Below are 71,529 nucleotides of genomic sequence, written 5' to 3' on the forward strand. Positions count from 1 at the left end.
TAACAAAAGATCATAATATAAAATAATTTGAAAAAAAAATTGTCATGCATATTGATCTCGATTATAGATCATTTGGTGAAAGAGAGACATAGATATGAAAGAAAGAAGAAAAAATAAAAATGAAAACTAAATAAAACTTATTCTTCTTTTCAATATTATATTTTTTCTTTTTTTGTTTTTTTTTTCATTTTAGATATTTTTCTCAAAAATTGATAATTTAGACTAATTTTTTTGTTTTAAAAATTGAAATATCAAAATTTGATAAATCAATTTATATTATTAAAAATAAAATAATTAACACTCGAAGCGAAGTACTAAAAATGAAAAAAAAATTCCCGTAGAGTTATCTTTGGATTCTTGTTTTTTTAAATCACGTAAAAGAACATGTATGAGAACCACATAACAAGGAGCAAACCCCAAAAAGCCCATGAGAAGATGGAGCTGGGCTTTGATCCCAGGCCTGCGCTAAAATCCCTCCTGTTTAACACTAGGCCAAGCCCAATTGTGACCGAAAATCAGCCCCAACAATCCAACCTAAGATTTGCTGACCTTTTTACCTCTAATTCACACGCTTGAAATTTTTTGACACGTGCTCGGTGTTTTTTTTCAAAAAAATCATAAAAAATGAGAAAGAACTTCCCCGCCCCGCGCAGCCGTTCTCATTTCTCAGGTAGGATCAAAAAACCCAGGCCAAGACACGATAAAATTCCCCAACGTTTCTCTCTCCCTAGCTCTCGCTCTCGCAGAAATGGAGGCATTATTGGCGAATTACGTAGAGAAAAGCCTGAACAATTACATGCGAAGAAACGCCATCTTTCTCTGCGAACGCCTCTGCGCTGAGTTTCCTTCCGAGGTTTAAATATCGTCTCTAATTTAATTAATCAAATTAATTTCGTTAGTTATCCTACTTGATTTATGTGATCGAATTTTCTAGGGCTTGAAAGTTTGAAATATTTTTGTTAATGTAGGTGAATTTACAACTATTGGCCAGATGTTACTTGAATAACAATCAAGCTCATTCTGCATATCATATTCTAAAAGGTATTACTTTCTTAACGTATTCGTTCCAACTTTGAATGTTTTTTTTTCCCCTTTTTTCTTCGCATTAGGGAATGATGCTGTTTTTTTTTTTTTTATTGATGTTTGTGTTTGTTTGTCCTATGTATCGAAGGTACGCGAACGGCTCAGTCTCGCTACTTGTTTGCACTCGCCTGCTTAGAGATGGATCTCTTTGGTGAAGCCGAAGCTGCGTTGCTGCCTATTGAAGAGCTTAGTGCTGAGGTATGTGATCGCGTTTTGGTAGTGGAATAGTCATAATTATGAAAAAGTTGGTTCGGGGCCTTTCCTACCTGGATGTTCATCGTAATTTCATGCTCACCATTGTTGCTACATTTATGCAGGTTTCAAATGGTGCGGCTGTGCAATATCTTCTTGGCATTATATACAGGTTTCTGCCACTTGCTTTTAATGTTTCATGTCATAAAACATCTCGGGTTTCATTGTTGGACTGTTTTTTTTCATTTTTCCAAGCTCTATAATGCTATGCTAGGGCCCAGGATTCAATGTGGTGGAATCCTTCAGTAGGTTACTTGCTTTATTCATACAATTTTTGGTTGGAATGTAACCCTGAACTCACAAAGGTTTTTTTGTAATTTCTTCTAAGGAAAATCAGATGTTCATCTCTTTTTCCACCTAATTAGTCTGGCAAACTTTGAAAAATAATTTGATGGATCCAAAATTTTAATTTACTTAAACCAGCTGCTTTTGGCTTTTAATTGATCTAGCATTCCTGACTAATCCACTAATACTAAATACCCCGCAAGTTTGTGTGCTTGCCAAGTGTAGCCATAACCAACGCTTAGTGTAGACAATTTTTACTTTACGTAACTATGGACATTAGCCAGAAAGGCTGAGTCTAAGCTGTTTGAAAGAGGCAGGGTTTTTAGTGCAGGATTGGCGTGGAGTACTATGTTATAGTTTCCTTTGTGTTTTAGCTGGATGTTACTTGTGCTGGATAGGTATATACTCCATTTGTCTTTCTCTCCCTTCACTCCCATATTTTTATTTTGGTATTTTGCCACAGGGACACCGATAGGATGAAAAGTTCAGTTGAACACTTTAGAAAGGCTTTGTCAGTTGATCCATTATTTTGGGCAGCATATGAGGAACTGTGTATACTAGGTCAGTATAAAGGGATTTTTATTGAGGTTAAGTGACAAATATTACATAATGTTAAGCTCTGGCATTCTTTCTATTCTCTTTTAATGTATGCAAAATTTCTCTTATAAGAATAGAAAAAAATAAATGCCTTTGAAAAGTTTTGTTGGGAGAATAAATAAAGAATTGGTGTGGTTGGACCTGTTGAATGGTTCAAATTTTTGTTATATTACATTCAATGTTGCATGAGTCTTCTAGACTCTTGTACATAGGCAAAAGGCTAACAATAGGGTTTCTGGAATATTATAACTTTATAAAGTGAATACTTATGCAATTTATGTTTATAGATGAGTGGGCCAACGATGTTTGTGGAAAAACAAGAAAAAATAAATGTATTGGTAAGAGAGCTTGGGAAACGTAATAAAATAAAAGTTGAGAAAGATTGCTCAATGGTTTTGTTGTGTGCAGTGGAGATTTATTTTTGAAAATGTAAGAAGTTAGACACTGTTGATTATTTTTACTCCAAAGAAACCTAATTCAAATTGGGGAGTGATTTGCAACAGACTGATCAAGATTGTATTCCATTTCTTGGTTTTTCTTTTGTACTTGTTGCTTCCTTTTTCCTGAATGTCACCTGAACAGTTCCTGCTGAACTTTTATAAGATTGGGTATGATCGCATGTAATGCACAAAGTCTGCATAGTGTTACAATTGATTTTATACTACCTTTTTCAGTCATAGGCACGAAAATGCGCAATTACCAGTTAGCAAATTGTTGCCAGGCTTAGATGTATTTATTTCAGGTGAGGCAGAGGAAGCTACTATTTATTTTGGTGATGCGGCTATTCGTTATGTTCAAGAGCATTATCTACGTAATGCATCTAGTTGTTTGCAAATAGCCGGTGTGGATCAAAGCTTGGATTCTTCCCAGACCTTTGGCTTAGAAGATTTGAGTCTGCGCCGTTCACAACAAATGGAAGGGAACAACATCAAAGATATATGTCATAATAATCATGGGCGACCTCTTTTAACAGGACCTGCTGGGCAAACAACAAACAGCTGTTGCAAGATATCAGTTCTTAATACTCCTTCTCCCTTGCTCACACAAGTAAGTCATTTTTGCGTAATTAGATAGGAAGAGTCTATTTTAATTTGCGTGAAAACTTATTTCATCTCCCTGTACAAGCTCTAACTTTTTTAATGTCTGAGTATACATGCATATGTAAATTTGCTTTGTTTAAATTACTGCCTCCTTTTGTGTTGTTCTATCTGATGAGTATATTTTGGGCAAGCAATTATATCATGGTCTACTCTGTTCAACTTAGATGACATGGCAATATTCAGATTGTGGACTGCTTTTTAGATTGAATTCCTTAGTTGCCAGAGTTATGGCACATGCTTTGAGGCATTAATTATTCAACTGCAATTCTAGATGTTGTCATTGTACGTTACAGCATCATTGTTAATGTTTCTGAAGCATGCAGATTATTTTCAGTGTACTCATAACCATAATTTTCAACTGAGACATAGTAAGTAAAATGAAAAACATTTTAAAACGATATTAGCAATCTTGGGTAGAGAAATTAGATCATAGAAAGCATTTATCAGTTACAGATGCGTGAGGCTCTGGCTTATTCAAATATGAAAAGATTTAGTTACTGAAACTGTGATGCGTTTATTACCTTGGAAGCAAGTATAGTTATTGATAACCAATGAATGAGTAACAGCAGCTGGTCGATTAGGCTGCTTAGACTTACACTGCTTTAAAATTTCCATATATTTTAAACATTATGTTTCTTATTAGAAGCAGAATTGTTTATTTTTGTTTATTTGTGTGCCATTACATATCACCATTCAAAGATCAAAAATGCTTCTTCACCAATCCCTACTTTTATGTTATTGCTTCATGATTGCTGTTCCGTCACTTCTGAATGAAGTTTTATTCTAATGTTATCCTGCTGGTTTGTGTTTCTAAGTTCTTTATTTTATACTCTTAAGCTATCAGATATGGCTCCAGCACCTCTAATTAGAAACATACAACGTCCTCAAAGTGAAGGCTTTCTAAGATCTAGTACGCAACCTCGAAGAAAATCAGTTCATGTAAATGAATCAGCACAGGTGGTATTTACACATTAATGTTGTTGCTGTTACCCTCTTTACGTTTAATAGTAATTGTCGTATTTTCGTTTGCCAAACACACAGATATACATACTTTGCTATAAATTTACATTTGTTTCATTTTTCAAGAGGGGTCACCTCACTCCTTCTATGTTGCATCAAGAACATTGCTTGTAATGCAAGTTGTGTTGGTAATATTTGAAGTATAATGTTACAAAGTAATCTGATAAACTTTATTACTACATGCCTTTGGTTGATGGAGAAATCCCTAAAAAGCTCATGAAGAATAAAAACTAGATGCCTAGTATTGCCCTTAACATCAAAGAGTCACCTTCCCCTTCTGCCACAGGTAGAGGATTGCCCTTTAAACATCAATACCTTGTTGTCTAGTAGTGGCCAACCTTTATAATACTTCAAAATACGTTCAGATATTTGATGAAATAAAGATCTAAGAAGACAACGTATGTTTAGTATGAACAGGTTTGGTAGGGAATTTACTTTCAACTTGTTGAATTAGGTAGGCAATGAGAGAGAAGTATATTCTGAAAATGAGCTAGCTACTGGCCTGCAGGCTGTTTCGCCAGATTTGATAAAAGGACAGTATATCCCTACAGGTGGCCACATGTTACTTTTGAACATTCCATGAATCCGTTGTAACTGAGAAGCTTGCTAGATTTGCTTAACCGTATTCTCCTTTTCATCTGATTGTTTTCCAGATGCCAATTCTTTTTTTTTTTTTTTGGGAATATATATCCCATTCATGGACCCAAAATATTGAGCTTCTTTTGCCTGTATTTGTTGGACTCTTATAGTATTTTTTTTATTCTGTTTATATTTTTGATTGGGTTGGCAGGAGGGGTAAGTGACTGCAGGATGCATGGTTGGGAGTGTTTGTCTTTTGCAGCTTCAATCAGGCTTCGATTAGACCCATTAATTGTACTTCTCATTGTCATACTGCACAAGCAAGAATGGAATCTTCAATCATCTTTCTAATTTTGCGAGCATTTTGCTTGGTTTTGACATTTAGATTCTACTTTAAGCTGTATAGATGTAGAGTCGTACTCTGGTGTTGACCTTTTGCTGTTTTTTTTTTTGTCCAGCAGTTTAATCTTTTTCTTATTTCTTTCACAATCATGTTTCTGTTGCTTGCTTGGGATATCCTCCCACTGTTGATGTTTTTTTTTTTGTAGTATTATGAAGCATTGTCAAAATACATCATACTTCTTTTTCACTCATTTTTTTTTCTAAAATGTTCTGCCTCTTCTGTTATCATTCTGAAGATTCGTGGCAGTTTATTTTTAGATTCAGGCTGTCGTCGAAGTGCAAGATTAGCTGCTGCTCGCAGATGCTTCAACAGGTCACAAGGTTCAGAAAATGATGCTAACAATTTGCTAGCTTTAACTAAATCAAACTCTAGGACATACTATTCAACAGTTTGTAGAGGCCAAACTCAGAATCTTGAGGAAGGTATAATATAATCTGTATATCCTTTTTCTGTTTACTTTCAGTGCCTCTCTAACAAATATTTGATTTATTCTCATCGAACTTCAAGAATCAAATCATGGTTGATTAGAGATGAAGATCCCATCTGATATTGGTTTTTCTTTAGCTTATGAGTTATTTGCATGCATTATGAATCTATTTAAATTGTTTGACATCATTTTTTTTAACTGGCTGGAAATAAATAACAAAAAAGTTTTGATCTTACTTCTTGGGATGGAAAAAGGCAAAAGATGCAAGATAGAAGAATTATACGTTAGGCTCCACATCATTTCAGAGAAAGCTCTGTTTTACTAACAATATCATCCTTTAGGCCCCAAATCAAAGAGTTCTTAAATCAGATATGATATGTGGATGTATCTTATTGCTATAAGCTATGGTTGGTCAAGACAAGGCATTGAGTCAAATTTAGTTTTTTGAGAAATTTCTTCTTTTTTTATCAACTTTCCATGACAAAGAAACATCTATTTCATGGAAAAACTCAAGTATGTTTACATTAATTCTCAAGGATTAGAAAATGGCATTGCTTGTTAAAGGGGGAAAAAGCATTGACAAATGGAAATTCCAAAGTGGATGAGGAGCTGAATTAGAAAGAAAGCACCTTTAGTATGCAAAGGTAGCTCGAGTTATGAAAAGAACCACAAGTCTGCCAGTTTAATGATGTGGTATAACTACCTAAGAGTATTATTTTGATTGTAATTGGTCTTTCTTCAATTTTCTTATTCTCTTTCAAGTTTGTCTGAAGTGAAGGAACTGCAAATAGCAAGCAGGTTGGAGGAGCTTCCATCAACATTGTAAAGAAGAACATGCACTGTAATTATTAGGTGATATAGCCCTTGATAGGGAAGTTATATGTTTTTACATGTTTATTAAGAGCATTATCATGTTTAAATGTTCTTTCACTTAACAACTTGTCAGTCCTAGATGAGTTTGAAATCCATTTAATGTTTTATTCTTCTTCTGCTTCTGGTTAATTGGCCCGGTTCTTCTCAGTTCCCTCCCTGTGGCATAATTGAATCTGATGCTGCATATGTCACACACAATATTCCTGTTTCCAACTTGTTTATATAAACACATTTTACAGCATTTTGAAGTCAAGCACTTTGATTTCATTAATAGGGAAATTGCCAGAAACTTATGATGATGCTGTATCAGAGTTCAGAGCACCTTCAAGTTTGTCTTCATCAAATGATGTTAAATCTGTTCAACATGAGATAGTAAATACAGAACTGAGCAGCTCTATCTCAAATGGTTCAACAATCAAATCTGGTGTCTTAGATACAATGAGCCTCCTGAGAATTCTTGGGGAGGGATACAGGCATTTGTGTGGGTATAGATGTCAGGTATTGCTTCTGTCAATTGAAAAAGGTTCTTCTATTATCCAAAATAGTGAGCTGGAGTGCGTATTTTTCTGAACTGAATACTTTTTTTATGATGTTCCAGGAAGCTTTAAATGTCTATCAAAAACTCTCATTAAAGCAGTACAATACAGGTTGGGTTCTTTCCCAGGTGATTGAGTTGTACCCTGAGCTGTCTGTTTTCTGAATCTGTAATGTGTCTTTCTGCTGGCTTTTGAAAGAAAGTAATTAATTTAATTCTTCTCTACCAATCAGCTTAGAAAGCTTGAAATTTTAAAACCTCTTCTGCATCTAGAACAGTGAATTATTTACCAATCCTATGTTCTCATCAGTAGGGAGTTTAGTTCCTACAGAGTGAGAATCGAGAAAACAGAAAAATGCTGTTTTTTAGCTGTATGCTACCATCCTTTTCACTTAGAATTGGGATTATCTCATTTCAAATGGTATATTAAAACTGCTTGAGGAAGCAATTGCTCATAAGTGGCCCTGCCTTTTGTTAATTATGTAAGTTTCAGAAGATTTAGAAAGAAAAGTCATAGATTTAAGCAATAATTTTTTGTTCACCCCTTTCAGAGTTTAAAGTTTTTGAGAGAATGAAGTATCTGTTATTGCAGGTTGGGAAAGCATATTTTGAGCTTGTAGATTACTTAAATGCTGATTATGCCTTTAGTCTTGCACGCCAAATATCTCCTTACCATCCGGAAGGGATGGATGTATACTCCACAGTTCTTTATGTGAGTTATCTTTGCCCTTGTCATAGATTCGGGATAGGTAGTTCATTGATAGCCACTTCAATGTATATATTCATGTTCTCATTTATTCAATTTATGTGCAATTTGAAGTCCTGTAGTTCTTGCCTCCTACTCTAATAAGAAACTGCTCCATGTTGCATACATAATATTCCATTCTGCTTTTGCTAAGTTTTTGTTTTCGAAGTGCTGAGTCAAGTTTTGTGTAATCTTTAATTCTGGCAATTTTCTTGTCGCTTGGTTAAGATTTTTTTCATTAGTAGACCATTATTCCCTCTACAGGATTTAATGCTTGATATCTTTACTAGTGATGGCAACTCAAGTTGATGTTGCTCTGCTATTATTCTTCATCATTATAGTGTGACTTAAGTTGTTCTATAAACTGCCATAATATGGCAAAGCGTTGGAAAGTATTGAATGCATAAGCACAAGATAAAAGCTGGTTATTTGTGGTCCTGTTGACCACAGTTTTGCCACACAATTTCCTAGAGATCCCAGAATGTATATTTGGTACAATTTTAGGTATTTTCAAGTTGATTTGTCGGAAACTAAGCTTTTAGTATCTGATATTTTCTTACCATGAGGGAATAGCAAATCTGCAAAATTTTCTGAATCAAGGACTTTATTTGAAAGCTTAAAGAGGGAGAAAGTTCCAATGACCAAATTTTGGAGAGGGGAGACAATTTTATGGGATGCGACATGTGAAACCTTCAGTTTACCTTTGATTTGATAGGAAATCTTTTGACAACAAAACCACTTCCCTCCACTTCGTTTCAACTTGATTTCATACCAAATATTGGACTTTTAGCTATTTCTTTGCAGAAACTATCCATGTTTTCTACAGGGCAAAGGCACCATGATTTCAATGGAAAGGAGGTTGTTGTTAAGTCTGGCCATTGGATCAGAAAATTTTCCTTCCTTCCAAGCATGGTGTTATGATCTCTGTTCATGGAGCAGAAAAATTAGATGATATGATGCTGTTATTTTGCTTTATATTTATCACTTTTTGCATTTTTTGTTTTTTTCTTTTTGTTACAGCATTTGAAGGAAGATATGAAATTGAAATACCTAGCTCAGGAGTTGATATCAGTTGACCGTTTTGCTCCACAATCCTGGTAACTTGGGTAGTCCTGTATAGTATGAGGCTCTAAAACAGTTAAAACATGTTATTGAACTCCATGCGTGTTTCAACTAAGCACTTTTCTGCTGTTTTTGTTCATAATTTACTCCCAATGCATTTAGGTTTGGCTTGTAGTGCCATCCGCATATAATAGCTATTTGCACTAATCTTTCCTGAAAAATGAACAAAAACTGCACACATATTTCTAACGACTCATTCTGACAGTTGCAAGTTTGTAATCGGTTAACTATTTTTTGTTTATTGTTTTTTGGAATCCTTGTTATGGTATAGTTTTGCTTCCCTTTTGGGCAGGGAATCTGTGCTGTGTACCATGCTTTGTTTATTTACAAGGGTTAAAATGAGGAGGGTGTTTCACTGAGTATTTCTTCCTCAGCAATCTTTTTTTTTTTTGAAATAAATATCTTTTTGGGGGGTGGGGGAGATGAGAAGGGGCGTTTCTACTTGCAACAATAGCAAAGGCAAAAACTTTACCCATTATATTACAGAAATGTATATTGGGAGCGGATTGCATACATTCTTAAATTATGCTGTATCAAAGTTTTTGTCATTTATGCTGGTTTTTGTTATGGAATGCCTATTGCAGGTGTGCTATTGGAAACTGCTACAGTCTGCAGAAGGATCATGAAACTGCACTCAAAAGTTTTCAGCGAGCTGTGCAGCTGAATTCTAGATTTGCATATGCTCACACTCTTTCTGGTCATGAGTATGATTTGGAACCTGAGACTTCTCCATTAATTAATGACTTTGATGAAAAGAAAAAGGGGATTCCATCTCAAGTGATCTTTTTGCAGGCATGTTATTATGGAGGACTATAGAGATGGAGTGGAGTGCTACCAGAGAGCTCTCCGTGTAGATGCAAGACATTATAAGTCCTGGTATGGTCTTGGGATGATATATCTTCGCCAAGAGAAATTTGAATTTGCTGAGCATCATTTTCGCCAAGCTTATCAGATAAATCCTTATTCATCAGTTATCATGTACTATTTGGGAACCACTTTAGAATCATTAAAGGTTTGGCCAATTATATGTTATCATTTCTACACCTAAATATGATTTTGTTTCTACCCTGACTCCTTGGCCCTAACCTGTTTTTGTATGATGAACTGTTATGCAATACTCAGCATATGCATCTTACAGATGTTTGATATGTTTAAACATATGTCGATTACACAGGCTGCCCGTCTTTGTTTATCATGCTGCTGTGGTCATATGTGTTCTCTTTTGTGTAATTGGCTGTGGTTAAACTTTTTAGCATCTTCTCTAACAAGAGTTTTGAGTTCATCCACTTTATACATTTTATAGTAAGAAACCAGATATAATTGCCAGACTTGAGTCAATGTAGCAAGGACAGCTTTGGAATAAGATTACAGCGAGAGGCTATTTTACTACTAAATTGTGCATTTTGTGCTTTGAAATGTTGCACTCACATATTTTACTTTGTTGTCAATGGGCTGCAATGTAATGCCAAAACAGGAAAAAATATGTGACTACTAAAGTCTTGTTTCATTATTGTTTGTCCAATTGACAACTGTTTTTTAATTGTTTTGCAGAGGAGTGAAGAAGCTTTGGAGATGATGGAAAAAGCTATTGTCACTGACAATAAAAATCCACTTCCAAAGTACAACAAAGCAAAAATGCTGGTGACACTTGGAAAATTGAATGAAGCTTTGGAAATTTTGGAGGAACTCAAAGAGTGCAATCCTCGTGAAAGTAGCATCTATGCATTGATAGGTGAAATTTATAAACAACATAAAAAGCATGACAAGGCAATGCTTCATTTTGGAATTGCTTTGGACTTAAAACCGTGTACGTTGGATGTTGCTAAAATAGAGGTAATAGTCATCACCCTTTGCTTTCTTAGACGTTCATGTGGCTTGTTCTATAGTACAGGCTTTCATTTCCTCTTTAAGATGAGACTACCACATTAATTTGCAGAAACGGTTTTTCTGGAGATAACTCTAATGATCGCTTTCCCTTTTTCATCTACATTGTGCATAGCAATGCAAATTATACCAACCATTTTTCCAAAATTAATCAAGCTATTACTGTTTAAAGAATGTATATATTTAATAGCCACAGCACATCATATGCTAGGTTTCTATTCGTCTTCTGTTTTTTGTCCAATCATATTGCAGAAGGTTTCTAGTCACCGGAAATAAAATATTGTACATGTTATGAAAGAGGTACCTAGTTGTCTAAAATGATTATTCTTCTAATCTCTTTAGTTTCATAGCTCCAACTTTTTATTTCTTGAGCTCATCAGATCAACTTTTGGCCAAATGAGCAAAAATCCTATCAAGTCCTTAAGTAGTTTTGAAGTATAGTTTCTTAATGCTTTGTGTAACCCATAGCTTTGTTAATGGGTTGCTACCCTTTTGGTTCCTTTTAGTGATTTTTTTCTATATATATAAAGTTTATGCTGTTATGGACGAATGAAGTATGATTGCTTTTCTAATTCCATTAAGGTGTGGGCATATCATTCTTCCTAAAAGGTGCACGAGGAGTAATCATGTCACTTGCTCCTTTGTTGAATCCTTTTGGTCAACTACGATGGTCTTTTCTTGGAAAGATGAGACTTCAAGGGCTTTTTTGCATTTGTTATGATCCTATACGTGGTTGTCTGATTTGTGCCTTGCACAGCAGTTGATGTCTATGGCTGAAATTGGGTTTTCATAAACTTGAATTTGGAAAAGAAACACAGAGTCGTTTTAATAAGGAGCAACTTTCTTATAGTAATAACATTTTGAAAAACATTTCTAAAGAATCAATCATATCATGTGGTCCCTTCTAGGACAGTATACTGCACTCAAAGAACACGTACTGATATCAATTAGCATGATATTACTATCACAACTAAAGATAAGTGGTGTTCTGTTTCTAACAAGCTGTCTAATTGTTATCCATGGGCAGGCTGCCATTGAAAAGTTAATTATACCAGATGAAATAGATGATGACTTTTAGCACTTGCCAGCTGCAATATAGTGAACAGAGAGAGTGAAATTTCTGGGTGCAAAAAGCCACTGGTATCTGAGGTACTTACTTGGCTTGCCTGCGACGTACACTAGAAGAAGTTGGTAGAAGTTCCAGAAGATTTGTAACCTTTTAGGTTCTTCACCGCATTGGATGCACCTTCGGAAATCTTGCAGCTTCTTACTAGTCCCAAACTGATTAGAAAGTAAGTGTTAAAATAGCAATTTGTGCACAAAGCTTACTATCGGAATAAACCTCTGGTATTTACTTTAATAGTCGTTTAATATTTCATGCATAGAATGAACTTTTTTTATTTATTAATAGTGTGTAGTTTGTTAGTCAGTAGCAGCTTAATCCAATGCGGTTTGTTGGCACCTAATACACCCAATTCTAGCAGTTGAAATTCTAAATGCATAGAAATTTGTCAGCTCTCTTCTCCCCATCTTCCTTCATAAATTCCTGTGAAAACTAATAGACTATGGGTTTGTTGCCCCTAGATTCTGTTTAGTTAGGAAATATTTTTCAATTGTTTTGACATAAGTAAAATGTTCGTATGGAATTGACTAGTATCTCATGAGTTAAAACTGTTTATTCTTTATTGATTCAAGTTCTGCTGCACCGCAACTAATGCCTGTCATACATGCCTCCTACGTCAAGGTATGATTAGAGGAGCTTCTCTCACTTACTCCCCCTCCCCCTTAGCCCAAATATATAAAAGAAAATGGAAAACGGATTGAGAATAATATTATTATGACCTCAAGGTTTCAACTGTTAACGACTTTTTTTTTTTTTTTTGGAGTTTCAACTTTTAACTTGGTAAGAACTGTATGTCTATATCTCCAAGTATTCTTAGCAGATATTAGTTTTGTTGTTTGCTAAACATACAAAGATTGTGTTTGTGATTAAGTGGGAAATCAACATTCTGGTGATTTCTGTCTGTATGAAACTGTGTATGTGAGCATTTTTAATACCCCTAAAATCCTCTTCAACAGAATGCTTTAATTCTTCCCGATGAGCAGTTTTAGGCTCACTGCAAAAAGGCAGTCTGGTGGAATCCCATTCTCATCAGGGAATACATGCTTCTTGGGCAATCTCTGTTTCATTAGGGAGCAGTGTAATTTCTAATAATTATCCAAAACACTAATAGACAAGCAAGCGAAGCTGAATTTATTCATGATCAAATTACAAAATGTGGTGATCGTGCATTTTCATTGTGATGTCAAATTACATGTCATTCTTGAGCAACCTTATATCGTGCATGTGGTCATAATTATTACTACTAACAACTATCCTATTCATGCTGCCTCTTGTGAGAAAGCATGTGCAAGTCAAAAACAAAGCAAAACGTAATTCCAGACCATTCATTAACACTGTACTAAATTGTGTACAATGAGTAATCTTATCAATGCATATACTAATTAGACTACCCTATTATAAATCTATTCATTACGAACAAAAATGAAAAAGGTGTATACTTGTTTATAATATTCATTATATTACAGATTCAATATAAAATGTTTAAATTAATTAAGTGATTGGATGGAATCATTTTAAATATTCAAAATTTATTAGCCAAAACGTAATTTTTCGTATTTAAAATCTTAAATTTAAAAAAAAATTAAATATTTAGTTTGTTGATTAATACATAATTTTTTGTTTAGAGAATTCGAATCTCTTTTTTATGATTAAAAGAAAAACCTAAACCCCCTAAAAAAAAAAAACGCAAAGTGACCCTTTAAAAATACAAAGCAGTAAAATACAAAAATTCAGACAAGAACAGCCTTACGATATTCGTACGATGTTGATGATACGAAAGAAAGAAAACGGTGCAATCAATTCTCCCACGTTTTTTTTGTTAATCCTTGAATTGACAGTACAACAGAAATAATGGAACTCAAATGGAAATTGTATTGTTGACCCTCTTTTGTTTTGGTCGAAGACGGACTTTGCTTTGTTAAAACAGCTGTAGCTTGGCCTTTGTTTATAGGCTAAGGAAACTCCTCATGGCGTTGAAAGTCGTGGGATGGTTGAAATTCGAAGGCGGCAGCGTTGGATTTTTATAATCCCTTTCTCAATAATACCCTGCCTACTACTTTTGATGATATCGCTTCATTCGCTAAAGTTGAAGTTGTACATTTACCAAAAGTAGGGGGACACTAATGGAACCCAAAATATCATGCAGCCGTCTGCCTAGTGCCTTTGCTTCGGAATTGGCTTTTTTTAAATTGCGCAGGCCACGGAGACTTGGGGCTCTTTGCAGCTTTCACTCATTCATCTTTTTGAAATATAACGAAACTTTTTCAACCCATTATGGTTTCTACGGCCAACTATAAAAAGTAACAATTTGGTAAAATGTGAACAATATGTGATATTTTATCATGTCGTTGATTGAGTTATGAATAAAAAATTAATAATCATTGATGATATAAAGTTAATATATATGTAAATAAACACAAGCTACAAAATATAAATGATTTATATATAGTGTAATAGTTAATTTATAAATTAATAATAAAAAAAAGAATGATCTGTAGCTCTTGCAATTTAACTATATATATATATATAAATAAATAAATTTCTAATATATATGCATATAAATACAACAATATTGTAGTTAAGTAAAAGAGATGTGGTAGCAATATGATGTCTCTCCAATTTCCTTCATTTAGATGTGTTGGTTAGATCAAGTCTCTTTTCGTGCATTGAATAACTCTTTTTAAAGATTAAAATAGTAGGTGTTTTCTTAATATTCAGCTTAATTTTAGTAAACTAAACCATGGCGGTATGTATAAATATAATTAAGGTTTAAATCTCATCAATTACCTTCTTTAATCAATGGTTTTCAATATATATATATATATATATACATCATCACGTTTTTAGGATTCTATTATCATTAATTATGGATATTATAGATGTGAAGAATAGTAATTGATGAATGGAAAAATTTTAGTAGTCAATAAAAGGTGATGCAAAGAAGCCAAACTAGGATGTGATGGTACTTGCTACCTTTTCCATAAGGTCCTTAATTACTAGTAATTGCCAAATCAATTATTACTAGAGTTTGCTATCCTTTGCATGGTTAAAGTAAAGGTAGAATTTCGCACACTATATAATTGTTCAATAATTTATTTTTTTTTTTAAAAAAAGAAAAATCATTGTCTTTGAGTTGAAATGGTTTCAACCCTTGGCTCCAAAGCTGTGGTCTAACAGCTAGCTGGCACTTTCATCATCCCAAGCTCACATGAGCTCGAGCCCACCTAATGAGCACCAACCAAAAATGATTGAAGCAAGTAATATGGCCCAGGAAAGGAAAAATACTTAAACCACTAAAATAACCCAAACCATCCGTGCATCCATAGGTTATTTTAGTGCCATATTTGAAGCACAAATCACCTTTAAAAACACGTCTCCTTTCCCTTGTCTGCTCAACCCTTCCCTTCCCCTTTATATACCCTTCCTCTCCCTCTCTCCCTCTAACCCAAACAAATAATTTCCTCTTCTCTCTTCCTCTCCCTTCACTCTCTCTCCATCTCTCTCAACCCACAATTGAAAAGGAAAAAATACTAGTAAAAGAAAAGGCAAAATATGGAACAAAATCTACCAGTGATAGCCAAAAGAGTATGGAGCATAGTAAGGGCAGTTCTCTTCATGATGAGAAAAGGGATATCAAAGAGAAAGCTCATGGTTGATCTCAACATGATGCTCAAACGTGGCAAAATCGCTAGCGCCAAAGCCATTGGCAACCTTATGTTCCACCACCACCACAACCACAGCAACCACCACAAAGACCCCCACATCTCATCCTTCATGGCGGCAGCCCAGGAGTACGAGTTCAGCTGCAGCAACACCCCCAACTACATCTTCCCTTTCAACCTCGCTACCAAGAAGAAAAGTAGCATTAACAACTACTACCACCATTTCTTCGCGTGCACCCACGCGCCTCCCACTCACGACGACGACGTCGCGACGGTGAACGCTGTTAAGGTTGTGTTGGAGATGTTCAACAACAATGACAGCAACATGGTGGTGGAAGCCTCCCCTATGTTACCAGGGTTCGGGCAAACTCCATTGGCCAGGCAACTTAGGATAACGGACTCTCCTTTTCCTTTGAGAGATGTCGACGAAGACAATGGCTACGTAGACAAGGCTGCCGAGGATTTCATAAACAGGTTTTACAAGGATTTGAAGCAGCAAAATAAGAGAATGGCTGAGTTATAAGGGAACTCTTTGTTGGTGCATGTTCATGTTTCAAGTTTATGGTTAATTACTTTGGGGTTTTAATTTTGTTGTTGATATAACAAATAAAAGAAAACTATAAGAAAAAAAGACATGCAATTTTCAGTTTATTTTCCTTTTTTTTTTTGTTTTGATCTTATGTTAAAAACAGTTTATGTTTATCATGAAAAATTAATGTAATATCAATGAGAAGTACTGTACACTACAGGGAATTTGAAGCTTAATTAATTAATTAGCCGTTTCAAGTATATCCTTTTTTATTTCTTTTTAAATTTTGTTCGACTATACAACGTAAATGATGAACAAAATTCTCAGCCAAATTAAAATCCTTCAAGGTTAAGTTATAAACATGTTAAGTATGATTTTTTGTGGTTTTCTGAATATAAAAATCTTTTTTCTTTTTATAGTTACAAGCTTTTATTTTTCTTTGTCATGGGGTTTTGTGCTTTTAACCTAAATTTTGAGCTTGAGGCAGATATATGGGTGGCAGGCAAGATCTAATAAATTACAACGTTCAATTTGGTGACATTTCATCGTATTGGTTTTTATTTATTTAATTATTTTCCAAGGAAGGAGACGAAAGAAGAAATGAATGGTTGCGAATTCCATGAAACCTTGATTAAATATAGAAACTGCATCGCTTTTACAGCCTGATCAAATCGCTACCACTTTGGTTTTAATGTCCTGATGTGATCCCACTAAACTAAAGTAAACTTAGAGCTGGACCCTCCTCCATATTCAACTTTTTCCCCCAAATCACTTTTGCTTTTTTAGATTTTTTCTTTTCAGTATCTTATTTCAAAAGTTTTGTGACCAAAAGCAAACCACAATTGGGCTTAGCCTCGTTTTGCTTTGCCAATTATTGAATTACAATTGGTAGTGGTTGGCAATAAAGTTTGCTGAAGCGCACACCAAAAAATAATGGAAAAGAAAACAAATAATCAAGGGGCAAAAAAGAAAAACGAGGTGTGGGGAAGATTAAAGTTCAAAGGGTGCCGATCAACTAAAGTATAATCCAGCCACCTCGTGAATCAAATCAAAATTTTCAATAGATTTCGACTAAATCCTTTTATTATGTTATAAGAAAAAAAGGGTTTATTGGCTAATGAGAGGGGGAGATCACATAAGCTATGTCCTAAATTTTTTCTCCATGAAACTCGTGAAATTATAGAAGTTAAATCCTTTGTATCAGAAACATACAAACTAGGTAACGCATGTGTGTATATATATAAATCTGTATATATCTATGTATTGTATCTTAATTTTGTAAAATTATTAATGTACTATATATATGCGCTATAAATAATAAATTTAAAATTTTGAAAAACTCGAATTGTTTTGCAATTTGTTCAGCTCTTAAATACTAAAATACTTAATGCAACTCAATTTCTGTATTAATCCCCTTATTGAGAGCTTGTTGGATAATAAATAATTAGTGGAGTTTTTTTAGTTTAATTTTAAATAGCATGAGGTTTGAAGGAATACTTTAAGCAAAGGGAAAAGCCAACCCTTGCAATAGTTTTCACTTGAGAATGTGCTTATAAGCTGGCACACAAAAGAAAAGTTAAGTTGGACTAACTCCGCTTGACTTTATTGTACGTACAATTAATGCAAAAAATCTTGTTTGGGATATCCAACCATAACAGACCACCTAAGCTTGAAGAAGAAAAATGCGAAGCAAGTAATTTATATTTAAGCCGCAATTGATACCGCTGTTACTATATCTATAATATATGCTATATACATTTCTTATTGGAGGTGTTATTATGGATTTCCAGTTATTTATTTATTTTTTTTAAAAAAAAGAACCTACAATCAAACTCACTCTCTGTATATATTTTTACCATATTGTGGACCTACATGGATTAGTTTTGGCACAGAATCACAGACGAAACTGGCATATGCATGGCTAAATGTCTATAGGAAACTCACCTATCGCTAGTGAAGAAAAGGAGAAAAAAAAAATGTCTTTTCTGGTAAACGAATCTTATTTGCATGTGCCATATTTAACGAGGACTGCCTGCATGCTCCTATCCCACGTAATTACTATTAATTTCATCAACATATATACTTCCAACCCCTTCCCCAACACACATTCTTACTTACCTTTTTTTTTTTTTCTTTTTGTAAGAATTTATAACATCAGTAAAAAGTAAAAAAAAAAAAAAAGTAGATCGTAGAAAATAATGAGAAAGGCAGAAAACTAATAGAGAAAATCATGAGCTGTGGTGCTTTGTAATTACTTGCGGGCAAGATCTTTGATGTTGGTAAGTGTGGTGGGCAAGATCTATACATTTCCAGAGTTTTATTTTAAAAAAAACTTTATTAATTTGCATGGAAATTGAAAATAGATGGTGGCGCTCTCAAACTCTTATGAAAGGCCAAAAGGTTTAGGTAATGTGTTAGGTGAAACGTGGGGAAGCATGGCAACTTGCGGGACAGATGTCACGTTTTGAACTTACCTTCATCTTCCTTTTTGACATGCTTGCTTCACTTGTAGTTTTCACTTCAAACTTTTATCCCCATTATTTTAATTTTATATGCTTTACTTCTCCAAAGCAACTTCGTATTTGCCTTATGAGGGTGGTATAGGGCTTTCATTCTTTTGATTTGGAGAAAGAAGAATTTGTTCTTCCATGTGTCAAAATCGTTACATTGAGTATAATTAAGTAATTAAAAATTAATACCAATTATGTATGTACTATTTGATAGCTACACAAATTGCTTTGATTCTTTAGTTTTTCAGAAAAGCAAAAAAAAAAAAGAAGAATGCCTTGTATACATACAATAGTTAATTACTATTTGTTTTTATTTCTAAATGATAAAAGTTAAGTACTTAAAGGTGATAATTTAGTAGAAGCTAAATTTATTTGCGAACATAAAGAAAAGAAACATTCAAATCCATTAATAATTATTCTCGAGAAATTATCAGTTTTTTTTTTTTGCATTATTTTCAATTAATATACTTAAAAAGGACTTCCAAATGATAAGTCATAGAGCTCCATTTATCTTGTCTTGATGTTACAAGTCAATATCATAATTCAAGCTTATTTGATGATTGATGTAGATATTTAACATTCGGGCCCATTAATTTGTCCAAATGTTGAATCGAACTCTGCAAAAATGTGAGTGAATGGCTGGCAAATTTATAAAAAAATAATTGTTTAGATTCAAGTCGAGATATGTCATTAATTAACAATTTAATTAAAAGAAAATTACAATTCAATTGTCGCACTCCTACTCATTTTTAATACGTCCACATTTGATACTTAAATCTCTCATTGGAATTTCTGTTTGAGAATTTTTGTCATGTTTTACTTGGAAGTAGTGCACTAGTCAAAATGATCCTAGCAAGTATCCAAAGGAAGCAAAACCTTTAGCAAAAGTTACCATGTAAAGTAATCTACTTCATACATATGAAATTAATTTTACTTCTTTTATATTGACTTCATGCGGTTTAGTGACCAGTTCTTTGTTCTCTACCGAGGGTCTAATTATTTTATATTTTTAGCAATATATGTCAACCTAATTAAGCCAGGGTTATTCTTCTGTCTCCTAATAAAATAAAAACCCAAATTTAGAATCATAAGAAGGCGTGATTTTTCAAACTTAGGATCTTGAGGCATACTTTGATTTAGGAATTTCAACTCTAAAATATACTCCAATGCATATATAAATCCGACCTTACATAAAATTGCGATATTCAATGCGTGATTATTGTTTCAATCAAAGTATATATAATTGATATTGAGTTATCAATTCGATGACTTTTCATATTTATAAACAACAGTTATATCATTATAAAATTAGATTGAGAAAAATAGTGATAATGGAGTTTAACGTTTCAATTAAATATATAAATAAAAAATTTAATTCGTGTTGCGAGGATGATTTGATGGTTAGAATACAAAATCTTAATTTAAAAATGTCAAAATCATATTAAAAAAAGGTGAGATTTATAAATAAAAAAAAATACATTCTTTAATTTATATATTTCAAGCTCCATGGATTTTTTAACGTGCATATAGCCGACAAGACATCTCTTAACCATATTCCTAGAAAAGACTTTACCATATATAAATCCCGCAAAGTAATGTGAGAGGACATATAAAAAGAACCCCAATATAATTTTTTTTTTGTTCTTTTATTTGAATTTCACAAATTCGTGTAATGAGGCATGCCGATGTGCATTTTTATGATTGGAGCTTTGTATCATATGCCAAAAAGAGTGTTACTTTTATCCATTATCATTAAAGAAAAGATGATATCATTGGCCCTGGAGATCTTAATAGAATTGAAACAAGGTGCCTTATGCTGGGTAGATTGCTTCCAAAAACCATGAGCTTGGAAGTATCCAGGAAGCAGGTACTTTGGGAAAGTGGCAACAAGGAGAGGCTTTGTGAAAAGTTCAATTTCTTTCATGCCAAGCTTTCTCTACCAAGTCCAATATCTCTCCCACTAGCAAAAGTAGAACTCCTCTTATAATAATTCAAGCACGCTCTCACTTCTATTCCATCTCTCATGTATGAGTATATGGCCATGCATGCATGCATACATAATACATGCCACTTCACATCAATGCTCATTATCATCTAGCCAAATAATTGCTTATTAACTTGTCCCTCATGACTTTCAAAAAAAAAAAAAAAACTTGTCCCTCATGACAAACTATAATATAGAATATGACAATGTCGACCTAGATTATAATATTCATAATAATGTTAATGATTTTATATTTTAATGCAAACCACGCGATTAAGACATATAGTATTGTTTTAATTAAAAAGACAATTATTGGCAAAATCAATATTGTAGATTGAAATGTGATGTATATATCATGAAACACAGCCTTTCACAATTTGTACTGGGAATTAGGTTTTTCAACAAAGTGCATAGAATAGTGCAAGTGTGCATCTTTGTTAGATTTTAGCTCCTACCAAAAAGTTTTAAGTCCCGAAAACGACCGAAAAGAAAAGAGTTGGTGAAAGGCTGCCAGTGCTCAATTATTGAACTCCACACTTCTTCACTAACAATCTCTCTCCTCTCTCTGTTAAGGCAATGGAGCTTTTTGAATATTCCAGGATATCAGTCTCTGAAAGCTAAACCAATAATTTAAATCCATTCAATTTTTGACAGTTGGAATTGTACTGTATTTAAAGAAATCAATCAAAGACATGGACCATCAAGAGTCAGACCATGCTACACGTATCATTTCTAATTACAAAGAAGAAACTATAATTTTCATTGGGTCACTTTAGTAATTGTGTGCTACAAAAGAAAAAAAAAAGTTACTACTTTATAAATCTACCATATATATAAGGTCAATAAAGCTTCCACAAGATTCATTCAATCTTCAAATTTTTGGACTAATAAATCATCAGATTAGATTAAATAGTTTTGCTTAGTGTTGGGATATATTATTTTAGTTGCCAAAGAGGAAATTAGATCAATTCCTATTTGCCAAATTATTGGGAGGCAGACATAGAATGACAAGAAAAGATGTTGAGCCTTCCCCTTTTGTCTCAACATTGTATATTTTTTTGTTTTGGGAAAGTGGTATGCTTTAGAGTTCGTAGATGCTTTTTTGGCCACTTTAAAATGGCTTTACTGTTATAAAGCTAAAATTTTTCAGGCTCCAAAACGAGTGCCCATCCACTTTGAATTAAAATAAGGACATTTGTCTTTGGCTAAACCTAAGAGATGTTGGGATCAGGGGCAGCAACTCGGAACCCCAGTTCGTAAACTTAGCCTAAATGAATAATTAAATATAATTAGTATGTGCTGGGATTTAGAAAGCCTGCAATTTGCCTGAGGCAATCCTTTCTCCAACCCCAAGAAGAGACTATAAAGAGTTGTTTATAATTTTAAATCCAATGTTGTCTAAGAATAATTAGAATCCTTAATGCTTAAGGTGACAAAAAAGATTTAAACTTCATTAGAGAGAGAGAGAGAGAGAGAGAGAGAGTGGTAGTAAATTAACTTGATTTTAGAGAGACAGTAGTAGTAAATTTTAACAAAATATGTTTTTTTTTTTTGCATAATGTTCAAAATAGTCCATAAACTAGTAAAGGAAATTCAAATAAATCTTTTTTTATTGTATTTAATCAAACTCATTTATTTTTATTTTTGATTAAATAAGCTCTTATGATTAATATGGTTAATTAATTATAATTAATCAAAATATCTTTTATCATTTCATGCTTATATAATGCTGACGTAGCGTTAATGTGAAATGTGATAAAATGTCACATGATCATGTTATCATTCATTATAATATAAAATGTTAAGTGATATTTTAACTTTAATAAAAGTAAAATAATTTATTTGACTAAAAATAAAAATATATGAATTTCATTGAACGTAATAAAAAAATAAAAATTTGTTTAAAATTAGCAAAACATTATTTATTTCATTTGTTTAAAGACTTAATAATAAAAGTCAAAGTTCCCAATTGACTATAATTGAAGACTAATAATTTGGTTATAAAAGATGTAGTTTTATGTTTAGAAATTTTATTGAAAAAATATCAGGGCAAATTATTAATGGGATAATCCAAATCATCAAACCTCTACAAACAGAGGTGGCAATTCCAATAAGGAACACAATAAAGGACAAAAAAGGATCACAATGATGTGTTGCATTGTAGAAGATTTGTGCTCCACTCCCAAATGCTTAGTGATAGAGAGCAAGCTCCACCATAAAGATGTAAAATAATCATCAACTACTTCAATTTTAGAAATTAGTAATAGCCAAAACTTTAATTATTTGTCCTTTTCTCTAAATTTTAACTTGGAATCCTTATCTATTTTTCTTTTCAAGTGTATATCAAAACATTGTATATCTTTAGACTTTAAGGAAAGACAAAAATATCAAAAGATACAATTGACAAGAGATTTATGGATTGCCAACCATTTGTCGTTTATTCTCGTGGGGATCAAATAATTAATGTCCATAATAATCGTATCCTAGCAATATTACAGTTGATGAGATTCTAATCTTACCTATATATAAGGTAGTGTATTATCCAATAAGACAAAAATACATAGATTGCTTGATGAGCAGTTGAAGGGTTCTTTTTTTTTTTTTTTTTTTCCTTTGGTTCCCTTTCAATCAAATAATCAAAAGCCATGATATAGCATTAGCATCAAGCACAACCATTAAAATCTAGATTAACATTACAATTGCAATTAAAAATTATAGTGTAAATTTGACATTAGGTTTGTGGTCAACTTCAGCAATTATATGATAAAATGTAGCTTCAATTTCAATAATAATAATTATAAAGTTTAGAATTTGTATAAATATAAACATGTTATTAAAATCCTCTCGATTATACACACACGTATATATATTTAAAAAATAAGAGATGTCTTAATAGTTAGAATATGAGATTTTAATTTAAATATTATAAAGTTTAACTGTTAAGATGTATGAAATGAAATTTATGAATTAGAATATAAATATTTATCATTTTGTATTAAAAAGTCCTGTGTATGTGACACATCTTCATAAATTAGTGAGATGCAAGTCTACTTCGTAAACTATGATTTTAACGTGTGCACATTTAACTTTAATAAACATATAAAAATTATTTGTACAAATAAAAAAAGAGAGGTTAAAGAAAGAAGCCGGTGTAGTTCACTGTAGCCTGAACGATTGCATTGAAAGGAAAGCAGGTGGAGCATGCGAGAAATGTAGTTGGCTTTTAGCTTGTTAAATGAAATTGCAATTATGTGCATGTAAAATGTAGCTTTATGCAACACGGGGTGCTGGGGATGTGGACATGCACTCATGGAAATCGTGATTTGGCTCAAAAGGGAAAGCTAGGTATTCAGTTAACCAATTCATTTAGGCGCATGCAAGACACGTATAAATCGTGCGCAAAAAAATTAATCAACTTCATATTCCCCTGCTCATGTTTGTAGATTCTTTGATAAGCACAATCAAGTCGAGGTTCTTGATGAAAGTCTCGTCACTAGTGACAGCTAGTGTAGTGCAGCATAAAACGGTTGAAATTTAAGCATCAAATAAAAAATAAGGATGGGAAGATTTCCATTATGCTTAATTCCATGTATATATTAGAAATCTTCCAAATCATTCCACTTTGGAAGGATTTTTATTTTATTATATATTTTTGTTTAATGATAACTGAAATGGGTCCTGTGTTTTGAACCTCTCCGAACCCCTTATTTTTCATTCAAAAGATTGTATTACTCTCAACCTAAACTTAAAGTCCTCTCCAGCAGACCATAACGGCTCATGCCATAAACTGACGGTCGACTCCAAAGCGGAGAAGCAAGCTACTATACATGACAAAATGAAACATCCTTCTTTTTCCTTTTTTACAGTTACTAGAAGGTAAACGTAGGAGTTAGGATATCCTATCCTCCTTGGATAGGTCGCAATTTTAAAAGAAAAATGAAAGACTTACGAGTCAGGAGCCACCCGTAATTGAGAAGGATTATTCTTTAGGATAGTGACTACCAACAAAAATAATGTTTTGGAAAGTTGAGAGAGGGGACCAAATGAAAAGCCCAAATAGCCTCTAGAGGCCCAGCCCTATTGGTGATTGGGCTCAAAAGGGCAGCAATGTCTAAAGGCTCAAAAGAGACAAAGCGAAAGACGCCCACCGTGGGGCTCGAACCCACGACCACAAGGTTAAGAGCCTTGCGCTCTACCGACTGAGCTAGACGGGCAGCGGATGACGTTGAGGTGCTGGGTATTCATCCTAAAGTTTACTTCCAAAATGACCGATTCTGGATTTCTAGTTCTAACACTTCTGCTATTGACTTGAAAAACTTCACTTATGATTCATAAATCTTTGCTTTCTACCTTATTCGTTTTCTCAGCATATGTTGATGAAGTATGCGACAGGTGCATTTAATTGATAAGATTACTACTTACTACTCCTAAGACAAAGTAAAATTACATTAAATATAAAGAGCAATGAATATTTTTAAAATTTGAAAATTCAATTATTATAAATAACAAAAAACACAAATTTACTTTTATATGAAGCCACTATGCATGGATAAGAATAAATGTTACTCTTTAATCTTTTGCTTTGTTTTAATTGAAAAATAAAAGAATAAAGAGAGAAGGAAAGAGGTCAAAAGGGGAGGAGAGGATGAAGGAAAAATAGAAAAATCAATGATAAGTGGACTTGAAGAGGGAGAGCACCGGATGCTCAGGTATAGCAAGACAATATACCCTAAAGCTAGAATTCATTCCACATGGGGAATAATCAATTGGTCTTTTGTATTAAACTTTAATTTTATATTTTTCCCCATAAGGTCGCTTTGCTAACCTTCTAAAGTTGTTCCTTGCAAAGGCCAATATGCAAATATAACAACAGCATAAGAGAGCTGATGGCATTGTGCCGATATCCATTTTAGAAGAAGAACCCATGTTTCCCAACAAACTTCCAAGAGCCACAGGCCCTTTCTTTGGGTCTTGGTATTGATTACAATCCTCCCTTGAGCACATGGACCGTAATGTACTATGATATGTGTTAGATAGCTGAAAGCCCAACCAATCTTCTGCATACTTGCTATACTTTATTTTGTAGTTTGGGCTTTGGCAACCCAAAATAAAGGAATTCTCCAAAAAAAAAATTGAATTTTTTTTATAGCACAACAACTTTTTTATTCATTTTCTTTTTTTTTTATAAAAGAAAAGTACTAAATAACTAATTATATCATTCTAGGTCGTCATGAAACGCCTAGCATGATTGTCAAAAGATAAAAACTAATATAAAATAGTAGAAAATCAAAGATATGTAAACCAAATTATAAGCTTTTATTGTACGTGATTATCCAATCAGCATATTAATTGGCTTAACGATGAACATGAATTAGAAAATAATTCCAATCTTTTTGGAGTAAGTCCTTAAATACATCTGATGAGACGAGCATTCAAACCCAAGATGAAATATTGATTTGATAGTTTTTGGATGGCAATCACTGAGTCAGTTTCAACCTGAATCTTCTTAAAGCCCCTGTTCCAACACAATTGAAGACCCCAATATATGGCCCAAAGTTCTGCACTAACAGAAAAAGAGTTACCTATTTTATACGTAAACCCCAAGATCCAATTTCCATTTGCATCTCTAACCACGCCTTTGACAACTTAATGTCCCTACATTTTCTCGACCTCCTAATCGAATTTTTATTAAAAAATTATTTATAACCATCAAATTAATAAGGTATAATATTTAAAAAAGCTCTTAAATTATTTTAAAAAATTTAAATAAGTTTGTAGTTTTTTATTACGTTCAATTAAGCACATATATTTTTATTTTGAGCTAAATAAATTCTTATAACTAATGGTTAGCTAATTATTATTAGTCAAAACAATACTTGTCATTTTATATCATGTGGTGTAAATGTAGCATATTGACATATCACAATAAACGATATCTTAGCATATTAATTTAGCATGATGATATGACCATATGACATTTTTACCTTCTACATCATTACCACGTGAGCATAAACAAATAAATGACAATTTGACTAATGATAATTAATTCACTATTAATTTTAAAAGATTAATTATGCAATTAATCTTTACTCTTTATAAAAAAATGTGGATTTATAGTACCTATGTAACAATTTGTATAAACTGAGTCTTTATGTCACGACCCGGCACTTCCCTTGAGCCCGTGACAACCGCTGCGACGTCCCAATAGACATTCGTTACCCGGAGTGCCAATTGGAATCCCGCAAGGCTTTAGTACCATTTTTCTCATCTCCCATGTGAGTAATCATCGTCAAACCTCGTTTTTAAAGAATTTTAAGCTTTTTCCCTTTCAAAACAGTAGAAAAATAATTTTCGCCTCACAAGGGCGTTTTCGTCATTTTTCTTCGAAATTTTTCAAACCTGACTAAAAATGTAGTAGATGAGTGAAAAACATATATTTCATGATTTAAAATAAATTTTAGTGCTTAAAATATTTATTAAAAATGATATTGCAACTATTTGAATAAAATAAAAATATTCAAAAAAATATTTTAATTTCTTGTAAAACAATATTTATAGAGTCATCGGTATATAATTTTTGTAATGTAAAAGCTAAATAAATTCATATGTACTATAATACAGATAACCAGGATATAAAATTTACTTTACAGTGACTCGTGGGCCCACAAGGAACAAAAGTGCACAAAGACAGTAAACCTACAGTTTTTGGAGTAGTAAAGTCGACTATAATCCTTGGTGATATCTGCTATCCACAGGCTACCTCGAGCCTAAAATGGTTGAAAAGGAGGGTAATGAGATTATAAAATCTTAGTGAGTAAACAGATACCATCTAAACCATTTAAAATCGAATAAATTGAGACAATTAAAATAAGTCATCATACTGTAATTTCATTACCTTTCAACTCATTTCAACCAAATAAAATCAATTCATATAAATCGAGTAATCAACATGGCTTATGAATTTCTTAAAACTTAGCTCATGCCAAAAATTATTCTCATACTCAGTTATCAGGGACACCTTGGCCGAGGGCTATCCCAAACCGAGTCCGTCAAGGCTATTAAAAAGTTATGTACGCATAAATCATGTTTTTATTTAGAAAACACAGCTGTTCCTTGGCGTTGGCTGAGTTCCCCCTCACGTGGTGGTTTAGTGTGAAGTGAACTCTAAGGTCATACCTCGGGAGTTACTCTACTCGTCTTTCTAATTGAGGTAAAATATATCGAGATTTCGTACCCCTCTAATAGACTGATCCACAGAAAACCCACTCCCTACAGCAGGTTAAACATACCATACAATAAATTTTTGACAGCATGACATGACTAATATAATACTATCCAGCTTGTAAATGTAAAACAGGACAATTCATACAATTCACCAAAAACACAATCAGCCAGTCATACCAACACATTAACATAAGCCATCAATTCAGATCATAAATTTACAACAAATCAGACGTCTCCATTTACTCTATTTTCAAAATCATCATTCAATCTCAAGACAATTTATAAAATCTTTTCATTTAAACACATTTTGTTTATAAACATAAAGGTTTACTATTTAAACTCATTTTCCATAAAATCATAAAATCGGATAAAAACCACTTTAGATAATTAAGACGATAGTAAGGTTACTCACCATACTAGGAGTTCGATATACTCTTATTTTCGGGTCTTCGGGCACAATCTCTTTACCCTTGTTAGAGGGCTCACCACCTATACATCATACGTGACACGAATTTCAATAAATTGTGTTAATTTATTATGAACTCTTTCAGGCTCTATAAATCTATATGAATGCACGAAATGTGATGCAAAATGTCCGAATAGTCGTTTAAATACGGTATTCGACCTAATTCGCACTATTCTCGGTGTAATTGGCTAAAACCTCCAATTTAACTCCAAATCAATTTCTTTCACTTTCTACACTTCAATTATACTTAAAATACCTCAATGACTGTGAATATGTTTCAATTTATCAGTCCGAATCATAAATCGCACATGTCTATATATTAGGTAAAAATTCAAATTTTCATGCCAAAATTTTTCATTAAATTTCTAGCCTCACCAATCATTACATACCATCAAAATATCATGAAATATCATCAATTTCAGCTTCAATATCCTCCATAGAAAATTCGGCCTCTTGTGGGTTTGTGAAGAACAAAGTGATTCCTTGCTAGATTTTCATACTTTCCATTACCAAACAACCAAAAACACTTAATTAGCTTGAAATCTAGCAAAATCAATGCTCAAAACCTCTCCTCTCAAATTCAGCCAGCATGGGTTCATCATGCAAACTTGAGTTCTAAGCATGGAAAATGAAAAAGAAAGCATGGGTAGTGTAAATCACAAGATAAAATCACAAAATTTTACCTTTATTAGCTTAATCCCTTGAAATCTCACACTTTTTCTTCAATTTTCTCACCTAGGGTTTGTGTTCTTTCCTTTCCTCTTCACTTCATTCTTTGGCCGGCCATATGGGTGAGATTAAGAGAGTTTTAAATAGATTTTACAAGAAAATTCTAGAATAATCCAAGCTTGACATATGGCATGTTTACATTGGTCCATTTTTAAAACTTTAAAAATTTAAACTTTTTATCTCCACCATATATATTTTCTCACTTATCCATAACATAAAAGTCAATGGATGAATTCTATGAGCATGACAAGTGTTAGGTGTGTAAAATTACAAATTTACCGCTATGATGGCGAAATTACCATTTTACCCCTATGCTCCAAAAAATACCGAGATTACAATTTTTCACTTCTCAACCTCAAATCATACTCCAATAAGTCAAATGTGATCAAAATCTTTCAAAAAAATTTCCATTTTGTCTTCGAGTGGCAAAATTACCATTTTACCCCTAGATAGTGAAATTTCTAGTTTGACTCCAAATTGATCTTCGAACCCTAAATCACCATTTTAAATCATTCATGGACTGTAAAATTTTCAATTTCACCCCAAAATCTCTATTCAATCTAGTTCGAGGCTTAAATTAACTTTGTTGTACCTCTAGATACAATACCGACTTTATAAATTTTTCGAGACTCTCCTAGCATGCAAACATACTATCCATCACATGTCTGTCATGACATCAGGCTTTACACTTTATACTTTTCAATTTGTTAATTTTAGTACGAACCTGAACACTGTTAATTTTTTACCATTAAGTATGTTAATACGACATCATTAATCAAGTTAGCATAACATTAATTAAGATGCTGTCACATTTTTTGCTAACATGACATTAACTATATGTTGACATGGTATTCATCGTGCTAACATGGCATTAATTGGACGAACAATAGATTATGCTAACATGGTACTTGTTAACGTGATCAAAAATTCTTATGTGACATTTGTTGACATAACTATCAATGGACAAAACAAAAGAGAAATTGAGCTTTAACACCTTGATTTTTTGAAATTCTCATTTTGATCAGTAAATTTTAATTTGTCTTAATTAAATATTAAAGTTTGTCAAGGATACTAAATATAGCCACTAACATATTCTTGCTCTTGTTTAATCAAGTGACTAAAAAAATCACATGATTGTCACATTAATTAAAATTCATGTCAATTTTTTAAAAATTTTCCTCCTTGCCTGACCATCATTAGTTGGAATATTTTTCCATTTAGGAGAGAGTTATCATAGTTAATAGGATATTTTGGGAGTGGAATAAAAAAATAATTTGAATTTTGATTGATGTGGCAATTTATATAACAACCACATCATTTTTCCGTCAATTAATTGAATGGTCAAATTTGATATGCTTGAGAAATTTTGATAACCTTATCTTGATAAATGAAAGTTTATTAATCAAAATGAAAATTTATGAAAGTTCAATGGGAATAATCGGTCAAATTATTCAATCAGTTCTTATAATTTACCAAAAAAGTGGGTTAAAATGTACTCTCTTGAGAACTTCTCTTCATTGGGTTCTTAATTTGGCTTTCGCTTTTATAATCAAATGATTTGTTGTTATTTTGTGGATTTAGGTTTTGGGTTACGTTGCTTTGATTTAAAATTTTTGTGGGGAATGGAGATAGCTTTGAAGTGACGTAGCTTAAAAAATGAGTAAAATACACTAACACATTTAAGTTTTAATTATAATTTCACATGAGTTCATTAATTTTCAAAATATACAATCTATTTTCAAAAAAGTGGATTAAAATGTACCAAAAAAGTGGATTAAAATGTACTCTCTTGAGAACTTCTCTTCATTGGGTTCTTAATTTCGCTTTCGCTTTTATAATCAAATGATTTTTTGTTATTTTGTGGATTCAAGTTTTGGATTACTTTGTTTTGATTTAAAATTTTTGTGGGGAATGGAGATAGCCTTGAAGTGACTAAGCTTAAAAAATGAGTAAAACAGACTAACACTTTTAAGTTTGAATCATAATTTCACATTAATTCATTAATTTTCAAAATATATAATTTGTTCCAAAAGAATATCTTAAGTCAAGTAATTAGTTAATTATTAATATTTTTGTTAATTTGATGAAGTAGTAATATTGAAATGATAATTTTATTGTTAATTAATTCTAAAAATTATCAAATTTTTAAAAAAGAAAAAAAACCTTTACCTTACCTCCATTCGATCGACCACCTATAATCAGATTTGGTTGAAGAGGGCTAAATCTGGCCTGATCGTACTCTTTTAGGGAGCACCACGCTAGGGAGCACTTGATCATGCTCCCAAGATCTAGTGCTCCATTGGGCTGGTTGGCCAAAATAAGGGAGCATGGCAGGCACGTCTGAAAGAAAAGAAAGAGTGAAAAAAAATGACCTTGTAGATATTTTATATTTAAATATTAATATTGTTTACACTTTTGGAGAAGAGTATTTATTTAAAAAATTATTGCACTCATGTGTAACTATGATCAAAAGTTAAAAGGATTAATATATTTTACTCTTAAAAATTTGATGTGAATTTTTAACTATGTCAACACACTTAATTGAAGAAAATTGACACCTTTAACAATTGAATTAACATTTATAATTTATAAAAGTAAAAAGAGTCAATTTGTATAAATTATTGTAAATGGACTAAATTCACTTTTTTAGTAAAGTATAAAAATTAATTACATAATTTGACTGAATTACTTTAGACATAATACTTTAAAAAACTTCTGAATTATTCAAAAAAATTCAAATATACTCTTATTTTTCTATTGCATTCAATTAAGCTATTGTACTTTTATCTTGAGTTAAATAAATTCTCATGACTAACAGTTTATTAGAAGTCATTAATCTAAATATTATTTGTTATTTTATACTTATGTGTTGTTGACATGACATTTATTAGGAGGATTAAAATGACATATGATTAGTTATCATGCTATACAAGTATGTCATGTCACCATCGATTATAATATGTCAATATATCCCGTGACATAAAAATAATATGTGACATTTTGATTAATAATAATTAATCAATAATTAGTTATAAAAATTTATTTAATTTAAAATAAAAATATAAGAGTTTGAACTAAATGGAATATAATTAAAAATAAAAACTTATTTAAAATTTTCTAAACAGATAAGAAAATTTTTTAGATATTATTATTTCATTAAATTAATTTACTCTTAAATTTAAAAACAAAATAATTTACTCCGAAATCCGAATACCATCTTCCCACGTCATTCTGGTCTTTCAGGCCTTAAAAGTTCTCAATCCAACGATGCACATTTAGTCAGCCTCACCAAAATAACAGTAAACACGCATGCACATCACCATTACCCAACTCATAAAAATAAATTAAAAAAAAAAAGAAAAAAGGGGGAAGTAACTAGTAAGCGGCCCATCCCGTAAAACTCCCAAGTCCCAACTCCTTTGGGTAATTTTCGTCTCGTTCCAATTCTAACGATTCAATGAAAAAAACGGAACCCAAATCAGCGTGGAATACATCTCCATCAACGGCGTTCGTTCTCCCACGTAATACACACTATTTTCATCTTATTTTGTTGCCCCGTAGCTATTTATACACGTATGAAAAATTATTAAAAAAAAAGAAAAACTGGAAAGCCCTTTACTTTACTTTCTTGAGTACAGAACAGATCTCCAAACTTTCACAATCATCGAATCTCCAATATTTCTTTCTTTCTTCGATTAGTCGATTTTCTCTCCGTTCGGTGCTTTTTCTCCGATTGGTTCTTTTATCTAATACGTGATAATAATAATTATAAATTCCTCAGCGCTTTTCTTTTCTTCTCTTGTTTTGTAATTTGGGGTATCGTTGAGCTATTGTTTGGAGGAGAAGAGACGACGAGGAGATAGGGACAGAAAGGTAAATTCAATCTTTGGGCGTTTTTTCTTGGTGATGAGAATCGAAGGAGAAGAAGAATGAACGATGCCGGTACTGCGTAGCGGAGCACGCAGGGGCCGGGCAGCAGCACCGAAGCAACAGCAACAGCAGCAACAGCCGAATCCGATCGAGGAGGGGGAAGCGATTGCGACGCGGACTAGGCGGCGGAGGAAGGCGGCAGAAGAGGCGGCCGCAGCAGCAGCAGCGCCAGTGCCAAAAAACAACAACAATAATAACAATAATAACGACGACAAAAATAAGAATAAGAAACAGCGGGTGCAGGGAATCAATGAGAAATTAGCTGTCGCGGCGGCTGGGGCAGCGGCAGTTAAGGTGGAGGAGAAGAACAATAACAATAGGGTTTTAGAGGAAGGGGAGAGAGCGGAGAAAGAGGAAGTTGGGGAGAAGGCGATGGACGAGTTCGATAGCGGAGGGCGGAGCAATGATAAGGGTAATGCTGGTGAGGATGAAGGCGGCACCGCACCGCTTCCTGAAAAGGTTTGAGATTTCCTAACAAGATTTGGCTTTTCTGGTTTTGCATTGCGACATTGCGTTATATTATATTATATGAAAGCTGTCAGGTTAATTGATTTTTTTTTTTTGCAAAATTAGTTGATTTAGGATTGTTTTAACAACCTTCATAATCTTGATTTCGTTTTGTTGTAGTCTATAGACTTATATGGAAGGTTCTGGCGTTCGAATGCTTTTTTTTATTATCAAAATTTGTAGTCTTTGGCACCCGAAGTTGGATTTTTGCTGCTTAAAAAGTATAACTTTTAAACTGTTATGAAGCTATGTGAACTGTCTTTCTAGATATAGTTTATGGTATTCACCATTAGGACTTGATACTTGTTACGTCTTGATTTATAATCTCCGTGCTCCTTTATTTCAGGGAGCCAGTGTTTTGGTAAAACCTTGAAAGAATAATAGGAGTAATTAATATGGGCAATTTATGTAAGTTTCAGCGTTAAAGGTGTATAATTTTTGTTTTAGTAAAAAGGACAATGTTAAGTTCGTGGTTTCTTGTGAAGGCTTTTTAGGAGGCTAATAGTTTTATCAAATGAGTTCTACATGTGGTTGTGTGTGCATCTATTAGATAATATGTGGTTATAGTTTAGGACCTGAAATTTTTTTTATTTGAAGTGTTTGAGATAAGATGTTTTGGGGAATAAACAAAGAGAACTCCTAACAGCTGAATTCCCCAAAAATGTGATTACTATCTCATTTTGGATCGCCTATCTAAAGTAAAAGTTGTTCTTTACTAATATTGAGACAGCACATGCTTTTCTTCTCTGGCATCTTTTGAAGGGCTTGGAGTGCCATGTTTCTCTCTTTTTATTCCATTTTACTTTCTTCTACCAGCATGACCTGAGTTTACTCTGAATACAATAGATTTTCATTTATTTGGTTTCGTTTCTCTTGATCTATGGCCATTGGTACTGTAATCCTGTCGATGGAAGGTTATATGCTACCTTTCCATGTGGGATATGTAGCAAGGATGCATCTCTGGTTTTTCAATGCTTTTATGTTTTGTATGATGTAATGTCTTCGTTATCACCTTGTGTACATTTTACTTCAGTTATGCTACCTTCTGATTGGTTAAGTCCTTAAGAAAAAAATTTATCATCTTCTAGTTTAACAACTCCGATAAGTTAATAAAAACAAAATTTTTCCCTTTCCCCACTAGATGGGGTTGGCTACTGGGATTGTTGCTTTTGGTTTTCTCTATTTATGATCATATTTTCAATAAGATTAATAAAAGCAAAATCAAAGTCCTTTTTGATTCTTTCTACCGTGTCTTATTTGGTCTTTCCTTTGTGCTTTTGATAATTTGATGTATTTTTTTTTCTCAGGTGCACATTTTGGTATGCAATTTATGGTAATAATTTTTTGTTTCATCATGTCTTCTTAAAGAATGTTTTTTATTTACCTTGCTGCAGGTTCAGGTTGGGGGCTCGCCAGTGTATAGAATTGATAGGAAGTTGGGCAAGGGTGGCTTTGGACAGGTGTGTGTAGGTCGGCGTGTTTCGGCTGTAAATACAAATGATAGAAATGGTTCTGGGGCTGTAGAGGTATGGGATTATTTCATTTTTGTTTTCAACAGACATGGCGTATGATCTTCTTTAATTTGGTCTTAATGCTCTGCATCATCTCTTTATTTCAGGTTGCCTTGAAATTTGAGCATAGAAGTAGCAAAGGATGTAACTACGGACCGCCATATGAATGGCAAGTTTACAAGTAAGTCTGGTTGAAATCTTAATTTTTTATAATTTTTATTTTTTGCCAATTATGTTTGCAAATATTTGATGTATTTGGTACAGCACTCTGGGTGGCAGTCATGGTATACCCCGAGTACACTATAAGGGCCGTCAAGGTGACTATTATATCATGGTATGTGTTGTTTAGTCATGGTAGTCATGGCCTGTCTTCTTTAATCTGTCTTCCTTTTGGTGTTGAGGTTTTGAATGAGTTTCTGATTTAAACCATTTGCAGGTTATGGATATGCTGGGCCCAAGTCTGTGGGATGTTTGGAATAATAACTCTCATACGTGAGTGCTACTAAACTAAGATATATCCTATAATCTTTTACTGGCTGTTAAGTTTATCCTTTTTTTGCATTTCAATGGCTTAATTTGATTATGCTCTTAACTACAGAATGTCCATCGAAATGGTTGCTTGCATTGCTATTGAAGCAATATCCATATTGGAGAAGATGCACTCTAGAGGGTAAGCAATTCAATCCCTGCCAAGCTCTCTAGCCTTTTGTTGGCCCCTGAAATGCATCGCCACCCACCCTCCCCAGGATTGTTGAATAGCTTACAATGAGAATCTTTCTCTGCTTTTAATGTATAATCTGTCATATAACAGCTAAAAATGTTAGCTCTTAACTTGATCATATCTGGTTTCTTCCAGCTTATTAATAGTTTTTATGGTGCTTTGGGCAGTTATGTGCATGGAGATGTAAAGCCTGAGAATTTTCTTCTTGGTCCTATAGGAACTCCTGATGAGAAAAAATTGTTTCTTGTTGATCTTGGATTAGGTAAGTTGTAAGTCATATTATTTATATTGTTAAGTGCTCCCAGCTAAATCAATATCTCATCACTAATAACCTGTTTTGGCAATCAGCAACTAGGTGGCGAGATAGTTCAACTGGTTTGCATGTTGAATATGACCAGAGGCCAGATGTTTTTAGGTACTACCACTGCTTATATTATGATTCCTGAAGATGTTAATGTAAGTTGCTCCGCTATCTTATTTAAAAGGAAAAATTTTGTCTGTCAGGGGAACTGTCCGTTATGCCAGTGTGCATGCTCATTTAGGGAGAACTTGTAGCAGGAGAGATGATCTAGAATCTCTTGCATATACACTTATTTTTCTCCTTCGAGGTCGATTGCCTTGGCAAGGATACCAGGTTGGTCCTCCTATAGTATCAGCTTTCTTAACTCGAATAGTCTAGTTTGTTTTTGGTCATGCATATAATCTTTTCAGATTTTCTTTTTGATATTTTTTAAACATGATGTCAGGGTGAGAATAAAGGATTCTTTGTTTGCAAGAAGAAGATGTCAACATCTCCAGATGCCCTATGTTGCTTCTGTCCGATTCCTTTCAGACTGTTTGTTGAATATGTGGTCAACTTGAAGTTTGATGAAGAACCTAATTATGCGAAATACATATCTCTCTTTGATGGGATAGTTGGTCCAAATCCAGATATCCGCCCACTTAACACAGAAGGGGCGCAGAAGGTACATGTTATTCTTTCTCAATGTAAAGATTTATTCTTGTCTCTGACCTTGATTCAGCTTTCAAAGTAATTTTGGGTGTAAGAGTGTACTAAAAGTTATTAAATGTTAAGTATTACAAATAAAATTTGACATAACTCTTTTCCAAAAAAAAAAAAAAATGTTTGACATAACTGACTTTACTTTTCTTACAATATATTTCTTGTGCAGCTTATTTTTCAAGTTGGTCATAAGAGAGGCCGGTTGACGATGGATGAGGAGGAAGATGAACAACCAAAGAAGAAGGTTCGTATGGGCATGCCAGCGACGCAATGGATTAGTGTTTACAATGCTTGTAGACCTATGAAGCAAAGGTAACCATGCCTCAAGTTCTTTGTGGTTCTCTCAGTTTTGGGGCTGCTTTATTATTTAATTGATCGTATCAGACTTTTGGCTTTTTCTTTTTTGGTTGATTTCTTACCTTGGCACATTTTGTTGTTTGCCTATGTAATCTTTCAACATATCTATTAGTAAATTAATTAGTGATTAAGTTGCTTTAGTGTAAAGAATATTTGAGGATGGGAAGTTAACTCGTCATGTGATTCTAGGTATCACTATAATGTGGCAGATGGAAGGCTTGCGCAGCACATTGAGAAAGGAAATGAGGATGGCTTATTTATTAGCAGTGTAGCTTCCTGTCAAAATCTATGGGCCCTTATAATGGATGCTGGCACTGGATTCTCTTCACAAGTCTATGAACTCTCACCCGATTTCCTTCATAAGGTACATGCATTTAGACTGCTGATGTGGAGCAATTCTTAGCTTTAATAGGTTCTACTTTATTTTCTGTTATCTGCTTTTTTTATTCCAGTAGTTAAAAGATGCTTTTGAAATTTAGATTCTAGCAAAGTGGTTAATTTGATGTTTTTTGCTGTGTGTGAAGGAATGGATAATGGAGCAGTGGGAGAAGAACTATTATATCAGTGCAATAGCAGGCGCTACAAATGGATTCTCCTTGGTAGTAATGTCAAGGGGTTAGTATGCAAGGTTCCAATATTTGCTTTCTGTGGTCAAATCTGTTTGGGTTCTGTTTACTGACCTTTGATTTACTGTGTTCAGGTACTCAGTATTCGCAGCAGTCATACAAAGTAAGCGAGTCCTTTCCTTTTAAGTGGATTAACAAAAAATGGAAAGAGGGTTTTCATGTTACCTCAATGGCCACTTCTGGTAGCAGATGGGGAGTTGTTATGTCTCGTGGTGCTGGATTTTCTGACCAGGTGCTTATCAATTTTAATAGCATTTTAGCCTAATACAGTCTGTGAAAGAAGCACATATAACTAAGTGTTGTTGTATATTGATTCCAGGTTGTTGAACTTGACTTCCTTTATCCTAGTGAAGGCATCCATCGTCGATGGGATTGTGGGTACCGAATAACAGCAACTGCAGCAACTTGGGACCAGGCTGCTTTTGTTCTTAGTGTGCCAAGAAGGAAGCCAATGGATGAAACACAGGAAACTCTCAGAACTTCAGCATTTCCTAGCACACATGTCAAGGTGGATTATATGAACTTCGCTGGCTTTTGGCTTATCTTTAAACTTGATTTTCACCGTCTGTTTCTAAATTTTCTTTACGGTCTGGCAGGAGAAGTGGGCGAAGAATCTTTACATAGCTTCGGTTTGTTATGGACGAACAGTTTCATGAGCTGCCCCATTCGTTTAAGACGTTGGCGTGTCAAACTGTCCACAAGCTGGAGCCCTTAGTGTTGGAAAGTTGCTGCTCTGTAGGTAGGCTTAGAGAAATTTTGACCAGTACAGGCTTTACTTAATTGTAACTAAAGTATAGAAACTTGTAGTTGAACTTTATGTTGCGTCCCTCCATTCCATCCATTGTGTGGAATTTATCTTCTGCTGGCTGATGTCTCCGGAAAGCCCAAAATAATGGGTCGGTGTGTTAACTTTGTATAGTCTCCATTAATATACATACACCTACTTTGTTCAGCTAGATGCCAACGTCTATTTGGTTTTATTGGTTTGTTGCTTTTGACAAGCAACATAGCTACCACATGGTTCAATTTGAGAAATTGAGAGTTCAGTAGCAAAAACGAGTGGCATTTTTCTAGTTTATCATCAAAGGCCCCCGGGCACCTCTTTATATTTTTAAACTTGTTGAGGTGTAACCCCCTTACATGAAAATAACTAGAAAATCTGGAAAATAAAATGAATAGTAGCAAGTGAAAAGGAAAAACAAAAATAAAAAAATGAGTAGAAAACAGTACTAATTATAAAGTAAATAAAAAATTAATTATTTCGGCTTTTCATATATATATATATATATATATTTGTAAAAATGTCAACATCTTTTTCTCCCACTTAAAACTAATTTATTACCTAATTTTGCTATAAAGTAATAAAAAAAAACAAATCTCATTTAATTAATTAATTAACTCATTTAATTACTCTTTTAAATTAGCTAAATGAACTAATTTAATTATAAACTAATAAAAATACAAATCTCATTTAATTAATCAATTAACTGATTTAAATTAATTAATTTAATTAACTAATTTAGTATAAAAAATGTAATTGTATCAAACTTACATTTTCATACATATATATATATATATATATATATATATATATATATATGTATATATAAGGGTAATTCTAGAAATTACTATCACATTCCTAGTAAATCAAAGAATGTAATATTATTTTCTTAAGTATTTTATTCAGTACTTTTAAATATGTACTAACAGATGTAATATCATTTTCTCAACAACTACATTCCCAACAATTGCATTACAACAATCACATTACATTGTAGGACACCAAATGCTACCTTACTTGCTGGTGAACCCAAAAAACCTATTGCGGAGGCCTGCAACATAACCTCTGCAGCGGAACCTTTTCCTGGTGTAGGCATGAAAGATAAGTATATGCCAACATTAATACACAGTTTAGGATTGCCAAAAACAGCAAAAAGCAGCAGCTGTATGCACCCATGCAAGATGCATGCACCACATGCATATACACACACAAAGAGAGAGGGAGAGAGGGTTATTGATATTGTTTATATATACCTTACTGTAGTCATGGTCATAGCAGACCACGAAAATGCACGAGCAGCCTCTAACGTCATGCACCCGCCTTTGGATGTCCACAACATGGGCATCATAGTAGACTTGATAATGCTCTCTATCCTATACATCATCAAAGGCGAAAAGCTAAGACCACAATAAGGTCAAGTAAACCATCAGCCTAGCTAAAAACGAGATGCATATGGCCTCTCCCTCACCTTTCTCACTGTTCCTTCACCATCAATGTCAGTGAGATACACTCTTCCATTACTTCTTAATGCTGGGTGATTTTTATAGGAAGTTCATGAATATAGATCCAAAAAGCAAAACACCATGACTTCACTGTTGTGCGATTTAAATACCTAAAACATAGACAGGACTGTTGCATGGAAATATTAAGAGGTCATCAGGCCTTTGTGTCTGCTTTGACATAAGATTCATCATTATTCTAATCAGATGGTGACACACAGCTCATGAATATTTTTAATAGACCTTAGGATAAGGAAATACCTGGTAGCACAGCACAAGGTCTCCAATTTTAACCATATTGCATTCTGAAGGTTCTAAAGGAATAGATCGTTCACGAACTGCCTTTTCCACATTTACCCACTCATCCTCTGTTTTAGCAAACCCAGAGAATCGTACACGAACTTCCTACCACATAACAAGTTATAAGTTTTAACATGTCACTTGCACTTTCCGTCTTATAGTTTACATAACCAGTATCAAAGAAACCAATTGGAGAAAAGGTAAAATAAACACAATAAGGCACAGGAACCTGAACTTTATATTATAAGATGAAAAAATTTCATACGCAAGTAGCTTTTATAAGAATCATTGCAGTGAATCAAGAAAGTAAAGAATCTGTAGAAGAATCTTACAAGTTCACCAGTACTGAGGACTCTATAGGTGAGGAACGAGTCAACATCGTACCTGAAAGCCAAAGAAATGTTATGGCTATGCACACTAGTTTAAGTCAGAAGGACCATACACAGTTTGAAACAAGGTCATACATTTGGATTTTGATTTCTCTTTTCACCAGCTATTTTTTTATATAAAAAAAATCTTAAAATAACTACAGGTAACATAATAATTACATTATAATACAGACTTAATTGAATTATAATGCCTTTAGTACCAACCAACATTTAAGAATACCAAGGCCAATTAAGAATCATGAAAATCATTGAAACTTAAACTAGATTGTCTCTGGTCCATAAGTATAAGCTATTTTAGTTACATTTTCTATACTATTTCCAGCTTTCTGAGTTTCCTTTTAATGCATTCAACAGATTAAGCTTACCATCCTTGTCTATCATTCTGAACAACTTCATCTTATAATGGATGTTTGATTATTATCCTATTTTGCACATCATCTTAGCGTTCTTGAATAAATTAGTTAGCCAAAATCAAATCTAAACCTTGAGTTTCCAATCAATAATTAAATTAAAGATATAACCAAGAGGTAGGCCTATAAATGGCTTCTTCGAGGGATACAGGAAAAACATTTCAATAAGTTTTGCATGCTTTCATTAATAGAAACTTTCTCACCATGCATAATCTTTTGATGATCTGGCTTCAAATGACAGCTCCTTAAGATCTTCAACCTTACCTGTTAAAATTGATATTAAAAATCCTTTCAGTTTCAATTTCAACCAGAAAATATAAGGTTGAACTACAATTGCAAGTTTGCTAAAATGCTTCTAATAAGAATGCAGGCTAGTCATGATATTGATATCATAGCTGCAAGTATAAATGCAGTATATGCTAACTAGGCCTTTAAAGTGAACCAGCTTGTATGGTTGCTTGGTAAAACAATAGTAGCATAATGGTCAGATTGTTAGAGGAGTGATGCTATTTAAGACCTATAAAAGGCTTTGTAGGCATTCCTGGTAAGAAAAATATCTGCTTCTAACTGAGGTTAACACAAGGACATTAACACAGCTGCACTCCCAAGCCAATGCACTATGGTAGACCGTTTTGTGCTCATAAATTAGCAGGTTGACCTAATATACACCAAATTAGGTTGCAGTCAAATGATAAGGGTTAAACTATCAGCCACCCATTTCATTGCTTTATGTGCATGCTTTAATTTTTAAATCTGCTAAAAGCTAATATTACCCCAGTGATAAGTTTCGTGATGTCATGCTGTATGAATAATTTTTGTTTTCTTCTTCACCCCAGATGGTTACAATATTTTAGCACATACAAAAACTTCAAACTTTATGAAAGGGACATACTAGGTTAGTGTAGAAAGTACTAAACAAGCTCCGTCACATTGTATGAATCAAATAACAATTCCCCAATAACTATAAGATATTACCAATAAATAGCCTAAAAATGTAAACTATGATGCCAACAAGCAAACCTTTGTGCCTCCGCAAGCTCCCAGGCGGTTTGCTTGAATTTGCACTTGAAAGATCAACAAATAGCTCCAAGGCCATTGGTGATGGCCTTTGTTTACTTTGTGTCTCCATTTGTTTTTCTTGGAACCAAATTTGGACCTAAAAAAAATAAAAAGACAAAGAGTTCTTAATGTCTATATTAACTTATTAGAAATCCGTAGGTACATTTCAATAGATGAATAAAACAAACTTGTTGCCATGTTACAGCAGATTTTCCCATACGGTTTGAAGAGCAGCTGGAAGGACAAAGCAATCCAAAGTAAAGATATTGAAAATTATAATTTAAAAGAAAATAGATGAAGAATCTTTAGACAAAAGCATATAATTAGCATATTTTGGAATGGTAATTGTTTTTCTTCACCTGAAGTTGGTAGCAAGCTCCTGGCAGAATTCTTTATTAAGCGTTTTTTCTCCTATTTCCTTGTAAATGTTCTCCATTTCCAAAATCTTTTTGTCACAAAGAAAGGAAAAAACATTAATACTTAATAGTTATATAAAAGCAATGATAATTGGCTAAACCTGAGGAACTTTTGCAGATTAAAGAGTGAAAATCAGGACCCATATATAGAAGGGAAATGCCAACAGAGCAAGCTGTTTCATTTATATGTTTATCAACTTGAAAAAAAAAAAAAAAACACACTAAGCTACAGCTTTAAAGAGAGGGAATTCATGGTGGTTAAGACTTAAAAAGGAGTGAAAATGAAGACCCATAAGGAGGGATAATGGGGAATATAGAGAAAGAGAAGTGTTCACCTCAGCGAGTGTGAATTCAGAGACGGAATCCCATGAATCTTTGTCATCCATGTCCGACCAAAATCTGAAATCTTTGCCAACATACAGGCGGAATTCCCTTTGAAAGTGACAATGGACTTGGTTTTGGGAGGTTTAAGTAATGTAAAGAGAGTCATACGTTTTATTGTATCTCTTCAGCGAGTTTCAAACTGGCCCAGCCCCTTGTTCTTGGGCCTTCCCTCTAGCCTTGACGGGCTAGCTATTAACACAATTCTGGGAGTCGTATTCATGGGCTTGCTTCTTTTCAAATGTGTTCCTTGCTTGTGTTATAAAAGATTTTCTTTTTCAATGTGGCTATTGAATTTACTTAAGAAGTTGCCCATGATTTATGAAATAAACAATCATCCCATGCCTGACAATATTTCATTGATTTAAATAAGATTTAGAATAATTAGGCGTATAAGATTTATGAGCATGAGTATCGAGATGTGTAACTTGTCATTGCTTGATAGATGATCCTTGACAGCATTAGAATTTGTTGTAAACATAGACTAAAATACGGTATACAAGAGTCAAAAGTATTGCAGCCATGGCCTGCTGACTAAGTGAAATAGTTTTTCCTTTTTCTTGGTCAATCCTGCTGCTGATGCTTGGAGGTGGAGGAGAGTAAAGGAAGGCCATTGAGATGTAGTCTTCTTTCTCTCCTTTATAGATGGGCCTTCCAATGACATGCTTGAATTGCCCACCACTTAATGCCTGTGACAGGAACAGAAATGTATGAGCAATGACTCTGGACTAAAATTCATGTTGACAAGGAAAGGAGAGATATGATAAACTTGTCATCATTTTCTCCTTCATCTTTATTGGAAAATTTCCCCTAGTATGATGAGATCAGACCCACATAGCTGTCATTGCAAGAAAAAAACACATAAAAGAAACTAGGGATATAGGGTTTTTCATCAAAAAATGAAAAAAAGAAAAGGTAGATTAGAATGCTTAAATATACATCTAAATCAAGGTTACATATGGTGAGCCATTATAGTGTGTTTTTACAGTTGTAAAGGAGGGTATGCCTTTTAAATTTTACTATTAGCTGTCTGTAAGTGTTGAAAAAAAAAAAAAAAAAAGGAAAGCAGGAAATATGATATCAGAGAGGAGAACAAAACAGGCAAAAAACAGAGTAGTTTGCTGAGCTTTTTTGTTGCTAATGTGTTATCGTGTAGCATAATGCTGTCCCATAAAGCAGACACATTAATGTTACTATTTTTTTGTCATCAACAGCCACCACAAAGACTACCTCCTTCCTTTGAGGGAGATTGAAGTCATGTATTTGAGTTTAACCATCAGCGTTAAAATGGTTAACAGGGATGAGAGAGGATTGCCTCTCCTGAAATAACCTGGCTGATGACAAGCACTCTTTAACCACTATACTTATACAGTCCTTTAATGTTCTGCAGTTAACTGGCAAAAATTGCAGCAAGCACAATGTGGTCCAAAATAAAAGCTCAAAATAATTTAAGAAAATATCTGAATTATTACCTGAGTTTGATCCCCAACTGTTATAACCAAGGCATCTTTTTCTGGGCAGAAAGATACCCAACCTTTCTTTGAATACACATGAAATTCAGAACATTCATCACATATATGCAAACACAAGGCATGTGAATAATCAATCCCTCTTATCAGCATTCTGATCACATCATATCTTAGGGAGCTGCTCCACTGGTCAGCTGAAACATTCCGGCTATGCTTGTAGAGGTAACATGCAGAGCCAATGATATCTTGCCCTTGCATCATATCGTTTTCATAAACTGATTTTTGTGGGGAACTTTCCTTGATGACTAGCAGAATTTTCTCAGCAACTTTCTCAATGTCTGACAGAAGAGTTTCCATTTTCTCACTGCATATTTTTAAAAGTATCAATGAATTAGATAATTCTGCTAACTCATTTTTTAAAAAGAACAAGTTCGGAAATATAATATATCTATATATCAATACTGCCAAAACTCAATTAGGAAACGCCAAAAGACCAGTGAATATAAGCTTGGCAGTTATTACCTGAAATTTGAATACCCAACAGTCCAAATTCCCTCCATTTCCAACTTCAAGCCTTCACCTCTACACCACACAAACTCTTCACTCTGTTCACCTTCCTCTTCCCCATGAACTTCCTCAAACCCGTATAACTTCTCTGGTGACCTTGTCACTGCCGTCCGTTTCTCAGGCGGCAGTTGAAAAATTCCGGCAGCCGCTGCCAGGGCTGATCGGATAGATTCCCCTGGAATTCCATAATTCACCAACTGAAAGCATCCGATTGTTGCAATAGAATCCAGAATCTTGGGGACGGAATCACTTTCCATGGAACTCAACAGCTGGAAATCAATCTTTGGTGGGTTTTCAATGAACTTTTGCCTAGGGAAGACCTTGTCAGGCAAAATTAAATCAGGGACACGTAGAGAGTGTTCAAGGAATTCAGAGAGAACATCATCATTGGTGACGCAGGACCTGCGGCCACTAGCAATTGGAGACGGTGGAGGAGCACGGAAATCGAGGGGCTTTTCAGGCATGGATTCCGGTGAGACTGCCATAGAAATTGTGACCAACTATAATAATACAAGGCGACAAAGGCTGAAACCTGAACTGAGTTTTCCTTTGATTCTTTGATAAGGAGCTTAGTTGTGAGTGTTCAGCATTGGCATTCTTTTTTTCCTTTATGGTACAAAGTGTATAGCAACACAATGATGGCTTGTCGTGGGGCATTGTAGACAGTTGGAGAATCATCACAAACATCACCAACTTTTTCTTTCTTGTGCTTTCTTTTCCCCCCTAATCTTCCCTTTACACCTTTAACTTTTTTTAATTATCATTTTGATAGCTAGCCAGCAATGGCCTGCCTGACATACATATAACAAGATTTGGCTTTTTACACACTTGTGACTCAAGCTATAGTACTCGGACCGGAGGGTCGAATTTGAATATGGACCCCTATTGTATCCCACTATCATAAGACTCTATACCACATTGCTTGCTTTCATCTTCTTCCCCTTTTATTTATTGCTTTGCTTTCTTCTGGTACCCTTGTTCCAAAATTTCCAAATAACTAGTACAATTTAAAATTGTTAGCTATATTTACATTAATGGGAATTTATTTTGTAATATGAAGTAGACAATTTGGAAGGTGCCACTCATTTAATGGGTAGTCTTCTTTCAGTTTTACTGAGCATTTTTATATCATTGACAGGAGAAGAGAAAAAAAAAAACCTAAAGTCCTATTAGTTTAACCATTGAATTTGAATTAATTAAAGAAAAGAGGAAGAAATGGACGTACAAATCACTTTATAGATGTCTTAATTCAAACCATGCTTACTAGTTTCTAATAATAAAGTCATATTTTGATTCATAATTATGGCCACTAATCTCTCTTTAATGAGTTACTTGTGTTGGTCTTTCACTTTTTTTTTTTGTGAAAAAAAAAAGAAATTTCATTTTTCTGGATTTCCATTTGAAACCATGGAAGCGGGTTATTATTACTGCTAATTAATTAAGCATATGATTCTTGGTTAGCACTTTAGCTGTTATATTAATTTGATGGCATTGATTTGGGTGCTAAATGGATGATTATGTGGGCCTCGACAAGGCCTCTGCCTGAATCCAACTCTTAGGACAGGTTGTCCTCAGTTTTCGAGTTAAAGAGCATTTCTTTGGGCTGGGACCAGGTACTTTCATTAATTTGATAATGCCCGAGTCTTGACCCCACCCTTTGTACGTTTAATTGGGCCTGAGCCATCCACCTTAAACTTGATTATTGATCACACTGCAAAAAATGGGCAGAGAGTGAGCCTAATGATTCTGGTTAGGACAAAAAGTAAATACCCAGACCGCCTGGAAAGCCTCTAGGCCGAATTTGCAAGAATTTTCGGCCATTGACCTTAAAATAGAAAATCATGCAACCCCAAATTACTTACCTTTTCATAAAAAAAAAAACATAATACTAAAAAAAAAAATCTGACTATTTAAGAAAATTTAACTAATTTTTTATTTTTCTATTACGTTCAATCAAGTTTTTATACTTTTATTTTAAACAAAATAAATTTAATTAATGATTGACTAATCATTATTAATTAAAATACCGATTGCTATTTTATATTATGTAATTTTGATGTGATATACTAACGTGTTATATTGAACGATAACATAATCATGTGACATTATTCACCCTGTACAGTGTCAAGTCAGTATAATAAGATACGTGATATTTTGATTAATGATAATTAATTAATTGTTAGTCATAGAGGTCTATTTAGTCTAAAATAAAAATAGAAAGACTTGATTGATCGCAATTAAAGAATAATAATTTATTTAAATTTTTTAAAATAACTGAGGACTTTTTCGAGTATTTTGTCAAAGAAATTATTAATATCTTTTATAAGTTTATTTTAATTTTTTAATTTGAAAAAAGAGATATTTGGTCTCAACTTTTTGAGCTTTATTGAAAAGTAAGTTTGACAAAATTAGTATTTATCACCTTTGTCATCGTAGTATTTGAAATTTGATTTGTAACAAAATATGATCATTTTCATGTATTTCTTGTATTATGTACTACATCAGCTTTATTGTCGATTATATGTACTTGCAACTCGCAATAATACAGATAATTGAAATAATACAATTTTAAGTGACTCAATCCTTAGAATTCAACTCATCAAGTTACGAGTTTATTTCAACCGAAATCAAGTAGGATGACGTGATAGCATATCTCAGAGTGTTGAAACTTTACAGCAAAAATGTCACTCTCAAGCCTTTCTCAATTGTAAAATCTCTATTTTCTGGAAAAACCATCTATTAATTCCTCTTGGTTATCGACGAAGACTTTTAAATGTAAAGAATTAAGGATTCTGGCCCTATAATTGAAGCCGAACACAGCCGCCTGTGCCTGGACCTTTTCCTAACGTTGAACCAGTCATCAGTCATATACTTAGGTTTTCTGGGATTAAACACTTGAACTAGCTCATTGGTGTTCCCAAAAACTAAAAAGACCGCAATCCACCCTTCAACGGCTGGCCGGTTGCTTCCCATTCTTTTTCTTTTGTTTCATAAGTAGGAGAGCAGATTCGACGTCGTTGGAATTATACAATATGATGAGATTATAATCAAGTTATATTAGTGTAATCATATTAAATACATTTCATTTTAGAAAAACAATAATAATACAGAATAATTTTTTTTATTTGTTTAAAGGCATGCATGCATGTGCTAGATTTCGTGTTCAACTTGTTCTAGCTAAGATACATGTTAAGAAACTTCGGCTATCCATCGTTTACATTATTATAACTTGAAAGTTAAATGAAACTTCCTATTCATTTTTAAAATGAATTAATCTGATAGAAAATATAATATACAAGCCAATTAGACCACGTTTTAAACCTTTTTTCGAGTATCGTTTAGAGACAACCATCACTCTTTATATATAAGCAGAGACTTTATATGATGTGTTGTCTGCATGAGCTACCGAAATTCTACGCTCAGAGTAAATTGCATGGAAAATCAAGTGACAATTAATAAATATGAAGTGGTCAAGAAATTTACAATCTCTGAATTGATCAATGAGTACTGGCCCAGAAACACAATGTGAAATGTCCAACTCTTGAGTTCCTTCTAACAGGTTCGTCAGTTAATTGCTTAATATGACTTTATAGGCTAAATTATTCACAATCGACGACTATATGTATATACGTTATTGCTCTTTTCTATTTCCTTACCTTCTAATTGCTTTTCCGATCTAGAAGATGAGCTGTATTATGTACTTTTCTTAATTTTCAATGATGCACACGTAGATAGAGGTTCGAAATTGAAATGGTTGATTGGAAAAAATGTTTGGAAATGGTTCAAGCTAGTAAATTGATTGCATCATATTTTGTTGAACAAGTACCGGCAGAACTAGAATGTCAAATAAATACAAACATAAATAAGTTTTTATGTAAATGAGAGATTTACCATGTATAATCACCTTGTGGAATTCCAAATTCTTTTGAAAGGAAATCAGAAAGTGCTTCAAAAAACGTAAAAGGATGGAAATGTTTGACTTCTTTTGATCAAATTATTATAGTAAATTAAGACCGATAAACAACTAAAACGCAATCTTCTTTTTAAGAAAAAAATTTACTGAAAAATAAAATCTATTTTGGTTGCTAACTTAACCTTCTTGTCATGTGGGTTAAAGACAAACCAAAGGAAAAAACAAATGCTTTTGGAGGTTTATTAATTTAAATCTGGACAAGAGTAAGGGTGAATTTTGAGCTGGGTAGGTGCACTTGATCGACCACCTTGGCTCCTGTGGGTCCAAAGGTTTCGTCTACTTTGCGCCGTCGGTGGCTAAACCTTTGCCAACCAAGTGACCCATGTTTACCAAAGATCCAACTGTTTTGGCATTTTGCACCATCCTAATAATCAGACTGAATACAACGTTCGTTTATTTAAAAACCAAAACAAACAGATTTGGGACTAATTTCCTCCATGAACTATATTCAAAGCATAAAAAATCAGGTAATTAAAAGCAACAAAAGCCAAAAAATGTTTGTCTTTGTTGTTAAATTCGTAAATAGCAGTCAATTGGTACTATAGAGGCCCCCTTTATTGATTCAAGAAGTCAACAGATCTCAGCTACCAGATCGTGAAAGGTCCTTGAATATCTTGTCTACGTTTGGACAATATTTCATAAAGCTTTAATTTCCCTTTCCAATTTGACCTTCAAACTGGCAGGCATGCAGGATGTGATGAATGTGATTTCGTTTCCCCTTGTGGGGTCCAGAATCTTTGAACCCCTCAGTTCCTTTTAAGTGGCTCAAATTTCAACAGATTATACCCATAATAATTTTGTAGACCAAAAAAAAAAAACCTTAACGTTAGGTGCTTTACTACGTATTCGTTAATTTTAAAATATCTGAATTTGAATCCGATTAATAAATAGAGTATTCAAATATTATAACTATTTAAATATTTTTTAAATTTATTATTCTAACTTGAATCCTAATAAATACTTATCACTCAATAATTACTTGAACGTGTTTAAAAATTCAGTTATGCAAAAAAATTATTAAAATACTTTTTATGGGTACCTAATTACTTGAAACCGAATCTGTACCTGTATCCATATACAATAAATTTTTTATATGTATTTCATATAATTAACTAATAATTAAATTTATAAAAGCACACAAACTCTAAAATTTAAATTTAAATAATTAAAATCAAATATCTCAAATATCAACTTAAATAACTTAAAACGAGTATCCAAATAACAACTTAAATGACATTACAAGTTTACAATAAGGCAACAACATTTTAAGTTTAATTAATTATATGGGTTTGTCCTTAATTATATGAAATTAAAAAATATAGCTAGGTTCTAAAACTATCCTTATGTCATAAGTGTGTGTCTGTGTGTGTTTGTGTGTGTGTATATATATATATATATATATATATATATATATATATATATATATATTGTAAGTTTATATAAACAAATATCTATATTATAATTAATAATGTTATAAGTTATAATTTTTGTAATATTAATACAAAATAGAAAGTAAATAAGTTTATATTTAAAGTAAATATATTAAAAATATATAATAGTAATTATATTCCTTGCAAATTAACACAATACATAAAGTATATATATATATATATATATATATATATATTTTTTTTTTTTTGATCGGCTACCCATCCATGGAGGGTGGGGGTCCCTTTTCCTGAGGGTAATACATAAAGTATATATATTAAAAGCTATTACAAGTTAATTAATAATCGTAGTTTCATGAATTGTTTTAATTAATAATATGGATTTGTTCTTAATTACATTAAATTAAAAAAATAGTTAAATTCTAAAACTATCATAATCTCACAACTTCTCTTTAAATATATATATTAGAAGTTTATATAAACAAAAATATACATATATTATAATTAATAATTTTATAAATTATAATTTTTGTAATGTTAACACAAAATAAAAACTAAATACGTTTATATTTAAAGTATATATACTTTGTAGTATATATATAATAGTAAATATATTCTTTATAAATTAACACAATATATAGAATATATATTAAAAGACATTACTATTTACTTAATACTCATAGTTTTGTGAATTAATTTAATTAAGAATATGAGTTTGTCTTTAATTACATAAAATTAAAACAAAAACATAATTGGGTTTGGGTAACAAGTACCCAAGGGGTGGTACTCGAACCTTACCCGAAACTGACATGGGTAGTGAAATTACTATCCAAACATGTCCCAAACTCAATTATAGGATACTTTAACCTTATATAATCGGATCAGGTACTTGTGGGTACCTTGTAATAAGATACCCATTGCTATCTCTAAGGTGCATTCCTTTCAGTTTGTCTATGTCGTTTCTTATATAATAATTTAGTAATTAAAGCTACCAATTATTGAACTCGAAACTAGGGGATAAGTGTCACAGTTCTTGATCCTGCGACCAGTCTAGCTTGATGAAAGGTTCAAACTAGCAACACACACTTGTGTCGCACAATACCTAGAGGCACAAATTAGGCTTGAGACAACATCACTTAAGGGCCCATTGACAACTACCATCGGGGCCACCATCAATTGGTGGTTTCTAGAAGCGCCACACACATGCAGACTTGATGGCCACGAGCCGTTAGACCGCACGTCATCAAGCCATAGATACATAGGGAGCCCAACTACAAGAGGATTGCTCGCATAAAAGGAGTTTTATTATGTATAGATATCTACTTGTTATTATTATTATTTATTTTACTTGCACTAAGACTTTAGGCTAGTGATATTCTACTTAGTGATAGAACACTTAGTTTATTTAAATGTCTTGTTAACTATAGTAGTTGTACTAGACAGTAGAAGTAGAGTTGCTTTAGGATTGAGAAAAATTATATTATAAATAGCACGTTTAGGTATTAGGGAAAGGCAATAGAGTCAAATTAACCAAGTAGTTATATTCAAGCATTCAAGTAACTTAGGCTATTTGCTTATAATCATAGTAATTTGTTTTCTTTAGAAATAATATAATTATTTTTCCCCAAAGTTTTTTTCTCCAAGTTTAGTTATTTTTGCTTTTGCATTATTGTGCAATATTTAGGGTTAAGCTTGCTTAAGCTTTTGTACATATAGCAATAAGCGTCGAATGGATCTTGGCTAAAGTTTTAGCTCGTGATAATTAGTATCAGAGTAAAGTTAGACTAGGAAGAGATCTAGGAAGAGCTGGGTTAGGCAAGATGAGTCCCACCTTTTCAAGGGAAAGGTAATAGTAGAGCAAGCCTCAATTCAAGAGATAGGTACGATTAGTCAAATCCTAAAAGCTAATTCAATCTAAAGGGAGAGTAAGGGTTGACAAACCTTAAAGAGACAATGGAAATTCGGGAAGGAAAAATCAAATTTGGGTAAGGTTCAATAACTTTGAGGGTCATGGAGAAGAAAAAATTTACTTAGAATTGAAGTCGTGAAATTTGAGAAAAGAAAACAAGAGTTTTGAAAAGAAGATGACATCAATTGGTGACTAGACTACATCATGCTTGAATGCCTTGGTTCAAAATAGTGTGGGTGTTGCAAACATGGAAACTACACACACATGTGCCGTAAAGCATTACAAGTTTGAGGATACTTTGCAAGTACTGGATAATCGTGTATCTTACCTTGAAATGATTATCAATCATGAGGTGTGAAGTGACTTCGAATGTGTCAAAGACAACATCAATCAGTTGGAGTCTAATAGCCATGAGCTTCGCGGAGAATGGCATAAAACAGTGAATAACTTAGCTCGTAGCGATGTGGGGCAAGATGAATTGATGGCAGCAATGTAGCAGCGACAATGGCAATTGACAAAGGTTGACAAAGGTTTCGAACAGAGAGTTGTGCATATAGCTGACAAGTATTAGGAAGTCGCAAAACGTGACTTTCAGATTAGGCAATTTGAACAACAGAGTTTTGGTATTGGATGAATGACCTAAGCGTCAAGTTCAAACCCTTTGTATTTTAAGGGTGCCACAAATGGAGATGCCATGCATATGGGAGGCATGTACTTGAACATCACAGGCTAGCTGCAAGCTAGATATCCACACGGCAAAACACATTTGGACTTAAAAGTGTTTCAGAGACAGCTAATGGGAGGCTCCCTTAATCGTGTCCACGACATTCGTGGGGAAACAATTGAAGATTTGTGGTGAAAAGAGACCACAAGGCAATGAGAGCATTGCCTATATCAAGTAGGGGAGAATGTCACAGTTCACGATCCCATGACTAGTCTAGCTTGACGGAGGGCTTAGACTAGCAGCACACATTTGTGCCGCACAATACTTAGGGGCACAAATTGAGCTTGGAGCGATATCACTTGGGGGCTCATCGACAATTAGTATCAAGCCGCCATTGATTGGGGGTTTTTAGACGTCCCACACACGTGCAAACTTGAAGGCCATGAGCCATGGGGTTGCACTTCATCAGGCCATAGATACATAGGAAGTCCAATATAAGAGAATTGCAAGGATAAAAGGAGTTTGATTAGGGCTAGAATTCTTGTGTATAGATATCTACAAATTATTATTATTTACTTGCACTGTAACTTTAGGCTAGTGGTGTTCTAGCTAAAGATAGAATATTTTTTTTTATTTAAATCTCTTATTAACTACTCTATTTGTAGTAGGCAACAAAAGTAGAGTTACTTTAGGATTAAGAAAAGCTATATTATAAATAGCACCTTTAGGTATTAGCGAAAGACGAGTCAAATTGCACAAGTAGTCATAATCAAACCTATATTATAAATAGCACTCATATTCAAGCATTCAAGTAATTTAGGCTATATTTGTTTTCTTTGGGAATAATATAATTATTTTTTTCAAAATTTTTTTATTTTCTTCTAGTTTAGTTTCATTTTCAAGCATTCAAATAATTTAGGCTATGTTTGTTTTTTTTAGAATAATATAATTATTTTTTCCAATTTTTTTTTAATTTCTTCAAGTTTAGTTATTTTTGCTTTCACATTATTATGTAATATTTAGGATTAAGTTTGCTTAAACTTTCATACATAAAACCCTAAGTGCCGCTCGGATCTTGACTAAACTTTCAGCCTATGACAATAAGTTGCTTCCTAGTTTCTTACAATGATAAGCACTACTACGAGCCTATTCTTCTAGTTCCATTGCAGATTATTGGCGTTAAGGGCTTTTAAATGGAATATTTTCAAATATAAGATGAACAACAATTGAGGGAGAAATGCTTAAGGATTTGAAAGAGAATTAGTCGGAATTTGAGATATATAATTTTTACCGTTAAAGTTGATATCATTTAGGGTAAAAGAATAACCTCTTACATTATCACAAAAATTTCACATCAATTTTATTTTGTTATTGTACCAGATAAATTCATATTCTATAATTTTAATCTAAATAAATTCTTATATTAATAGAAAAAAATCACATGAAACACATGACTTTACTGATTATTAGGCTCATTGATCAACTGATATTCTTTGCACTAGCTGTAAATGATGTGAGGTTTTTATGTGATGGAATTGGTTGATTGGAATGATCACGTTTCAAGCGGAAAATTTTTACACTAAACCAATTTTACCATGTCAAAAAAATCAAGTTAGGTCTGTGTGTGCATAAAATACAATAAGGTAACGGTCATGTGATACATATGAGATATTTTTATAAATCTATTTAAGTACAAATCATGAGATAAGAGTTTATCTAAGTGTAATAAAGAGAATAGAAATTTTATTTAAAAATAAATGAAAAAATTCATGAGTTTATTTAGTAATTTGGCTTATTATTTACGCATCATATCATTATTTTTTTTTTTCATTTTTAGATTCGGACTTTGTACATCCTTTGTTGAAGCGGATTTGAGCAAAATTTGGGGTACACTAATTTGATTGATGGGAAAAGTTTTTTAAAAGAACACAATTCTTTGTTCTTTTGACACATCTATTACATAAATCAAAGGAAGCTTCAAAGGGGTTTCTTCCTTTAACTATGTGGAAGTTATAGAAAAAAAAAACGAATTAAAGAAAGAAAAAGAGAGGTAGAAAGAGGTTTGTGTGCAACGTACGGTCCTAATTTAGTATCAGTAATGACTAACCTTTCAAATTACTTTGAAAAATCTATTATATAAATAAAAGGAAGTCTGAAAGGAGCTTCTTTTCTTAGCCACGTGAAAACCATAAAAAAAAAGCATATTAAAGTAAGAAAAAGAGAGGTAGAAAGAGGTTCGTATGCAATGCATAGATCATAATCTAACCTTCCAAACTGCTTCGAAAAATCCAAAAGATAATTAATAGACAAGAGGCACGTACTCGGGAATGATTGGAGAGACGCTGGAACGAAAATTCAATACATCGACAAGGAGATCATTTTCTAAATTGTATATGAATCGTGAAAAAGAAATGTAAACTGTTATTTCTTCATTAATTTTTAGTGTTGTGTTCTACAATCTCTTCTGTACTGTAATTTATCCACAGCCACAAGGCATTGTTCATAAAGCAGCAGGGCCAAGCTCTGCTGGCAGGACCAACACCATTCACCACAAACTTTTTCTACCAAGCAGATATAGAATCGTCATCCTATGTCAATAGCAAAGAGAAAAATAATTCGTTGGGCGGCATCTGCATGCTTCTCATTCACCCTTTTGATAATGACTAGTCAATTAAGAAGCGAAACCAAACTGAGATCCTAAGACTATGGTTCTATTCGATGATTTTTATTTGCCCAATTCTTTTGAATCCATATTTGCTGTTGCTTCCAACTTAAAGTTTCATGAATAATACAATCATTTGAGCTAACATATATATATATATATATATATATATATATATATATTTGGTTGGGAATCTGTTAAGCATGATTTGAACATGATATGGCATCCTAACTAGTTATGTGAAGTTAACAAATTCACTTTTTTTATTTTTTTTTTAAAAAGCATGATTTGAACAAGCGTATAGGCAAAAGTTAAAAGCAAATAAGTGAAGCTTTACTATGTGCAAAACCTATCCCCGAAAGAATCTTTTAGTCAGATATCATAATTTTTATATTGATTGTAAAGTTATTTTGAGGATGACATTGGACGTCCGCACTACAATCCTCGTGAAGTCAACAAAATTAATCTGATCCCAAAATGAAATATAAGGACAAGAGGGTGTTAAGAGCTTTCTTCATTTTTTATGTGAATCTAGTGGATTCAGATGAAGCTTGGACTTTTTGGGTCAGAGAGTGCCACAAAAGTCTTCTCAAAATTAAGGAACGTTCCAGCATCAGGGGTTTTACTCAGTTTTATTCAAGGTATCTCTTAAGTGTTTGTACGACTTTTTTCAGATTCAGGCAGCTTGCTAGGTTCATTTCTTTTCCATTGCAACTATAGCAGATGCGATGCGCTACGTTTGTCATCTGTGTCCTCATAATTTTGTTTCTGGATGTGAGCCACTGGTTGAAGTCAACTAATTTATGGGTTGATTGCAAACCTTGTGGGTCAGTCGTGACATAGAAATCTGATTCAATGAAATTTGAGACTTTTTTATCATCATGATGATGCAAAGAAATTCTTCAGTGACGAATGCTTGATGGAAAAATGAATCGGGTCGATGATCATCCATCTTCACCTTAATTAGAAACTAAAACATAGTTAGAACTTTGGGTGCAAAATTTTCTAGAATTCCAAAGCAAGAATTGATCTTCATGAATTATGCTTAGGCAAGATTATGACTACCGGGGTATTTTCACCAACCACCACATCGTGTAACCATAGTTACATGTTCATACTATAAGCAAAAATAGAGCCTTGACCTTAACAAACAACGCATTTTCCAATAATTTAACCCAACATCTTTACAATTTGCTTTTGGTACCAAACTAGTAAGTATGAATTGAAGTAAGATCCCTTTCCAACTGAGTAATTTTAACTTTTTATTATTATTATTATTATTGAAATTCAATAGTAAGCAATCAAAGTGGTTTCTTTTCAAAATTTCCTTTCGGATTTAATTTCTTTTTTTTTTCCTCAATATTTAATGCAAATCAAATAGAGTTGACTTAATTAAGGTTATACTATCCGTTTATTTTATTCAATTAAGTGAAATATAAAAATAGTATGAAATTAAGTTTTTTTTTTATATTTTGAGTAATGGGGACTCCAATCTTACTTTTTAAGTAGGGAGATGAGAGATCATACACTAACAAATGAGTAAAATATTTGAATACGTATGAAATCAAGTTTTATTTTAAGTTAAAATATAATAACATATGATTAATTGATACCATATTTTGAATGCGTGTCGTGGAGTGCTAATACCTTTTTCGTGCACAATCATAGTCTCAAATCTTAATTTTGTTTCATAAATCTTTCCCTATCTTTTTTAAAGAACTTAAAAGGTTAAGATCTCATTAAAAACGATAAATTCAATTAAATGATCAATTACATTAACAAGAAAGATTAATGGCGATTCCCTTATTTAGATCGAGCAATTAGGTTTCTAGACCCGCAAGCATGAGTGGACCCAACCTTGTAGGAGTGGTGTCAGATAACATCACTCAATTGTGTATAATTGATGCAGGAGCGTTTAAGATTGTATTTTATTTAATTTAGTTTTTCTTAATTTTAGTTGATTTAGGAGTTTATTTTTTTATTCTATTTAGGTTGAAATTGTTTCCTTATTTTTATTAGGATTTTAATACTTTTTAGGATTATTATTTAATTAGGCTAGTCATATTGTATTTTATTTAAATCTCTTGCTAACTACTCTAATTGTATTAGACAACTAGAAGTAGAATTTTATTAGGATGTGAGCCTATAATACTATAAATAGGACCTTTAGGCTTAGTTATGAGACTTCAAGTTGAGAGTTAATAAATAATATTTTCTTAAGTAGGAGTGCTTATTTCTCTAAATTCTTTTTAAAAAGTAAGAGGTTTTAGTATCTTTGGCCTAATCAATCAAAGTGAGATTTTAGCTATTTTTTACCTTAGTGGGGTTTTCAATTTTACCAAGATTGGTGATTCACCTTAGTGGTTTCCAACCTCATCACGATTGGTATCTTTCACAACGTCAAGGCATCTTCACAATGTCCCGACGTTAATACTACTTATCTAGGGTTTTATACAGTTAATGACACTAATGAACCTATCCATTTTTTTTGCAATTTTATAGAGAGTGTGGTCAAAGACTCTAAGTAAATTTATCAAAAAATAATTTATATACTAATATTTAAATACTAAAAGATAAATTTTTTTATAGTTTAAGATTTAATTAAAAAAAGTCAAAATCTAAACTACTCTCCCTCTTCAAAAATCCAAGTCTTACTTTGAAACTTGTAGTTATACCTGTCAAAATGGGTCTGACCCATTGGGTTGGCCCATTTTTTATGAAATATGAGAATGGTTGGGCTTAAAAATTTAGGCCCATATTAAAACTGAGTCTAAATGGGCCAACCCACCAAATCAGAGGGCTGGGGTGGGTTGGGGAGAGCTAGCCCTATTGGTCAAAAAAATTAGTAATTTTAATTAATTTAATAATTTTATATATTTAACTATATAAAATTAATAAATTAATTACCAATAATATTGCTTATTTTATATATTTCAATGTGTTTAATCTTAACTTATCAAATTAATAATTTTAATTTATGAATTAAATCATAAAATAATTTTATTAATAGAAAATTTATTAAGTAAAATTATAAAAATAATTTTTTTTAAAAAATGGGGCTGGCCTAACTCAACCCATAGGCTAGCAAAGGGTAGGCTGGGTTGAGGTTTTAATGGCCGATATAAAAAATAGACTGGCCAGACCCAACCCATATTTTCTTAGCCTACAAGGGCTTGGGTTGGGCCGGGTCGAGCCAACCCATATTGACAGCTCTACTTGTAATGTCGCTTCCTTTTTTCAGTCCTTGGCTACTTTTTTCATTCTCTCAAAACAACTCATCTAGGCTTTAATTATAATTAATTTTCAATCCAAATTAAGTTTTTAAATACTTTATGTCTAAATATTTTTGATTAATTCAATAGTTTGAGACCCAAACAGAATCTAGTTAATAAAAAATAGTATTGCATGCCAAATAATATCTTGAAATTATAAGTTTTTCTCTTTTTTTTTTTTAAATATATTGTTTGATTATTAGATTTTTGTATTTAATTTTATGTGATTTGTAGATGTTTATACTTAATTTTGATTAATGAATAAAAATTTATCAAAATGTTAGTTGTCGACACCACTAAGAAATATTTTTGAGTCCACCTCTACTTGTATATTATAACAATCTTATAATTAATTTTTTACAAAAATATGATTTGAATTTAAAACAATTTCAGATTTTTTTTATTTTAATGTGTTTACGTAAACTCTATACAGTACGGGATATGTAGATGGAGAATCAAACAAAGAAAGAAAAAGTATAATATTAAGATTAATTATTTGCAACCGAGAAACATGATCAAAACTTCTAGAACTCTAATACAAAATGATCTGCTCAAAGTCATGGAGATATCACAGTGAGAAGAAACCTTAATGAATTAGTTTCCCTGGAATTTTGATGATAAACTAATGCTAAATCAATGTTCCAACCTAGCCATACGGCGAGCATTGCATACTTGATGACATGATACATTTGGCTTCTAGATTAAATCTTCTAGATAAAGTGGAAATATATAGAATGAAGACGTGGAAATTTTACAAATCATTTAAATATCTCCATCATTGTTTTGTTTTTTCCCCAAAAATCTCCCTTGTATACGTATATAGTATCGATAACTAGCTTTTGTAAAGTTGAATTCTTTGTAATCAATGCCCTACGAAAAGGTTAATTGGAGGGTTTCCCTTTGTTCATATCTGGGGTTTTTTTTCACTTACAATGAACTTAAGTCATGTCCATTTCACATAAAAAATGCAACCTGCCATAATTGCGGAATTTTGAATTGGCCAAAGTTTCCACGTTGAATTCCAAGGAATTGGATCTTTGGGAACCCAAGTAGAAAGTTTGTTTTAAGTCTAACACTTTGAATTGTCTTCTCGACAAGCGTGCTTTTTTATAGCATTTTTTCTTCAATCAACCGTATTACGCTATCACAATTAATTAATTAATTAGCAGCATCTTTGTTTTCCATGTATGTCAAATTAAGTGCTGTGCAGCTATTTAACTTCATTATACATTTTTCAAATTTACTCGTAATATAAAAAATACAATCTTTATTAATGTATGTAATTTTTACAATTACATTTTATTTATAATGTTGCTAAAATTTTGTATATTGTAATAAAATTTACAAAAGCATGGTAATAAATAAAAAAATATTATTAAAAATATATGTGCAATCCTAAATCAATTGTAGCGTGAAAAAATTATTCGTGTGAGGAAAAGTAATGATAATTACTACCCTAAACCCTAATATTCTAATTAAGACAAGAATTGAACTTTGAAAAATTAGGTTCCATTTTCGTTTATGGTGGTAAATTAAGCTTCATTGTTAGCTTAATTATTACAGTAGTGTCCGGATCTTCAATACAAATTAAGATTCTTTCTAGACTAGACTATGTATTTAAGTACTCTAGACTCTTAAAACGACACGAAAATTAAGTTGATGTTAAATAGTCCATGCGAGAAGCAGCAATTCAAAACCAAGATGTACTGCTGTTAAGCACGCAACTCGGAAAAGGTTATGTGAAAAATGTACACCAAGCAGCAGTCAAATTGTCTCCAAAATGTTCGGCTGACCACAAGAGAATTTACAACTTGATACAAACTCGTTGATAGTTTAATCCAGAGGCGGACGCAAGGGGGACCAGTAGGGGCCCCCACCCCTCCCAAAATTCTAAAATTTTATAAATTCTTTTATTTTTTAAAATATTAAAATTTTAATTTTATTATTTTAAAATTTTAAAAATTTATCTTTATAAATATTAAACTTTTTATTTTCACCTCAAGCACGAAAAATCAATTTCGCTACTGTTTTAATCAATTAATAAGTGCATAATTAATCTTTGAACCAAAGACAAAGGCTACGCCATTGCAAACCTCACCCCTGTCAACATTTCTGAAACCAAACGTCCCAGCTGAAATTTTTGACTTTGAACAACTAAAAGCCACCTTTGTTTTCATATTTTATTAAGGAAAAACAGAAACGACAGTAAATTTTCTGAAAGAGAAATAAAAAAAAGGTTCAGAGTCTATACCAGTTGCAACAGTACTGTGACATCATATATATATATATATATATATATATATATATATACATAAACAATCAATTAAAAGAATACATAGATCTGATAAAGTCTCAATGCCTCATTCAACAAAGCACTGTCTAAAATCTAAAGTTTAAAGATCAGAGAGACTGACTTCATTCATCCATATATATAGATTTCTTCCATTGATAATGGAAAGTAGTGGGAGCTTTTCCTCGGATGCGATCATCCATTGACCTCTGCATTGGAAAAATGCTAAACTTTTGAAAACAATGCACGGTTAATCATATTGGCCAAGTTCCTAATTATCTCATTATTAATCGGTATGATTAGACGCCAAAAGTCTGTTTTTGAGAATAAAAGTGGATCTCTGTTCATATTGTTGCCTGATGTAGGACGGAAAGAAGGGATATGCGGATGTTTTGCCAAGTATTAAGAAGTTATTTGGAATATAGTTAACATCGTACATTGACTTCAAAATTACCCAATGGCCAATAGCCAATAGCCAAGTGCTTATAACTAGGGAATGGAGGTTGATGAAAAGTCAACTGGTACGAAAAATCATGCTTTAGCTGCTCTGGTTAGGCCAACGGTCAAGTAAGTTTCACAGGTATTCAACCCCTTAACCACCAAAAATATGTTTGATACTGATTAAAACGTGTGAGCTCACATGTAAGAGTAACACTCTAATTCTCTCATAAAGAAGACTTGTACATTTAACATCTGTCCAAAAAATTACAAAAGCTGACGTTTGTGAAGATGTCAATGAATCTACACAATTTTGAATTTATTGGCACACACATTAATTGCACCATTGTACAAAGGATCCAAACAGAGGTTGTTGGGTCCTTATTTTACACAACTTCAGATTATATTGGTTAATTTTTTTTTTAAATCTTGTTTTGGAGGGGTTGGCAGTTAAACATTTCACTATCCAAGAGTTTTTTTGACTTCTAAAGATATAGCTGGTTGGAAATTGCAATTGTTGCCTGCAAAGCAATCACCTACTCCACAGGTACTTTAGCCAACTAAATTGTCATATACCTGCAAGGAAGGAAAGCTATATCTAGCTCGTGCTAAATTTCTTAGCACTGGTTTAAGAAATAAATGAATGGAAGACTAATTGACGAAGAATAATGGAAAATTTATACGGTTATCTGTTTTTGTTTCCCCATTTGTGGTGAGAAATACTATATATATCAAAACAATGAAGTTTTCTACAAAGAAAAAGGAACAATCAACTAATACCTTATGATGAATATATAAAAATATCATGAATATCGAAGGCACTACATCCTAGTAATTTAGATAAGCAGGTCCTTTATTTTTTCTCCCAAATGTACATTAAATTTAGCTGCCCACTCAAAGAGTTGAGGTGGGTTGTGGTTTAAATTTAAATCTTCCTCACCCTTTTAGTAATCTACCCAGTTAAATATTTTAATCCATGGTTTTAATATGGAATGTGGCGTGTAAGCCTTAAAATAGGAGAAAAGTATTGCAACAGAACCATCATGATAAAAGTAACGGATGCATAAGATTTAGCTGTTTATTCATACTACAGAAAGGAACTAAGTAAAGCAGAATTTAATTAATTAACGACATAATGAAATTTCCTAACGACGATAAGGTCCTTGAGATAAACATAAATGGCGTGACAGAAGAAAAAGCACTCCTATTGTTGTTTGATCAAAGACCTGTTCAGCAAAGAAGGAAATGACTTTATGGCGATGAACGAATCAAATAAAAAGGCTTTCAATTAAAGTATAAAAAACAAACGAAATAAAATACTTATATGAGTGCTGGCATGCTATATATATTTCCACTAAAACATTATCAAGATAGAAGATAACCCTTTTTTGCTTGCACAAATATGGGAGGTTCACCTAAACAACACAACCCTTTGCCTCATTTCAACGCCCATTGCATCAAGTTGTCCACTTATAACAACCCCACTCTAGAATTTGCTCATTCAAAATATTTTCTCCTTGGCTAGTGGTTGGAAACCAGTGAAAGTTGTGAAAGGCCATATTTAGTTTTGTTTAATTCACAATCTCTAGCTTCGTAGCTTTGGTGGTGTTTGTATTTTGTCTCTTAATGTAGGTAGTGGCAGAGATATTAATAATTTGTTTATATATATATATATATATATATATATATATATATATATATATATGTAAATCAAGCTTTGTAATTCCAAATGTAATAAAATGTTTTATATTTTTTTTTCTTAGTTTTGTTCTACGGATCTCTCAAGGGAAACTTGTCCCAATTGTCAATCGAGTAGGTTCAAGATTGATTAAAACATCATTTTCAGCAAATCCAATATTGCTGGTGAGAACGGGCATGCAAAATTCATAAGACATTTGGACTGATCCAATCCTACCACAACCAATGTCAGTGGAAAACCACCCTTAGTCATTTAATAGCAACTCAGAAAATGTTTTCGGAATATAAACCAAGGATTTCCTTATTCCCCTGCAGTTTTGGTAGCTACACTTACCATAATTGCTTGGATGGGGAACATTTTCAAGCCGGTGCATTCAACTTCTGAAATGCACACTTTTCGAGTATAAAACTTCCATTAATATCTAGCTAGCTAGGTTCAACCGCCATACTTTGTCTTTGTAACGATGGACGTTCCGGTACATGTTTCGAAAGAATCAAATCAATACAAAGACCAAGTCAACTATTCCACGGATAACTCTACTTTGTTTTTTAGGATCATTCGCCCTTCTTTATCACATGCCAATTTGGCTTTCCTCCTCCAATTTTGAGGTCACACTGACAAGTGACAGTAAAACAATTTAATTTCTTCTTTTTTTATGAACGACTTGCAATTTTGACAATAGTCTTTGCAATATATTTTTTAGGGTAATTTTTTTTTAGCCTTAAAGTATAAGATGTATTTGGAAATAGTCTTTCACATAATTTTAATTATTTTTAGTCAAGAGATGAGATTTTGGGACAAAAATGTCCTTTATGAGATCTCTTCATTAACATGCACTCTCATTCACGTGCATATTAGGGAAAATAAATCTTCACAGAGTTTGTTCTCTCTAATTTTGTTTGAAACATCCATTCTTTTTTTCGAGAAGCTTATGCAAAACAAAATCATGTTGTAAGAGATGGTTTCTCTGATATTTCGGACAATGCCGTAAACAAAAACATTGTGCATATTACATGGCAAGTCTATTGAACAATCTTTTGATTCAAGGTCAAGGATAGGAAAGTGTTTGAACAAGTTAACAATTATTACACGGTAAGTTAGTGAGTGAATATCAATTTTTTTTGAGTACTTTTCATAAATGGGCTCACACATAAGGCGTTTTTGAGAATGGTCCTCCATATAATTTTAACTGTTTTTAGCCAAGAGAAAAAAAAATTAGACAAAATTGTCCTTAATGAAACCGACCCATTCGCTAGGCTCCGCGCCTTAACCCGAAACCTATTAACGAGTCAAGTATGTCCTTTATGTGGACCACAACTCTTCGGTTTTCATCGAGAAACCGTACATATCCTTAGAAGCAAGTCTGCAAAAGCATTCCTCTACAGTTCAACTTTCGAGCATTTTGGCAGTGGTAGGAGCCTTTTGGAGTTAGTTATTATTCGCATAAAGGTAGTTCACATATTGAGCAGTGTGAGAAAATTAACATTACGCTGAGAAAGGTATAATATTTTTTTATGAATTTTTTATTTTTTTTGAACCAGGTGGAGGTTTTTGACAAAATGGTTACTGTTCATATTTAGGGTTAAGGTTTTTGAGCATAAACCTATACATATTGCACATTCATATTGATATTTTTGTTGTTTGAAATTTTTGAATATAAACATGAAGGTGGTATTGTTGGTGTTGTTGGGGTGGAAAGGTGGCCGACCATGCGTGACTAGTTGATATGTATGTGTTAGGAATTCGGTTGAGGGATTAGATATTGCATGAGTGAGGGCGTGCTTAGGTGGTTGGCACTTTTTGCGTGAGTGGATTTTGGCATGGGGTCACATTGGGGTTACGTGATTGCAAAAGGGTTTAACTTAGCGTGACTAGTTTCTAGGTCATTATGTGACTGATTTCCAAGTTATTGCGTGAATATTGTTCAGGTGTGGCGTCAGTTAGTGTGTGTGTGATTCAATTAGTTGTTCTTAGAATTGCGTGACTTGTTTATAAATCATTGCGTGATTTAATGTTAGTAATTGCATGACTAATTGATTAGGCATTGCGTGACTATTGTTGTAGAAAATTGCACGAGTGTCATAACTGCATGAAATTTATCTGCATGGGTTCATTCTGTATTATTTTAGGTCAACTGTAATGCTTTAATGTGTATATGTTGATTTATTTAATAATCCATGCTCCACACTTGGATTAATTATTCTGTTTCAGGGTTGTCTAAAAATAGTTAAAAATATTGTTAGGGTTATTTTTTGAGTGAGCTTATGAGAAGTGCTATTTCTAAGAAATTCCTGTCGTTTTTTTGTTAATCTACAATGATGGTATTGACATGACTAAAATGGGAATGTTATCTGTTTTATGTTACATATGGCCAACACAGGAACATAGCAGGAAAACATGGAGTCCTTGCTTTGTGTGCCAAGGCACCGGTGGGGAATTAATGCGGGCATTAACATCCACTGTAAGTGGTCGCGTCTGCACGTGATACGTGAGATGCTGTGTCAAATGAACGAGTTGAAAAACTTTAAGAGAACATGTTTCGGGCACATGATGGGTGTCGAAGCAGACAAGAGTTTATTCTGCTCCAATCTCGTGCACAATTTAATGCTGTGTAGCATCAACGAACTTGACGGCACAGACGCAGAGTTATGGTTCGCAATAGGGAAAACGAAGGCCCATTTTTCTAAGAGGGAGTTTTGTCTAGTGACAAGACTGAAGTTTGGTCCCCTACCGACCTTCATTGTCAATCCCTACGAGGCCCTCCCTAGAGGAATTCACCTACGATATTGGGGACCTGGGAAAGAGGTAAAGATCCAACAGTTTTAGATACGTTCAAGGGAGTGCAGTTTCAGTAGGAGGGAGACCTGAGCAAGATGGCCCTTGTCTTGATCGCGACCAATGTTTTATTTGGTCAAGACTACAGACGATCTGTGGTTCCATGGTTGTTGTCGTTAGTCGAGAACATGGACGAGTGGAATGCATTCCCATGGGGCACATATGTGTAGAGTTTGACCATGGATTACTTGCTAAGGGGTTTCCAACCTCCTATTGAGGGGTTTCCAACCTCTTGCTGCGGGTGAAGCAGATAAGAAGCACTACCACCTCTACAGATTTATATGGGCATTTCAGGTAGTCTGCCATAGCCTAATGTTTATCATTATCATTATTGTTTTCGCATAAGAATTTATGAGGTGAGTAAAAATGTTACACAATTGACGTGCAGTTTTGGTCGTTGGAAGCAATACCTGAAATCAGAAGCTTGTTTGGAAGGCAGCTGTAGTCTGGACAGGTTTGGCCAAGGATGCTTAAATGGCAATGTGACGAGAGGCCTACAGGCTTCCATGCTAATATTGCAAGTTTGGAGAGAGAGGGCAAGATGAGTAGAGAAACCGTATTTGTTTTATTTTATTAAATTTTATTTTTATTGTCATAGGGTAGCGAGGGTTATACCTAATGACAATGTATGTTTTGGTGCAGTTGTGAGCAGTAAGGACGTTGGAGCCAACGACAGAAGAGATGTTGACCGCATACTGGGCGGACATTGAGGTCAATATCTCCGAGGGCAGTAATACATTCCATTATGGAAGTTGGAGGGTCGCCCAGAATTCGGTCCCCAGCAAAAAAGGAAAATAATGGACTACAAAAGGAAAAGTCCAGTACGAGGAGCTGTTAAGCGGAGATGCATCGCGGACGAGGAGGTCCATTCCAATTTTGATGCTACTGAGGCGCCTCATTTTCCTCATGCAGCTGTTCATAGTGCTTTTCCTACTGCTCATCATGCTGCTACTTTTGCTGCTCCTCTTACTACTTCAGGTGTTGCCCCTCATGCTGAGCCACGCAACCAGGCGCTAAGTCTTCAAATGACTACGAGCATTAAGCGAGAGTTGCAAAAGATGCGGACACAGTGGAAGAAAGACCTCCAGTCATTGCAGACAAAAATGCAGATGCAGATGTAGTTAATGTAGTTGAAGATCCAGCAGTCAATGCAGTTGGAGATCTAGCAGGCGATGCAGATGCAGATGCAATCAATGCAGTTGGAGATTCAGCAGTCAATGCAGTTGGAGATCCAACGATCGATGTAGATGCAGACGCAGTCACTACATGAGCATATCCAACACTCACTGCAAAGGTTGGAGGATCAGATTGTCGGTCGACTGATCGACCGTTTTGAGGTATGAGGTTTTATGTTATTCATCACATGAGTTATAACATGTACAATGTATACACTGTTCTAATGTGTTTGATTTTTTTGATCGTTTAGGGTCGACTCTCACCTCTTGGTAGCCCGATTGAACATCATCCTACTCTTATCCCATCTCTGATAGAGGAAGCCCAACATTCTTAGCCTACACCTTCTCCCAAGGCTCCACCTCTTCCGTTTAAGGTCGAAGAGGGACCTCATCTTGCGAGAAGTGGAACTATAACTTTCACGCATCCTGCTCTTGTCCCAACTCCAGTAGAGGCCCCCTTCGCATGGTGAGATCACACCTTCTGCTAAGGCTCCACCTCCACTTGAGCTCGAAGATGCACGTGTGATCTTGGCTAGTAAATACCTTCAAAGCCCGTACATTAACTCGCTATTAGTCTAGCGCAAAGCGAAGGACGATTTGAAGGACAAATATGAGTCCTTCCTGAAAAACGACCAAGTCAGGTAAAATGAAAATAGTAGACCATATTAGGGTTAACGATTCTAGGGTATTTATTACATACATAGACCTTTTGACATGGGTATTATTATGTGGAAATTGCGAGAAATGACCTTCGTACTAAGTTAACTTCACTATAATTTTAATTTAATTCTATTTTAAATATACAAGGTTAACATTCTAGGCATCGAAGGGCAAGAGGGCCTTGATTTTTTTCAACGATTGGAGATGCCGACAGAGTTGATGGACACCAAACAGATTGATGCATGCATCAATGTGTTGTGTAAGCGAGCGTGTGAGCACCATCCACAACACTACAAACAGAGAATATGCATCGTTGACACCACATTCTATGTAAGTATATTATATTTTACTGAGTTGTAATTATTCAAATGTATGGGGTTTAGGGTTACTTAAATTGCATCTAATTATTGTGCATAACGTAATTGACAACTTATTTTGCTCCATCTGAGCCAAGAAATGCAGCCTTCCCCCACTGAGAAGACATTCAAGCAAAGTGAGGCGGTTTTGCTAGACGGTGTGCTTGCCTATGCGAGGGGTGGGAGACCTCCGTGGGGTTTGCCATGGCATGAGTTTGACTCAATTCCCATACCGTGCTTTTTCAACGGCCACTGGATGGTAGTGCACGTTAACTTGCTGAAATGGACTATGATGTTAATGGACTCATCGTATAATTGGAAAGAAGCACTGAAGTCCGACTTGTGTGATACGCAGATGAGTTGACTAACATCATTGTTTCCCATTATATGCCACCAGACAGGGTACTTTGTCAGCTCGTGCTGTCAAAAGTGAGCTTTGACGAGGATGAAATATAGGTTAAATAAGAAGACCCCGATACAGCAAGATTCGCACAGTTGCGGGGATTAGGTTATAGCCTCGTTGCAGTGGTTGATCGGCTCAGAGGATCATACGCTGAAGGCAAAGGCCATAGAGGGCATTCGAACAAAGTTTGCCTTTGAGATTTTTGCCAATAGCTTAAGTTGTTAAATTTTTTAATTTGTTTATTCTTTTTCAATCTGTAAATAACATTAACATTATTCTGTATCATTTCCATATTATTCTTTGTTGTATCATTTACATATTATTCTTTGTATTCATTCATGTGATAAGCATACAGATCCAATAAGAATGACATTATTTTTTTCTTATTCATATCGTAAAGTTTGTTAGTATTTTACACAATTTACATGACAGCGTTCATTCGTTTGCATATGCCAACCCCCATTTACTTCTTTACTTTATAGCTTATATGACATGTTGAATTGCATTGCATGACATAGGGTTGTAAGCAGTTGCTATTGAATTATGTGAATGGTGGGAATGGAATTACGTCACCAATTGATATTGATTTGGGGGGGTATTTGTTATGGAGTCATGCGAGTACTAAATGTTTAATCACGTCGGTAGTTAATATGGAATCACGTCATCGGTTGATATTGATTCGCGGGAGTATTTGTTATTATGGAGTCACGCGAGTACTAAATTTTGAATCACGTCGATAGTTAATATGGAATCGCATCACTAATCCACATGGAATCGTGTGAGTAGTAAATATAGATCATGTGAACCGTTAAGATTTAGAATCGCGTGAGTTTTTTATATTGACTCTTGTTAGTAGTAAATATGGAGTGGCGTTACTAGTTAATATGGAAGCGCGTGAAATGACTTTTTTATGGAATCGCGTCACTCGTTGATATTGACTCACGTGAGTAATATATGTGGAATGGCGTTACTAGTTATTATGGAATGGCATGAGTTTTTATTCTAAAATCGCGTGAGTAGAAAAATGGAGTCGCGTGATTGGATATTATGGAATTACGTTACTAGTTGATGTGGAGTCGCGTGAATAGTATATATGGAGTGGCGTTACGAATTCTTATTGAATCGCGTGACTATATGATATGAGATCGCATGACTAGTTGGGCTTGCATCGCGTGACTCACCTATTGTGTGTCATGTTCTTCGAATAAGGGTAAGCCAATTATCATGGACAATATCAAATTAGAACTCAACCCCAAGCACCATCATAACAACATATCGAGTTGAACACCCTAAACCCTCAACCAGATGAAAGTTAAAGCACATGTTAAGGGAATTTAAAGAAAACAAAATACCACAAGTCAATTATGAGAAATACAAACTACAGTATCCATAATCCAATTATACAAACAACTCTTAAATATGAATGTTCATCTAGTATGGTTGACTCAGCTAGAACCAATGACAACTAACTTTCTTTTTCTCTGAGGTTAATGTCGGAGAAACTCATTTGAAGATAGTCAATTCTGTCGCGCTTCTGCTGCTTGAACAACTGTATCTATTCTTTGCATTAGAAGATTCTCAACATTTTGTATCCTTAATTCCAATGCCTGCATTGTAGCAGTTTGATTACTGAGTTTCTCATCAATCCTCAAAAGCATATTATACATCACATCATTGGAAACAGGAACTCTAGATGGTTGTCTTGATGGAGTATCATGGGTAGGATGAACTAGGCTACCTTCAACAGAGTTCAATGGCTTATCAAGACTCAAGTCATATTCTCTTTTCACGAGCCATCGAAAGGAGAGAGTACGAGGCCTGCGACTGGTCCAATCAGCTAGATACCTATTGCTCAATATCCCTTTCTTCTTAACTAGAGCCGATATGATGTTCCTGTATGGAAGGGTCGTCTCTTCCCGCATGGCAACTTGTTTCATTCTCATGATCATATATTTTACAATATTAATGCTAAATTGGCTTCCAGTTATTTCCATCATCCACAGATTCTCAACGTTAACATGTCTTAAACGATTGATCATTCCCTGTAATGTGGACGCTAAAAAATTATGTACCAACCTATCTGGTGCAGAATTCAAATGACGAGCAGAACATGACTCTGTGGTGTATGGTTCTCTTCTGCTTGTCACCTGGGCCCACATGCGAGGCTGGTCATATGATGGGGGAGCTCCGTATTGTTCGTGTGTATACTCCGTTTTCAAGAGCTTCCCAATATAAAAAAGAGTCACTGTAAACTCTATTCCTCCAAAAAACACGTTCAAAACAAATGGATCAAAATCTCTAGGATTTTCAAATTCATTTTCACACCGGCGAATGTTGAAGTAAAATTCCCTAACACAAGTCGGGCTATAATCAAAATATGGAAAGGTACTTAGACCCTTAAGTTTACCCATGTCGAAAAATGAAAATAAGTCACCCTAAAGGTATATGTTTTCCTTTAAGCTTTCCCAATCTACCCCTTGCTTGCACGATATCATGGTATTCTCTATTACTCAATACCTACCACCATATGATATGTCCCTAAATCGTAAGGGAGAGCACAGATCATTACCTGGTTCAATTGATAAACCAATTGATGCGGCAGGCAGTTGAAGATATAGTTTCCATTTCTTCCTTGATTGTAGGCTAGAGTATTCATCATCACCTATACTTTGGTTGCCATCGCCATGGACATTGGGTATGCTCGAAGATGCGGCCATTGCTTAAGATAGTGCAGGACGGTTCAGCTT

At 33.6% G+C, this 71,529-nt stretch overlaps 5 protein-coding genes, 1 long non-coding RNA gene and 1 other non-coding gene across 9 annotated transcripts; 3 read left to right on the plus strand and 4 right to left on the minus strand.

Moving 5' to 3' along the window:
• The first annotated feature begins 661 nt into the window (after nt 1-661).
• CDC27A (Tetratricopeptide repeat (TPR)-like superfamily protein) lies at nt 662-12,419 on the plus strand. Its single transcript, XM_018122686.2, has 16 exons — nt 662-853; nt 969-1,041; nt 1,172-1,281; nt 1,401-1,447; nt 2,084-2,181; nt 2,960-3,264; nt 4,155-4,274; nt 5,555-5,741; nt 6,894-7,117; nt 7,218-7,283; nt 7,747-7,866; nt 8,920-8,996; nt 9,606-9,725; nt 9,814-10,033; nt 10,573-10,854; nt 11,933-12,419. Exons 1-16 carry the CDS (start codon nt 749-751, stop codon nt 11,981-11,983), a joined length of 2,205 nt encoding a protein of 734 aa, XP_017978175.1. The 5' UTR covers nt 662-748; the 3' UTR covers nt 11,984-12,419.
• Nucleotides 12,420-15,424: 3,005 nt separating this feature from the next.
• LOC18596007 (Avr9/Cf-9 rapidly elicited protein) lies at nt 15,425-16,479 on the plus strand. Its single transcript, XM_007024221.3, has one exon. The coding sequence runs from the start codon at nt 15,581-15,583 to the stop codon at nt 16,211-16,213; it is 633 nt and encodes a 210-aa protein (XP_007024283.2). The 5' UTR covers nt 15,425-15,580; the 3' UTR covers nt 16,214-16,479.
• Nucleotides 16,480-24,854: 8,375 nt separating this feature from the next.
• On the minus strand, nt 24,855-24,927 carry TRNAK-CUU (transfer RNA lysine (anticodon CUU)). The gene has a single exon. It is a non-coding gene; the product is annotated as a tRNA-Lys (tRNA).
• Nucleotides 24,928-27,308: 2,381 nt separating this feature from the next.
• Nucleotides 27,309-29,188, minus strand: LOC148762209 (uncharacterized). The gene is made up of 3 exons (XR_016026911.1): nt 29,087-29,188; nt 28,350-28,426; nt 27,309-27,480 (listed from the first exon to the last, which is right to left on the minus strand). It is a non-coding gene; the product is annotated as an uncharacterized LOC148762209 (long non-coding RNA).
• Nucleotides 29,189-32,735: 3,547 nt separating this feature from the next.
• Nucleotides 32,736-38,743, plus strand: LOC18596008 (casein kinase 1-like protein HD16). Its single transcript, XM_007024222.3, has 16 exons — nt 32,736-33,521; nt 34,964-35,095; nt 35,188-35,261; nt 35,345-35,414; nt 35,517-35,572; nt 35,679-35,750; nt 35,969-36,063; nt 36,150-36,216; nt 36,306-36,435; nt 36,548-36,766; nt 36,974-37,116; nt 37,351-37,525; nt 37,686-37,776; nt 37,862-38,019; nt 38,107-38,295; nt 38,384-38,743. The coding sequence occupies exons 1-16, from the start codon at nt 33,069-33,071 to the stop codon at nt 38,441-38,443; spliced, it is 2,184 nt and encodes a 727-aa protein (XP_007024284.2). The 5' UTR covers nt 32,736-33,068; the 3' UTR covers nt 38,444-38,743.
• A 701-nt stretch (nt 38,744-39,444) lies between these two features.
• Nucleotides 39,445-43,098, minus strand: SHH1 (SAWADEE HOMEODOMAIN protein). Of its 3 annotated transcripts, XR_001928304.2 has the most exons (10): nt 42,977-43,098; nt 42,585-42,670; nt 42,414-42,459; nt 42,187-42,322; nt 41,370-41,430; nt 40,700-40,751; nt 40,329-40,472; nt 40,037-40,197; nt 39,822-39,941; nt 39,632-39,651 (listed from the first exon to the last, which is right to left on the minus strand). XR_001928304.2 is itself a non-coding variant. In XM_007024227.3 (9 exons), the coding sequence occupies exons 1-9, from the start codon at nt 43,025-43,027 to the stop codon at nt 39,607-39,609; spliced, it is 741 nt and encodes a 246-aa protein (XP_007024289.2). In that variant the 5' UTR covers nt 43,028-43,098; the 3' UTR covers nt 39,445-39,606. The 3 variants fall into 3 exon arrangements, 2 of the variants coding, with proteins under 2 accessions (XP_007024289.2, XP_017978144.1); XM_007024227.3 differs by lacking the exon at nt 40,037-40,197 and having other exon boundaries at nt 39,445-39,651; XM_018122655.2 differs by lacking the exons at nt 39,822-39,941; nt 40,037-40,197 and having other exon boundaries at nt 39,445-39,651.
• A 332-nt stretch (nt 43,099-43,430) lies between these two features.
• DTA4 (downstream target of AGL15-4) lies at nt 43,431-45,638 on the minus strand. The gene is made up of 3 exons (XM_007024230.3): nt 45,014-45,638; nt 44,495-44,855; nt 43,431-43,711 (listed from the first exon to the last, which is right to left on the minus strand). Exons 1-3 carry the CDS (start codon nt 45,541-45,543, stop codon nt 43,484-43,486), a joined length of 1,119 nt encoding a protein of 372 aa, XP_007024292.2. The 5' UTR covers nt 45,544-45,638; the 3' UTR covers nt 43,431-43,483.
• Nucleotides 45,639-71,529: the final 25,891 nt, after the last annotated feature.

Source organism: Theobroma cacao, chromosome 6 (assembly GCF_053813885.1).
Source record: "Theobroma cacao isolate CCN51 chromosome 6, ASM5381388v1, whole genome shotgun sequence".
Taxonomy (NCBI): Eukaryota; Viridiplantae; Streptophyta; class Magnoliopsida; order Malvales; family Malvaceae; genus Theobroma; species Theobroma cacao.

What these genes read in the sequence shown, in the direction of transcription:
- CDC27A (XM_018122686.2), top strand. Translation starts at nt 749, where the DNA reads ATGGAGGCATTATTGGCGAATTACGTAGAGAAAAGCCTGAACAATTAC. An exon ending in CTTCTCCCTTGCTCACACAA is followed by an intron (nt 3,265 to 4,154) that starts GTAAGTCATTTT and finishes TATACTCTTAAG; the next exon opens with CTATCAGATATGGCTCCAGC. An exon ending in CCACTTTAGAATCATTAAAG is followed by an intron (nt 10,034 to 10,572) that starts GTTTGGCCAATT and finishes ATTGTTTTGCAG; the next exon opens with AGGAGTGAAGAAGCTTTGGA.
- LOC18596007 (XM_007024221.3), top strand. Translation starts at nt 15,581, where the DNA reads ATGGAACAAAATCTACCAGTGATAGCCAAAAGAGTATGGAGCATAGTA.
- LOC18596008 (XM_007024222.3), top strand. Translation starts at nt 33,069, where the DNA reads ATGCCGGTACTGCGTAGCGGAGCACGCAGGGGCCGGGCAGCAGCACCG. An exon ending in TGTAGACCTATGAAGCAAAG is followed by an intron (nt 37,117 to 37,350) that starts GTAACCATGCCT and finishes ATGTGATTCTAG; the next exon opens with GTATCACTATAATGTGGCAG. An exon ending in GTGCTGGATTTTCTGACCAG is followed by an intron (nt 38,020 to 38,106) that starts GTGCTTATCAAT and finishes TATTGATTCCAG; the next exon opens with GTTGTTGAACTTGACTTCCT.
- SHH1 (XM_007024227.3), bottom strand. Translation starts at nt 43,027, where the DNA reads ATGGATGACAAAGATTCATGGGATTCCGTCTCTGAATTCACACTCGCT. An exon ending in GAGCTTGCTACCAACTTCAG is followed by an intron (nt 42,460 to 42,584) that starts GTGAAGAAAAAC and finishes TTGTCCTTCCAG; the next exon opens with CTGCTCTTCAAACCGTATGG. An exon ending in ACCTTGTGCTGTGCTACCAG is followed by an intron (nt 39,942 to 40,328) that starts GTATTTCCTTAT and finishes GATGATGTATAG; the next exon opens with GATAGAGAGCATTATCAAGT.
- DTA4 (XM_007024230.3), bottom strand. Translation starts at nt 45,543, where the DNA reads ATGGCAGTCTCACCGGAATCCATGCCTGAAAAGCCCCTCGATTTCCGT. An exon ending in GTTGGGTATTCAAATTTCAG is followed by an intron (nt 44,856 to 45,013) that starts GTAATAACTGCC and finishes AAAAATATGCAG; the next exon opens with TGAGAAAATGGAAACTCTTC. An exon ending in CAGTTGGGGATCAAACTCAG is followed by an intron (nt 43,712 to 44,494) that starts GTAATAATTCAG and finishes TTCCTGTCACAG; the next exon opens with GCATTAAGTGGTGGGCAATT.